The sequence below is a fragment of the Sorghum bicolor genome, chromosome 10 (assembly GCF_000003195.3).
Source record: "Sorghum bicolor cultivar BTx623 chromosome 10, Sorghum_bicolor_NCBIv3, whole genome shotgun sequence".
NCBI lineage: Eukaryota > Viridiplantae > Streptophyta > Magnoliopsida > Poales > Poaceae > Sorghum > Sorghum bicolor.
Window position 1 is genome coordinate 17,615,393 of NC_012879.2, and position 72,089 is coordinate 17,687,481.

The 72,089-nt window shown below is 46.6% G+C and overlaps 2 protein-coding genes across 2 annotated transcripts; one reads left to right on the top strand and one right to left on the bottom strand.

The window, feature by feature from the left end:
* LOC8078242 (anthranilate O-methyltransferase 3) lies at positions 11,054 to 12,849 on the bottom strand. The gene is made up of 4 exons (XM_021450449.1): positions 12,723 to 12,849; positions 11,919 to 12,314; positions 11,560 to 11,826; positions 11,054 to 11,418 (listed from the first exon to the last, which is right to left on the bottom strand). Exons 1-4 carry the CDS (start codon positions 12,795 to 12,797, stop codon positions 11,071 to 11,073), a joined length of 1,086 nt encoding a protein of 361 aa, XP_021306124.1. The 5' UTR covers positions 12,798 to 12,849; the 3' UTR covers positions 11,054 to 11,070.
* LOC110431109 lies at positions 45,736 to 49,320 on the top strand. The gene has a single exon (XM_021449813.1). The coding sequence runs from the start codon at positions 45,736 to 45,738 to the stop codon at positions 49,318 to 49,320; it is 3,585 nt and encodes a 1,194-aa protein (XP_021305488.1).

A 72,089-nucleotide genomic window follows, 5' to 3' on the forward strand; every position in this document is an offset into this window, starting at 1 on the left:
CACAGGGAATAACAGGGATAGGATAATGTTTTTGGCTATTCTCTCTTGGATAGGAGTAAAATAATTTTGGGTGAATCTGGAGATGGAAATGAGTGGATGTATGTGGATGCGTACTTCCGGAGTAGAAGCAGCATGCATGAGTGAACGTGCAAGTGAATCTTGATTTTAACCGCATGACAAGCTCCTAAGGGTCTACACAGCTTGACCACACTTAATGCTCATAGGCAGTAAAAAGTAAATGTATGGTTTTTAGTTTAATAAGCATGTATATATGACTGTGGTAGAAATTTAAACTCTCATCATACAGGAACTCATCATTCAATATTTTAAAGATTTTCAAAGATAAAATTCTTCAGAATTCTAGCATCTCTAGGAACAGATAAACAACAGCTCAACCTTCCCATATCATATCCGTTAATGACTTAGACTTTAGATCAAGTTCTCTTCCCACAAGTTCAGGTTTAGAGCAAGCTTTAAATTATAACAGTTATGTCTAAACTTGAGAGAGAGAGCTTCAAATTTGAAAATTAGGTAGAGCAACTATTCATCATATCTATGCTAGAGTTTATTATTAAGATTTAGTTTAGCATAACCACTTTATTTATTTATTTAGCAAACTATATATATATATATATATAAGCACAAAATCTTTATTTAGGTTTTTATGATTATGTATCTTTTTATTATTTTAACAAAGTATAAGTATAAACGTAGATAGAAACACTTAGCTGGATAAATAGGGGTGCTCTCCCCAAGCTGAATTTTGATGTAATTTCTTTTGATGCAACTAGCAGGTGGTAGAGGTGTATTTGAATGTCGGCAGCACCCTGACAGCGATTAGGATGTCCTCCGTCTGCTAGTTTTCTTGATCCTTGAATTCTATGGAGCTCAAATAGATAATAAAGCTTTGTGGAACTAGTTAAGTGTTAGCATAAATATCTAGCCTTTATCATGTTGAGCCTCCTCAATAAATGTTTCTCTCTTTGGTAGGATCATAATCTTATTTTTATATTTTCATTTTTATAGAGCAGGAAAAATATTTATTTTATTTTTATGCCACCACAGTGAATGTACTTATGAGTTTTATGCCACTCGTATACTCACATGGGGCTTACTGTTTTTTAACATTTTTATTTCCTTTTTAATATAGTATGAGCATGATTAACTAAACAAGCTATTTAAGGAAAAGTAAATAATTAAAGGGAAAAGGGATAACTACTAAGTTTATCTCTTGGCACGGTGTTCGGTGTTTTAAGTCCTCCGAACGGGACTCTTTGTGTTCTCAGTCGTCCTAGGATTCGCTCGATGGCGTAGACGGTGGTTCCGGCGGCGCCTCCTCTTCTATTACAACTCTCTTCTCTATCCACACCTGATTTGGTGCTACGGTCTCCTCAGGACAATCCTGTTCAAGATGTATATCTTCGGACCTTATTACCTCTCCTTCGTAGTCTGCCCATCCGTCCTTGATTTGCCTCCTGTAGTTTTGGTTGCATCGCCTTCTTCTCATCCTGGTCTGCTTTGAATCTTCAAATATATAATTAGAGTCATTAAAGTAGCGGCGTACCTTCTTAGAGAGGAAGTGCATGTGGACTTCTCTAGTTCCAATGTAGATGATAGCTTTGACAGTGCTAAGGAACAGTCTTCCAAAGATAATGGGTGGATCGTACTCGTCTTCTCCCATGGCAATGACCTAAAAATCTGTATGGACAAAATGGTCGTCTATTTTGATAGAGACATCAGTTACTATACCTTCGACCTTTCAGAATGTCTGGTGTGCTATTTAGAGCTGAATGTATATTGGTTGTAGGGGCATGGTTTCATAGAGGAGCTGATAAGTGACTATGGCCATTATGTTGACGCCAGATCCGGTGTCGCAGAGTGTCTTCTAAAAAGAGTATCCGTTAATTGTGCACTCGATGCTCAGAACACCAGGGTCGTCCTTCTTGATTAGGAAAGGCGACTTGAGTCGACGATCTTGACCTCTGTGAATTGCAGTGACCATCTTAGCTGATTCGGTACACACTTGCTTCTTGTTCTTGTTTCTCCTGTTGGTCCTCTTTCTTAGTTCATATTGGGGTTGCTCTGGGATTTGTGCAGTCTTATTCTTGAAGGAAAACATCTCCTTCCTCTCCTTGATGTTGAATTTGATCTTCGCAGCACTGGCGTCGATGACAGCTCCCGAGGTGTTCAAGAATGGCCTCCCTAGGATGATGGGTGACCTGTCATCAGCATCGGTCTCTATCACCACGAAGTCTGCTGGGACGTACGAAGTACCAACTCGGACACAGGTATTCTTTAGTATTCCCTTTGGGAAGCTTAGTGTCCGATCTGCAAGCTACAAACACATGGTTGTCTCTAATAAAGGATGTGTAAAGAATTTTTCGTAGAGTACCCTGGGCATAATGTTGACGCTGGAGCCAAAGTTGCAGAGTGCTTCTGGGAAGTCCACCGTGCTGATGAAGATCGGGATGACAGGGCGTCCTGGATCGCCTCTCTTGACTGGCAGAAGGTCATTATGTACTTCTCCAATGGGGTTACTCCAGTAGTTACCTGCATCAAACATGTCTACAAGATTTACAGATTCTAATCCTTCTAGTTGTGATGGTATACCGGGGTTAGTAGCAGGAACAACAACAGCTTTTTGATTTAACTGAGATTCAATCATTTTATTGTAGCTAATTTGATTCTTGATGGCAGTAGAAAATTTATCCATTCTATTATTTATATTTTCTAGCATTTTATCATTAGATGCCAATTTCTTAGACAAGTTATCCATTAGCTTTCCTTGGTTAGACACTAACTCTCTTAGGGGTAGAAAATTATTATTATTGTTGTAAGAATTGTTACCATGATAGTTACCTGAGTAGTTAGGCCTCTGTTAATTCCAACCTTGATTTTGTTGAGGACGGTTGTAGTAGTAGTAGTAGTTGTTGTTGTTGATGTAGTTCACGTCATCATGCACCTCACGGCAGTGATTGCCTGAGTGTCCAGTATCTCCACACTCCTCACAAGTCATGTGAGAGTCGTAGATGTGCATGACTTCTTTCTTGTCTCTAGCTTTATCATCAAGCTTCTTCATGAGCAGGTCCAGCTTTGCAGACAGCATGTCTACCTCCTTGAGCTGGTGCATACCTCTACTTTTCTTGCGTGTTTGGGTCCTCTCCTCGTTCCAACCTTGGTTGGACGCCATCTTCTCCACAAGGGCTGTGGCTTGTGGTATGGTGAGTGACAGGAATGCTCATCCAGCTATAGCATCCATGGTTTCACGGGTGCTATTGTCGAGCCCATGATAAAACGTCTACATCAGCTGCCAGCTCTCCATTTCATGATGGGGACATTCTAGGATGTAGTCTTGGAAGCGCTCTCATGCCTCTGGAACGGATTCATCATGTTGTTGCTGAAAACTTGTAATATTCCCATGGAGAGCATTGGTCTTGCCCATGGGAAAGAATTTGGCCAGAAAGTTCGTGGAGCAGAGTGCCCACGTAGTATTCTTCTCCTTTGTTGCGTAGAACTACTGCTTCGCTCTTCCCAACAGTGAGAATGGAAAGAGGCAAAGTAGTATGGCATCGCTGGGAACTTCTAAAATAGTAAATGTGCTGCAAATCTCCAGGAAGTGTTGGAGATGAGCACTAGCGTCTTCGTGTGCCTTACCACAGAACTCATTGGCTTGCACCATGTTGATGAGCCCAGGCTTGAGCTCAAAGGTCCGGTCGATCTCCATAGCAGGTCCAGTGTGGATGTTGTTCGTGGTGGGAGCTGAGAACTCGCAGATTGACTTGTTCGCCATGGCTTCGAACTCCGATGACAAGTTCCAAATGAAACTTCGGCGATCTTCTTGATTTGGTGAAGTTTTGCGCTGAAGTGTTGACGATGAGTTCTTCTTGAGCTTGGCTCTTGTTTTTCTGATTATTGCTTCAGGGTTGTCAACAAAATTTTTTGGAAGATGTCTTCTATTCATACATCACCCTGCATAAAATAATAAAAAATAGCAAAATACAGGGGTAAAGCTGTACGAGAGAATTGATGATCTCAATCATATTAGTGATGCGAATGATGAATCATTATTCCGTATTCACTCCTTATTAGTAAATCAATCTTCCCCGGCAACGGCGCCAAAAATGCTTGTTGGGCATTCTTAACGTCATTAAAAAAGTAGACTTAGTTTTCTATTTCTGACAACGGCGCCAAAAATGCCGAACATATCCCTCATGCCACTTAAGCCAGGTTGTCATCCCCAGCATGACATGAGAGACGCGATATTGAAATATGTAATTGCTCTTCTGAATAAATAATAAAAGGGATCTGCAAGCGCACAGATTAATACCGATGTAGCATTTTAACTGAGAAGTATTCTAAGTATCGTTATTTATATTTTTACCACAGGGAAGGGATTACTAACACCAATGTTGATTGTGGAATGAAATATGGAACTGAGTATTATTGCATGTGTAATAGAGAGCATTCATCTATCTGTTACATACAGGGATAAATGTCACATAAAATATAGATAAAGAATGAATGGTGACAAAGATAACTAATTTGATCAGCATAACTAGCCACATATGATAATGATAAGCACCTCAACAGATATTCTAGCAAGTCATTAGCATGGAATTAGGATGAACTACAAGAATATTTCCTAAGTTATTCTTAACTATAAAGTCTAGCATATCATAGTTAGTGCAATTATACTTGGCAATCATTGCGAGACAGGACTACGCCCATGCATAGTGATATTATCAAGGAAGATGAGAAACATAGCAATCACTCCCCTATAATAATGTTGCTCTGCCTGCCCTATACACGGGAGGGGGACTATATAAGAATCAACGGAGCTGTCACCATCGTGAACTACCCCGCGATCCGGCATATAGGGTACAATTGTAGATAAATATGGTATAGGCACCACACCTACACAATACTTATCATTTACCCATGGACCCGATGGTTAAACGCTATACGATCCTAAACATGTATATAATTCCAATCTAACTAAGCCAAGTATATAACCATGATAAACTAAGAACGATATAATTGCAAATATAAACAAGTAGAGCAAAGTCATAATCAATATATTGAAATAGAGCAAAGTCATATTCATAATATTGAAGAACAATGATGAACAAATGTAGAATAGTAGAGGAATTACCAAGACTCCTCTTGAAAGATTTAGAAACCAATCGAAGATTGACTCCTTCTAGTTCTAATCCTATGTTGCTATGCTAAACTAGAGATCTAGTTGATGTGGTGGCTCTAGGGCTTGATCAGAGATTCTCCTTCTTAGATGAATGAATGAATTAGGGTTTGAGAATGAGAATGCCTCCTCCAGGAGCCAGGGGGCCTGCTTATATAGCCCTTCCAAATGAACGTGGGCCGTCGGATCAAACCGACCTTAATCGCACAGTTTTCCTTAATCCTTTAGGTTGGTGGAGCATAATCCATGAGGCGAGGCCTGATTGGCCGAGACAACAGGGCGGGCGCCCTACCCCTAGGCCTGCTTGGCCTCCCATTTGTTCCCGTGGCTTCTGGAGTCTTCTAGATGATAGAAAATTGCCACACAGGTTAATATCTCTATGTAAACCCGACGTGTGGGCCTTTCCTCCATATTTCTTGATAACCCCCTACAGAAATAGACAAACACCAAAACTCATGGTATTCTGTCAGATAAAACCCTAAGTCTAGGTGTTGGTTGCATTTGGATCCTTTTCTTTATTTATTTGATGATTAAATTTGGTACTTAAGGACCGTCAACAGAGTGTAGGATCGTCACGACCATTGGACCAAGTGAAACGCTGTCCATGGAGGTTGATCTCCTATAGTTGTGTGTTGTCGATGGCATGGTGGAACTCATGCATGAGACTGCGGTGCAACCTTCCATTGCTCTTATCGGTGGCCTGGTAGATGAGATTAAAATCAGCACAAACAAGCTTGGGGCTGGGGCAAGTGGCCGCCACATGACGCAGTTCCTGTAGGAAGGCAAGCTTGTCCCCTCTGTTTGGTGGCCCATAGACGTTGGTTAGGAACCACGGTTCGCTAGGCGAGCATAGCGAGGACAGCTTAACCATGACAGAGAAACGTCAAACACAGGAAGAAGAGAGGCTCCACAAGTTGCGTCGCCATGAGGTGACCGTCCCCCCGGCTGCACCCAGAGTCGGGAGGAAAGCATAGTCGAAATCGTAGCTAGTTAAGTCAACGATCAAAGATACAAAAAATTCACAATCTTGGACTCTTGTAGGCACACGATAGAGGCTTGCTGCTGCTGCACAATGTTGCGAACTATGCTTCTACGCACACGACTGTTAAGCCCACGAGTGTTCCCGAATAGAATGTGATTATCACTCATTGAGAGAACGAGTGCACTTCTAGGGACGGCGTGCACAGACCCTAGTCCCGCCAGGACGCAGGCCTCTCCGAGCGACGAGCTAGCTGGGGGAAGAGCTCGTGCATGGCATCACATTTTGAAGAAGGGGCGTTGGGGCCAAACTCCTCATGAAACTAGACAGCAATGGTGTGATCCGGCGTCTCTGAGCTAGCATCGTCCGGCCGACCATTTCATTTGTTGAGCAAGACCCGCCTGGCTAGGCGCTCTGGGTTTGGGTCACGGTAGGCAGATTTCCCCGCAAGCTGGGTGCTCCTACACACCTGCCACTCACGGTCGTTGTCCGCCTGAATGCGCGAAGTCCTGAGTGGCGGCTCTGAGTCGAGGATGGGCTGGTCGATCGGCAGAATCAAGCTCCCAATGAAGTCTGCCACCGATCGAGCAGCCGATGGTCTTAGGATCGCCGCAACGTGGCCCTCCCCCGGAGCAGCCAGTGGTGAGGGAGGATGGCCGTAGTCTGGGGGCGCACCCTTGAAGACGACTTGGTTGGCTGCACGCATGGCCGAGGAGGCGCGCAAAGCTCTTCGTGAACTAGCTCTGACCACCAGTTGATGGATGTCACAGTGGCATCCCCCATCGGATCCTACGGCCCACCCAGCGGTGTCCTAGGCCGGACCTCGGCGTTTGCGAATGCAGCCCACCAGTCCTTGGGCGATGGTGGCAAAGGCGCAGAGCTGTAGCCCATCTGGAGTAGGTACGGAGCGACATTGATGAAGTCATAGACGAGCCCTCCCACCACCAATGAGGTGCGGATGATGGCCGACGATGGGGAGGTGAACCACGGCGTCGTGTGGAGTCCTCATGCGGGGGTGGTGGGCGAGGGGACAACTCCACTAGCTAGAATCAGGTGCTCGACCACGACAGAGCATGGGAGCGGGCATAAGACCGCCCCGATCCGAACAGAGCCTCCCCGTGTCACTGGGGTGGAAGGCCCATCACGCGAGTGCCCATGACCGCGCCCAGCAGGGCGTTCGTCCACTTCGCCATTGCCAGCGCCTACCGCACTCCCATCGGAGCTGTTGTCACTGTTGCCACGATCGTCATCACCACAGTCATCGTCGTAGCCGTCCCCTCTGCTAGGCGAGCCAGGCAGAGTCCCCTAGTCCTGGTATGCCACGAGACGAGTGCGGACGGGGTAGCACAGGCCCGGTAGGTGGGCGCCACTAGCCCAAAGCTTCGGCGGTAGCACGCCCAGAACATGAGGTTCGAGGATGAAGAGGCCACCTCTGCGGGGATGAAACTCGGGTGCCAACACCATGCCGACACAAAGAACTCACGATCATCAATGATGGGGTAGTCCCTGAAGTCGAAGACCGTAGGGTTCACACAGGCCGAGCCTAGAATATGCTACACCACATCGAGGTTCCTGGCATGCAGTGGGACACCTGAGAGTGCGATCACCACCTTGAAACGGAAGCGGGCGTGGTGGCCTTCGATGGTGCGACACCATGGATTCCTGACCAACGGAAGCCATACCTCGGAGCACCTAGATCCAAGAACGTGCTCACGGTCAACCCCGTGGCTGAAGCGCACGATGAAATCCTCCGGGTAGTGGTGCCTGACGTTGAATTCATCATCTAGCAGCCTGAAACGACGGCGTAGGTAGTCCTGGACCTCAGCGACCAACACCACCGGTCTGGTTCCATCGACCATCGCCGTGAGCGTGTGTTCCAGAGCGTCCTCGGCAGCCTGGATTGAGCTGGAGCGCAGCACCATGACAAAAGGGCAGTGCAGCCAGTGCTTTGTAGGGGTGCGCTTGACGGCCCACTCACGTTCGACGTCTCACCCTGGCTCTAGTGGGTCAAAGACGGAATCCTTGGCGGGCGGCGACGGCGAAGGCGGTGGAGGAGGCGGTGGTGGAGGGGGGGCGGCGACACGGAGGCAGAGTGTCCCGTGGAGGCCAATTTGGCGGACACCGTGTCTGTAGAAGCACAGCTGCGCCCTTCCCGCAGGAGCCAGTGCAGAACGCGGCGTTGGCTCATCAGCGAGGCCGAGCACCGTCACTTGTCGCCAAGGGCACCGACGTGCACGGAGCGCGGGTAGACTGCCGCTCTGTGCCCCTCCTCCCTGCAGGTATAGCAGCGCTTCGGGAAAGAACAGTTGGCCCTAGTGTGGTCTTCATGGAGGCAGCGGAAGCAGCGGCCCTCCAGCTCCGGGGGCACCTTATGGGGAGAGTGCGGTGGTGACCAAGATTGCCCAAAGTGACGGCTAAGGACACGGAAGAAGCCATCCTCATCAGGGGTGCCCTACTCCCTAGGAGGGTGGGCGGCTGGCGGAGGTAGTCGTTGAGGCGGGCTCACCTCGGGTTGACGCACCAACAGGGAGATGGCCAACTGCAGCCGCAGTCGGGAGGTGCCGGGCTGGCAAATGGGCTCCATAGTGCCCGTCTACCTACGGCCGTGGTGGTGGCGGTGGCGACAAGGCGGCCCTGCAATCTCCTTCCCCTTCACAGCTAGAGGCGGTGGTGAAGACCAGAGGATAGAGGTAGATGATGCCGGCGAAGGGGAAGGCTACGGGTCGGAGTATGCCTCTGAGTCACTGAAAGCCACGTGCTCTGCAGGACCACGGTCGAGGAATGCTCGCATGAGGCCTGGAGAACCGACGAAGAAGTCCCCTGGTGGCGGCAGGCAGTGCCCATCCAGATCGTCCTAGGTTTGGCGAGAGGGGAACGCCTCTGAGGCACCGCGTGGCTCAAAGGCCAGGGCCTCCAGGAGGTGTCCGGGGGAGCCTGCCTCCATGGCTTCTACAACCCCATCTGGCTAGGGGTAGGCCAAGGGGGAGTCAGCCATGGCAGGCACCGGATCTAGATCTGGGGCTGCCGGGGCTTGGGAAGATGGGAGCGGACGTAAAGGAGGGGAGGCAGAGGTGTAGGGGAGTTGCGGGGGCGGTCAGAAAGAGGGGGTGGCCGGTGGGGTAGCCGCCATCGCCGACGGCGGCGGCACAGGGGAGTCGCCCCTTATGCGATCGATTTTAGGTCATCAGTTGCACTCTTATTACTACTTCATTAGAACGCTTATTACTTAATGGGAGTCGTAGAATCAGCCTAGTGACTGGGATAATCTCATCTATTAAATTTAACAGACCACTAGGATTTAGCTAGACCAAAAACTTATGGGTATAAATATCCGGCTAAAACCCTAATGTCCATGGTTACTTAGTTCCTTTTGCTTTTTCATGTAGTAGCCACACAAGGGAACTCATAAAATTCAGTGAGCTAATTTATATCAACGTAAATTAAACTCATAAACAATGAAAATTAACGTTAACTGAGCCAAAACTTAATTAAAGTGCTCAAATAACGTGCTGAGAAATAATAAATCGATCTCAATTCTTAAAAAAAGAAATTCAATGTTTGGCCTTAATAGCGAATGGGCCTAGGCCCATTGCCACGTTTCAATGTGCATGGCCTGCCAAGCCCACTCGGCATCTCCCTTGAAGCGCACTAGTCACCCAACAGAAAGACCCTAATGGGCAATCAACATGAGCCATTGATCTAGATCCAACGGACGAGATTGATCAATGGCTCATATAAATTAGGGAGAAAATCTAACTCACTTAGAGCCTACTTGGTTGGCTACAAAAGTTGCCACGCCAAAGGTTTGGCAAGAAAAGTTACCAAAACTAGGGCAAAAAGTTTTGTCATAGATTTGGCATGCTAATCGTGGGAGGTTGATAAATTTTGGTAGAAAAGCAAATGGCTGCTGAAATTTTATCTTGCCTAAGTTTTAGTAATTAAAATTTGGCTATCAATCAATTACGCTCAGTCACTCACTCTCTCTTTCCTTTCCCCTTCTGCAGTCGTTTCTCTACACATAGCAAGGAGCGAGATAGGCACAGTCGGCTAGCACCGTCTAGCAGGCCCATCGAGTGCACTCAAGTTCACCGTGACGGCTAGGCTGCGGATGAGCGCCCCTAAGACCCACGCGGCGGCCCTCAGACGGTGGCAGCGGCCGTCTTAACCCACGCGCTAGGATGGCCTCATGCCGGCAGGTGGCGACCTAGCCAGGATACCGAATACAAGCCACTCTCTCACGCCTCTTGGCGCTGCACGGCAGCGGCGCTTACAACCGGGTACGAGCCACTCTAATCCCGGAGCATGCAGCGACCCAATGTGGAAACCGTGTATGAGCCACACAGGTATATCGCCGTCTCTACTTAATCTTAGGGTTAGGGTTCTTGATTTGAGGATTTTTGGGACTTTTCTCGAGTATTGAAACTGATCTTAGACTAACACGTGACCACAACATAGGCATAGAACTAAGTAGGTGCTAGACAGTAGTTGGGCGCAGCCATAGCCTCTGGTTAGCCTTTGGTGTTGATGCACTATTTGTAGGCGTAGTAGATGTGATGTGTTCATGACACTTGGATGCCCTCATCTACCGGTGAAGAACATGAGATGCCGGGTAGCAGTAGCCTTCTGGACGCCAGATAGACCTAGATTTGGAGATGGTTGTTTCTAAATCCTCCAGTGATTTTGTTTCACGTGGTCGGTGACCAGAAACTGAATAACTAATTAATCTCGGAAATTTCAGAGATCACATTCCAAAATTATTCCACTTGATCGAACGCTATAAATCGTTTGCGTTTGCATTAGTGTCGGTAGAACCAAACAGCTCGTGAAATGTTTTTTTTTTTGGTTGCAAATTGTCTGCTGACCCAAAGGCCAAAGCATAGATAGAAAGCACCCATTATACCTTCTTTTTGAGAGACACACATAGGATAAGAAAGCCCGGTGCAACAGCCTTCGGGCTGCCTGCACTCACGTGCAACTCGACGGTTCTCTCAAACTCTTCCAGCACTTGTCCTTGCGACCCGAAGTGCTGCGCGACTATTGGTCCGTACGCAGCTCTAGTTGCGAGAGCTACCGTCTTTGGGGTGATGGAGCTTTTTTTGTCCATGTCACTAACAACGTCATGGACCACTATCTTGTTGATCATGAAGGAGTTCTCATCTTGGATGATTTTTCTTAACTCCTTATCAGAAGGGCCATACATGGGTAAGTAGAACGAGTCTAGCTTTTCTCTGTCGATGATACCCTGCATCAATGAAAGTAAACATTAGCCGAAAGAAATTGAAAATAATGTCTCTTGAGATTAGTACAGCTGCAAAAAAAAAAAAAAAAAAAAATAAACGACAGCTGCAAGTTAATAAAGGCATGACCGAAAACTAACATATACCTTTGATGCCATGTCATCTAGCATAAAAGCTACACCATCGCATAGTAGATTTGACTGGCATGTACTGTCACTAGAACAGTGTCCTAGTAAGGAGATCACCATCTGGCCCCCAGGGACTAACTCTTGAGCCCTCAAGTTCAAGAACAGCGTGAAATCCTTCTTGAACTGCCGAGCATAAGCCTCGAGCACCAGCGGGCGCCTTGCTTGCCTGAGACCCTCATCGCAGTCGTACATAGGGATCCGGTTCTTTCTTAGATCTTCAGGTGCCTGTTAGAGTGTTAGTTACTGCAAATGTAAAACTACAGGAATAGGTGAAGCGAATGGACACAACGACAGGACAGGCCGACTAAAGTGGTTACCTCCGACAACCAATGCACACTGTACGATGCAAGAACTAGATGCAAAGAGCTACCGATAAAGAGCCTCTTGTAGAATGAACCAGGAACAATAGCAGTTAAAACAGGGCCGAAGCTTGGGGCATCCTCTTGGAATGCAACCAAGTGCTTTGCAACACTGCTGAAGTCATTGTCTGGAAGATCGTTCAGGAGTACGCATAGCTCCGGTGGCACCTGCTCGTCATGGCCACGGTGGCGAAAAATAGCATCCACAGCCATTGAGGCAAGGGCTATGGCGTTGGGGCCAGAGCCGCAGCCCAGGTCAGCTATCACCATGCTACCGCTGGCATTGCTGAATTTCTTCATCAAGTCAGTGACAGCCTCCTCTACAACAGGGTTCATCCACTTCTGCGCAGCACTCTACATTGTAAACAAGCCTTGTTCAGGTATTTGAAGAGGTCAAGTTACATATACATTCTGCTGCAGCACCACTTGTACCAATGAGAAAGGAGGAAAAGGGAGCGAACCAAATCATCTTGTGACACAGAGTCATTTGACTACTGTTTAGTTTCTCATTTCCCTTTGTCACTTCTAGTGCTAGTTTCGAAACTCAAATCCCCTTGGATCCCAGACTTTTCACAGGGTGATCAATCCATGGTGATATCATTTGAATAAGCCATTTAGTTCTCTATATGGGCGGATTTTCATCCCTAGGTTTGTCTCCGCCTTGCTTTCAAATTAGGCCTCACAGTATATTCCAAGGAAAGATGAACAGAAAGATGAAAGCAATGATGAGACGGAATAAGGAAGTATGATTTGAAAGCATACCTGAATACTAGAGTTCCGGGCATAGCTCTTTTCTCCTTCTCCCTGGTTCATGTGCGAAGACTGCTCACAGGCCATGGCTCTCTTGAAACGTTTGCTATTGTATTCTGAACTTCTGACTCAGACGAGCTACAGGCTAGTAGTATGTTATATCCTCATACAGACCTTGCTAAAAGTCAACACTTTGCCCTACGTCCTTGGTTTTGGTGATTGTTTTGGACTCAGAAAATATTCTAAGTAGTCGGGATCTGGCCTTTAGCTTTCAAATCATATCACACGGTTTGTTTAATATAGGAAAGTTTGGTAATAGCTGGCTAGATAATCAATCAAAGTCATATATGAGCTATTCATACGACTCACCTATTTTAATATCATATCAAGTAGCATTTTCAAAATTATCAACACTAATTCATGGAAGGCAACACACAAACACTCCCTCCACTCTCAAATAGAAGCTATTCTAGTCTAGAATTGTAATACACACTATCGCCGCTGCCTTCAAATATAGGCTTGTTTCGTTCCATGGACTACAGACTAGGGACTAAAATATGGACAAAAAGAGAGACTAAGAGCAACTCCAATTAAGAGTTTAGTTATTCTTATTGTGGAGGCTATTTTAGAATTTGCATAGAAAAAGTAGGCTTCAACAGATGTGCTATCTGGTTTTGTAAAATAGAAAATTGGTTATCTCTTGATTTTCGATGGCCATATATAGCCAACACTGACGACACTGGCTATCTGATTTTGTAAAATAGCAAGGCTATTGTGGACTTCTTTTTTTTAAGAAGTTTTCTATTTCACAAAATGACCAAACAATTGAATTTGACTACTAATTTTAGCCAAGTTCTTGGAGTTTCTCTCATAACATGTTTGGTTCTAAGAATTAAAAATACTCTTCATCTTCCTTTGGATAGAGGCCATGGAGACCGCACTGAACCGAGCTCGTCCTTCACGCCATGGCCACGAGTTTCCCCGCGCTCGCCCCACGCCACCGTGCTCCGACCATGCGGCCACCACTACCTACTGGCGACCACGCACGCCCTGCGCGCCTCTCCCTGGTCAGCTATTTGTCTGCGCCCCTCCCCTGTTGGCCCCGTGAGATCCGGCGAGTCCTCGGCTACACGTGCCATGTCTATGGTGAGCTCCGACGACCCCCTGCTGCGCGAGCCCTGCCGGCTCACGCTCCGACAAGCACCCGCCAGTGAGGGAGCAGCGGAGCGCAGCTCAGCTGGTAGGAGAGCACCGATGGGAGAGCGTGGCGCCATGGGTGGGGGAGGACAATGCCCTAGTGGGAGAGCGCTGGGAGAGGCTTATGAGGGAGGAGAGAGACGAAGATATAGCACCCTAAAATTTTGTTTTCTTAAAATAAGAATTAAAATGGATTTAAATTCAATATTTGTTTGTCATTTTACTGAATGAATAAATGGTTTATAAAAATATTAAAATGAAATATAAGTCAAAAACCATGTTTTGATGCATACATGCTGCTGCATATTTTCCTATTTGCTTGCCCTCTAGTGTGTTAAGTTTTTGTGTATAATTAATTTGCTTTAAACCCTAGGTCAAAAAGCTATTTAAATAAAAAGGAAAAAGAGATTTATTTTAGTTTTTGCTTGGCACCCTTGCTTTTGGCCTGCAGCAGCTAGCAGGCCCGCAGTGGCACCAGCAGCTCGTGGTGGCTGCGGCAGCCCCACTGCCTCCCCTTCCCACCCGCGCACCCGCCCCCACTTGGGCCAACCCAACAGGCCGCCTGCCGCAGCGTTGAAGCCGCTACAGCACCCACACTAGCACCCAGCCACCGACAGGTGGGGCCCACCCCTACGGGGCCCACATGTCGGGGGTCATCCCTGACCCTGAACCAGATGCCGCCTCTGCTCTGGTTTCCGCGCTCACGCATGCAAAACGAGGTTCACTGCTGCCCTCACCTAGTCACCTTAGGCCTTGTTTAGTTCCCAAAATATTTTGCAAATTTTTTCAGATTCTTCGTCACATCAAATCTTTAGACGTATGCATGGAATATTAAATATAGACGAAAATAAAAACTAATTACACAGTTTGGTCGAAATTGACAAGACGAATCTTTTGAGCCTAGTTAGTTCATAATTGGACAATATTTGTCAAATACAAACGAAAGAGGTACTATTCCTATTTTGTAAAAAAATTTGGAACTAAACAAGGCCTTATAAAAGGAATGCTAAGCCGACTTCGCTGCCTATTCGCAACTATTGGTATTTCTTAATGAATGCCGGAAGATTCCGCAAGCGTATGGAATTGCCCATTGTAGCTTTCACCTGAAAGTATTCAAGGTATCATATTTCCATATGTAACGGATGTACTTCTTCTAACTAGTTCGTTCAAGGACAACACAAGGGGTAGAGTGGAAAGGAATAGAGAGACTCCTATAGCTTCTAGGTCTTTAGAACAGCGAAACTCTACTTCTACTTGCTCACTTCAGACACCGGATCGCACCTGGTCTACCAGGTGATGCCGTCCTCTAGCTCTGTGCTGCATCTAGACTTGGGGGAGTGCTAGGGACGAAAGGCTATCCGCCTACCGCTCAACTGTGGGATCTGAGGCAAATGAAGGTAGCCTCTATCTTAGACACCACGTCTACACTATCGACTACTACTCTAGTAGTACCTAGGGCGACTTATCTTTTTGAGGAACCCCTCACTAGAGTATCTTCCATGGGGACGGACAATGGAGCCGCAAACAAGCTTAGGTAAAGTCATATTATCTGGTAAAATTATAAATTGAGAACCTAGCAATACTCTAGGTAAAATACTATAATGGTATAATTATCTATTCACTTGCATAATTATTTATTCATGCATAATTATATATATTTTATATATATATATATATATATATATATATATATATATATATATATATATATGCATATATATATATATATATAGAGAGAAATTACTTTATACACGTACGTGTAACTACTCCGCTAGTCACCGAGCGACGTTTAGGCTTATCGGATCACATCGTTACCCGTTAGGAGTACAAGCTATATTTAGTTAATTAATTAATCTATTTATTTTATATATCGTCATCCATCCACCGTACCCTGTCGTCGCTTAGCCATTCAGGAGATCCAAAATTAGCGGTCCCCGCTACCATAGCCTTGCCCAAAGCAACGCCGGCCCCTGGCCACGAGGCCTTCACCCACCCGACGCGCGGCCGCTCCACCCAGCAGGCGATGATGCCGGTCATGGCACGGAAGGCCCCCACCCCGGCGGCTGCGACTTTCCTCCCGGTGGATGCAGAGTCCGCGTTGGCAGCGGCCCACACCCTTTCCTCCTTGCATCCGGCCGCAGCAGCGAGGACCCCTGCATCTAGTTGCAGCGTCGGCCGTCGGCCCTTCTGCCATATAGAGGTGGCGGCAATGGCCCTTGCAAATCCGATGGCGGCGCGGCATAGGGTCGGCGTGACCGTCCCCTCCACAACCGCGCCTTGGCGGCAGATCTGACGCCCGGCTCCCCTCCACCTCGGCGGTCATCCTTCTGCAGCTCCCTTGTGGCATCTTCGTCCTCCCCTCCGGCGGCGGTGCGGCCAAACCCGCTAGCAGGGCGGCGCCCCGTGGTACTGCACTCTTACCAGTGGGCATGGCAGCCCCCAGGGGGTCGCTCAGCTACCTCGCCGCGTCGTCAACTCATCTGTAGTAGCATCTATCGTGAACTCATCCACACTTCCGCAGCAGCATCCAGTCGATGCGAAGGCCACGACGTCCACAACATACTCATCTTGCATACTCCTATGAAAACACATATGTAGTATGTCCGCATACTCCTCTTGCCTCCATGTATCAGTTGATTCTTCTTCACGTATTACAGTATCAGTTTATACTTTCTATAACTAATGTTTTTTCTAATATACTCTGCTTTAAGTATGTATTTATACTCTCTAAATCTTGGCGCATGTATGTATACTCTATTGCAAAAAGTATGTATAAATACTCTTTTCCAAAAACGTATGTATAAATATTGTATTCCAAAAATATGTATAAATACCCTATTCTAAAAAGTATGTATAAATACTATATTCCAAAAAGTATGTATAGATACACCATTTTAAAAGATACATATACTATACAATATTCTAAAGTATGTATATGTACTCCAATATGCTGTACCTTTTTTTTCGTTTTTGTGGTTGGCGGCATTCAAATGTGGCGTGCAATGCAACGCAACAGTCTTTCTATTGAATTTTTGACGCACCCGCTAAGACGATGGAGTAATTACTCGTGCGTGTAAGAAAAATGTGTCATATATATATATATATATGCCTAGTCATATAAAATGATAGATTAATACCCATATTACATATAGCTTAGTGGCTAGGGATGATAACCTAGTTTAATGCTAAGAGGTATCAGTTAATAAAAGATGACTACTGCATTAGTGACAAGTTAATAATTATCATAACATTTTTTGCCATGTTACTAATTTATTGATTTCATTAATTAATGTCAACTCATCGTAAGGAGAAGAATTATACAACATGATCCCCATATTAGTAGCAAAATCTCTGAACTCTTCTGAAGTAAATATTGTTCCTTGATCGATTGTGATGCTTTGAGGAATTCCAAATCTATAAACAATATGCTCCTTAACAAAATCGACCATGTTTTTTGATGTAACAGTTCTCAAAGGAATTGCCTCAACCCATGTAGTGAAATTATCTATTTCCACTAATATGAATTTCTGATCAATTCCTTATCGTCTAAATAGCCATGGCTTTATTATTTGTTTCATAGCGGTGATTTCTGAACATTATCGAACCATTGACAATCCTGGCACCCCTTATAATAACTAAAACAGTGTTCCGAAATAGTACGCCAAAAATACCCTGCTCAGCACACTCCTTCATGCACTTCTCCCATCAAAATATTGGCTTCCCCTTGACTTGTACACTTTAGCAATGTAAGGATCCTTGGTAAGCCTGGAGGGAGGGGGGGGTGAATAAACGTATCTAAGAGCAACTCCAATAGTTTGCTAAAATTCACTTGGCAAATCTATAGTTTTGCCAAGTCTCAAAACCAAATGCCAAGTGAAAAAAGATGCCTTCTCCAACAATTTGTTATTTGGGCTTGGCAAAAGAACTTGACATCCTAAGATTTTTGCCAAAATCACAAAATTGAGCCTCCAACAAGTTGGCAAAACTAGTTGGCAAATTGGGATACATATAATGCCAAGTGATGGAGGACTTGACATATTTGCCAAGTGAAGGGGAAATTTTGCCAAGCTCACAAAATTGCCAAGTAGTTTTGCCAACTTGTTGGAGGCTGTTTTTTGTGGTTTTGACAAAAATCTTAAGATGCCAAGTACTACTTGCAAACTGTTGGAGTTGCTCTAAAAACCTAAAAATCAAAAAACTCAAGTTGTGGAAGTTAAATGCCTATCGGTACCACTGACAGTTTGGGCCGGTACTATTTGTGTAAAGTTGCCAGTACTACCGACACAAACTGCTGGTACTACCGACGCCATAAGAGAGCTACAAAATTAGAGTATATTAAGTTTTGATTTCAGATTTGAGAGTCACCACACTCTTCTAGATGTAGTAGAGGATGATGTCGAAGTTCCCTTGGCTTGTCTCTTCTCCAAAAAGTAGATCGGCCCTTGTTCACCTATGAAAGGGGTAGAGCAGAAGAACATGAAGAACACAAGAACAAGGGTAGTCGATGCTACCTCCACAGCAAGACAAGATATTTTTCCTGAGGTTCGGCAATCCCCACGAAGGAGTTCCTACGTCCCCATTGTTGAGGTGACCAATAAGGTCCGACCACTTAGGTCTTCTTCCTCAAGTAACCACGAAGGTTAGCTAGAGATTTCCACTAAGAATCAGAGGATAATACAGACACTTTGGGGTGCCCTCACAAATGAATCAACACGGAAAACCATGAAGAATGCCTAGCTGGCTAGGGTTCCAAGAACCCAAGAGTAACAAATGCAAACCAACTGGCAAGACGAAGAAACCAAGTGCTCAAGTCGCTGATCAAACCTCCCAACTCTCAAATCTCACTTCTCTAGCTCGAATCTTCCAAGGATTGAAGCCTAGGAGCAAAGAGGGAGAGAGAGTGGGTGAGTCAAATCTTGGAGGTTGTTTTGTCAGATGTGGAGTCAAAAGAATAGGAGAGCTAACGGTTAGAAATGAGGGAAGAGCTATTTATACATCTATTCAGGACAACTACCGGTACTATTGGTGCCAAATGCTGGTACTACCGGCCATTAGATCTGACTGTTGGAAAGGCTCCTATACTCATCAAAGAAGTGCGCAAAATTGGCCTACCGGTACTACCAGGACTGAGTCGATACTACCGACCAACGTCAGTACTACCAACAAAAAGACCGGTACTACCGACAGGTCAATTCTGCACGCCTTAGAGCTTGTGCAAATTTGGTCTGCCAGTACTACCGATGTTTTGTCGGTACTACCGACGTAGGTCGGTACTACCTGCCTGAGCCCAGTACCACCGACAGCTCATTTTTTGACAACCTTCAGACGGTGACTAGGGCTGAGTTTTGATCTACCGGTACCATCGACTAAAAACACTGGTACTATTGGCACACCCTGGCAGAGAATAATATTTCTAAGAGCCTGTTAGTGCAAGCGTGTCTCTCAAGCGCATTATATATATAGACCTGAGCACCCTTATCCTCATCTTACCAACTTAATTTGCATCCCTCTTGATAGTGCGACGTTTCCTATAACTCTACAAAAGATAAATATTTTGTAGCCACTTGAGTCGAAACATCGTTCATCCATTGAAGATTTGGGGTTGCTATAATTCACAGAATGTTTTTGTTCCATTCCATCAATGGACTAATACATTTGGTAATTTGGGCTTTTTCATCTCACATCTCATGTGTTATCCTCATTCTTATTTTACTTGCTTGCCATCTTTAACAAATCTCATTAGTCCTCTAATTGTGTGGTCATTATCACCAAAACCCACAACTAGGGCTTGATTGCACTTACAATCTCCCCCTTTTTGGTGATTGATGACAACACGATTAGAGCCTACAAAAATATTTAAAGTATAACTAAGGTTTTGAAGTCATGGGTGTAGAGACTCTCCCTAAATATGTGAATGGAGAATTGAATTCTCAAATTGGCATAAGAGGCCAAAATTCACATATAGAGTTAAGTGATGGGGCTCCCCCTACATCCACGCTTCTGTGGGGTGCTGCACATAGTGTCACAAGAATATATATGATGCGTATGACAAGTATGCACACAATCATTCAAGGCAAGGAAAAAAATTATACCCCCCTCTCATTCTCACCCTTTGGCAACAAGGACTAAAAAGTGAGAAAAGAAGGAGAGATACAACACACTTAACATATTATGGCAACAAGTAAGGACCATAACATGCAAGTTCTCTTTTGATAGAGCATTTTGAAGCACAATATAAACCTTCTTTTATAAACCATTTGCCTAGATACTAGTTGATTAATCAAAGGTGTGCTAAATTTCAAACCATGTTATGAGAATCTAGTATATTTAGCTCAATACACAAAGCACAAAACCTTGTCTCATCAAGAGGCTTAGTGAAGATATCGGCTAGTTGCTTTTCGATGCTCACATGACAAATTTTGATATATCCTTTGGCTTCATGGTCTCTCAAGAAGTGATGTCGGACGTCTATATGCTTAGTTCTTGAATGGCTTACAGGATTGTTTGCAATCTTTATGGCACTTTCATTGTCACACAATAATGGGATTTTGGTAAAGCGACATCCAAAATCACGAAGGGCTTGCCTTATCCAAAGTAGTTGAACACAGCATGCACCGGCTGCAACAAACTTGGCCTCGATGGTGGAAAGGGCTACACAATTTTGCTTTTTAGAACTCCAAGACACTAGGGACCGTCCAAAGAATTGACATGTCCCCGAAGTGCCTTTTCAATCTACTTTGCAACCAACATAATTAGAATCTAAATACCCAAGTAGATCAAACTTAGAGCCCTTAGGATACCACAAGCCAAGGTTAGGAGTGTGTACTAAATATCTCAAGATTTGCTTAACAGCCACTAAGTGGCACTCTTTTTGGTTAGCTTGAAATCTAGCACACATGCACACACTAAGCATAATATCGGGCCTAGATGCGCACAAATAGAGTAGAGAGCCAATCATGGAGCGATATACCTTTTGGTTGATGGCTTTCCCTTCCTCATTGAGATAAAAATGTCCATTGCTTGGCATGGGAGTTTTGATGGGCTTTGCATTCGCCATGCCAAACTTCTTTAGCATATCACAGGTGTACTTAGTTTGGCTAATGAAAGTTCCATCCTTCAATTGCTTGATTTGAAAACCAAGAAAGAACTTTAATTCACCCATCATAGACATCTCAAATCTCTTGGTTATGATCCTACTAAATTCCTCACAAAACTCATGGTTAGTACTACCAAATATTATGTCATCGACATATATTTGGCACACAAATATATCTTTATTGACTTTGCGAGTGAAAAGAGTAGGATTGGCTTTGCCTATTTCAAAACCTTGTTTGATCAAGAATTCCTTAAGGCATTCATACCATGCTCTTGGTGCTTGCTTAAGCCCATGGAGCGCCTTTTGGAGTTTGTAGACGTGGTTGGGGAACTTGGGATCTTCAAAACCTGGTGGTTGCTCAACATAGACAAGCTCTTGGATAGGGCCATTGAGAAATGCACTTTTGACATCCATTTGATATAGCTTGAAGTCATGATGGGCAGCAAAGGCTAAAAGCATTTGAATTGCCTCAAGCCTTGCCACTGGTGCATATGTTTCTTCAAAGTCCAAGCCCTCTACTTGAGTCCAGCCCTGAGCAACCAATCTTGCATTGTTCCTTGTCACCACTCCATTTTCATCTTGTTTGTTGTAGAAGACCCACTTAGTGCCAATCATGTTTGCCTTGGGTCTTTCCACCAATGTCCAAACTTGATTTCTTTCGAAGTTGTTCAACTCTTCTTGCATGGCCATCACCCAGTCCTCATCTTCAAGAGCCTTTTCAACCTTGACTGGTTCCATTGGAGAAACAAAAGAGTAATATTGACAAAAATTTGCTAAATGGGAATGAGTTAATACCCCCTTTCGAAGACTCCCAAGGATGTTGTCGGCGAGATGATCTCGTTGAATGGTTTGCTTGAGTCTTGAATGCTCGATGGCCTCTTGGTCACTTTCTAGATCTTCAATTTCTTCTTCTTCAAATATGGGTTGTAGATTTTGTCCTTGAATTGAGTTGGACTTGCTGCTATTGTTGGAGCGGGTGTGGCATTACCACTCTTAGGTGTGGCACAACTGCTCTGCTGTGCTACAGCAGGGTTTTGCTCCCCTCAATATCAGGTACATCAGCAGAAACTTGTTCACTAGCAGCTTGGGAAACCACCACATCACTGACTTCATCTTCTTGTGGCCTAATATCACCAATAGCCAATTGTTTGATTGCATCACAAGGTGGATCCTCCTTTCCTACTACACTTGAATCAACTTGCTCTACTTGAGAGCCATTGGATTCATCAAATGTTACGTCTATCGCTATTTCAACTCTCCTAGAGGTTTTGTTGAAAACACGATAGGCATGCTCATTTGATCCATAACCAAGAAGAAAACCTTCATCAACTTTAGGTGGAAACTTAGATGTTTTGGGTTTCTTGTGAAGTATGAAACACTTACACCCAAACTCTCTAAAGTAAGACACCTTTGGTTTGTTACTAGTTAGAACATCATATGAAGTTTTCTTCATCTTCTTGTGTAGGTAGAGGCGATTAATGGCATGACAAGTGGTGTTGACGACATCACACCAAAACATATCTGAAGTCTTGTACTCATCTAGCATTCTCCTTGCCATATCATTGAGTGTCCTGTTCTTCCTCTATACTACACCATTTTGTTGAGGGGTGTATGGACTTGAGAACTCATGCTTGATGCCCTCTTCATCAAGGAACTCCTTAACTTGAGTGTTCTTGAATTTAGTCCCATTCACTACTACAGAAATATTTAACCGTGGCGGGCAAAATAGGTTAACCATGGCAGGCAAGGCAACCGCCACAGATCTAAGGCCACGGTTAATTGTTGCCTTAACCGTGGCGGTTGCCCAACCGCCACGGTTAATATGTTAACCGAGGTGGCCGCTGTTATGTAACCGCTTTGCTTAATAACATTAACGGAGACGACTGTTTTAAAGCAACCGCTTCCGTTAATATGTTAACCGAGACAGTTTTTAAACTGCCCGTCTTTGTTAATGTATTAACAGAGGCGGTTTTTGTAACTTGACCGCCTCCTTTAAGTGTATCCAGATTAAAAAAACCTCATTTCAGTTTATTTTCAAATTTGAATCCAAAATTTGTTAGGTTGAAACATATACAAAGAAAAATACATATGTATAAAGGATGACCACATTGAATCTGAAATTTGCTAGATTGAAACACATACAAAGCAAAAGACATAAGGATAAGCACATATTACATCCATATATGTCATCTTTATCATTCCACGGTCCATGCATGTCACAAACTATGTTCATATTACATCAACGTACATAATGTTCATAAAAAGCACATCTAAAATAATGTTCACTCAAAAATATCCGACAACCTATAGTCGTTCATATCTAAACCGCTGGTTCTCTAGTTGTGTAGCTTCTCGAACTTCTCTTCTCTCACTAGCTCGCTCCCGGTATAGAAGAACTGTCCGTCAACATGACAACATTGATCCGTGACAAACTTACAAATGTCAGCTACTGTTTGTGCGATGGTCCTTTGATCAATCGTTTCATTTTCCCACCAACCTTGGGATTTCTGCAGCTGCCGCCAGCTATTGTTGAATTTCCCGCAAACCCTGAGGTACTCACAAGGATAGTACCCACACAGAACTGAGCCTTTAGGTTGCTTAGCGCACTACACGCATGATGAAGGTAACACATGAGAATTATGACTGGTAGTAGTATCCCTACAATACAACCATCACTAGTAGTAGAACTAGAGGCAGGCAGAGTAAGTACCGGGAAGTCTCGCCTCACCACCAGTTTGTGGCCATACTTTTGCTTGTCTTTCTCAGACCTCCGATCATAGCAGCTAGGGTCTTCCACGTACTTTCGGTAAGCACTGTATGAAAACTACTAGTGTCAACAACATATTTCATACGTACTTTGAGTGCTTGAGGTGTGTTGTCACTTACTATCGCAGGATACTTTCGTAATGCTTGTATCCTTCTTTGTTCGAGTCTCGCAAGGAGTCAAATACGATAGCCTTTCCATCCTGAGGATAGATCATAAATACAATCCAGTGGCCCATGATGCCCAAGCTGTACCATTGAAATAATATTGATCTCAAATCTTCAAATATAAAAAGTGACAAACCTAGTAGCTATTGTAAGTATCATTTTGACTTACGCAAACTGGTGGGCGGCAAGAATGCACCCATTTCCCCTGATCTTCTTCATGGCTTGTAAGACGTATTGTCCCTTTCTAAATTTGATCTCTCCTTGCATCAAGTTCCAAGCTAGCACTCGCTCCATCCCCTTCAGCTTCACCAGCCTAGGATCCATGTCTGGTATATCAAAGCCAATGATGGCCCTTTGGGAAATATGCATAGGAGATAGGTAGATAATATCTTTATCTAGTTCCTTGCACACATATGATTGCATCCTGCAAACACAAGTTGCTGTATAGGCTTTTTAGCTTGATCGTAATGAATTTGCATACCTACAGCAATGTAGAGTTGTAATAACTTATAGGGCAAAAAGAGTGACTTGGGCGACATCGAGATCCTTGCATCGCAGTAGCTTACACATGTCATGAAAGACAACAGGGCAATAAGCATCCTCGTCCAAGGGGAAGTACTCCTTTGGGACCCTCACAATGAACTCCTTAATGCCTAATTTTGCCGCTTGCATATACCAGAGATGGAACCTCCGAACCGCCCATGGCTCCTCCTGAACGAGCTAGCCCAACGACAACATGAACTTGCCATTCTCAAAGTTATTCGGGCAATCTAGAGAAAGGGGCCAAATTGACGGCGGGGTTCACTCCCTATAATCGAGACAAGAAGTGCAAAAGTCTGTTAGCATCATTGAACGACACATAATCTATTAGCTAGATTTAGTTGCCATTAGTGCATATACCTTTCGAATGTTGTTGTGTACTGATAATCTTGTGCTATTTTGTACACTGCCCATTCCATCTCTGTTAGGTCGGCAGGTTTGTCCCCCTCTTCTTCTACAACCTTCTTTGGCACAGGTGGACATTGTCATTTGCCTTGGCTTGGAGGTGATGTGTCGTTACCCTGTGCACCCCCTGAACCACCTTGTGATGGGTTGCTAGGGATGGGACATGGGGTACGTCTAGGACTACTGTCTGGTCCACCAACATTGTTGTTACCCTCGCCACCATTGTCATCATCGTCATCATCACTTGGGCCACCTGGGGGAGACGATGATGGTCGCAAGGGTTGAGATGCTGGTGTCGGCATTTCTAACAAAATGTCTGCCTTGTTCCAAAGCACACGTGAGCCTATAGTTCCACCGATGAATCTAACTCCATCTTTAGTAGAAAAGTCAAGTTCATCCTCCTCATAGTCATTGTGTGTCCATGCCACATCCACCAAGGCATAGTCGGGCGGGATGGGCTTGCCATAGTACATGGCTTTAGGGTTATGCGGTTGTACCGTTCCCTGTGCCACATCCTTCTTCCTCCCCGACCTACCCCAGGGCACCTGTACGTACCAAGTGTTTGCACCACGATCTCATCAACCGGGTTCTTTTGGAGTAATGAGGTATGCATCACCATTTGTCCTTGTACGACGACTTCTCTCTGTTGTGGTAGCACACCTGCCTGTCAGAACATCTGCACCCTTAACTCTACCATCTTTGGGTCAGTGCTGGTGAAAGCATCTTGTATCGTCCCCATGACTATTTCCCTCATGGCCTCTTCTTTGCCTTTCTGGAATATCTCCTCCTTGTATCCCTACCTAGTGTGGTAAGAGGCAGCGCTGGACGGCCATGATTCTACATTCTTCCAGCTCTGCCTCGAGGATACTCCCCAAACGCGGCCACGTTGCTTGGGGTTTCGCTGCGCCTCGGTCAGCACGTTGTGATCCCTGTGAGGTTGTGTCGACGAAAGCTAGTCGGCAGTCTACCTTGGGGTATACCCACGGTAGTAGTTTATCGGTAGACGGTGCGCAAGCTACGAACTTGATGGTGACGCAAGACATAGACAAGGTTTTTATCCAGGTTCGGCCGCCGTGTGGGCGTAATACCTACGTCCTGCGTCTTATTATATTGGATTGTGTTAGAATAATCTGTCCTAGGGGGTCCCTTGCCTCTCCTTTTATAGTCCAGAGGGCAGGGTTACAGATCTGGAAACTAATCCTAGTCGGTTACAATTGCCATAGATAGTACGATATCAATTCCTATTCTAACCGACTAGAATTCTGCTTGATCTCCACATCTTGTTTCCTTGCGTGAAACTCCGAGCAGTTGGATCAAGCCTCAAACTGTCTCGTGATGGGCCAAGCCTCCTGGCCCATGTCTAGCCGTAAGGGTATAGGGGTTTATACCCCCACAGCTAGTCCCCGAGCACCATGTATTGTGATGTAACACGCCATCTTGAGCTTCTTCGATCAGTGAAACTTGACGTCTTCAATAAGCAGGAAAGTCGCCCAAGCAGTTGCAACGGTATTTCGACCAACTTGAAAACCAGTTGACCAACATCAACATCGAAGAAGCCAGTTCTTCGAAGAATGCATGGTGCTCTTGAGAAAAAAGATTTCTTTCCTGGTGAAGTGTGCCCACTTTACTTTTCTAAAAAATATAGACTTTCAAAAAGCAAGCATATTCACCGCAAGGTGAAGTGTGCCCACTTAGTCCCCGAGTCTGGTAGCAGGTGACGTAGGCACGTGGTGCCGGGGTCTAAGAAGCAAAACCATATTAAAATTTCTAGCACTTAACATGCGTCGCTAGATGCATCGTATCAATGTAGTCCCCGAGCTTGCTGGAAGGCAAAGTATGAGCCTTGTAGCAAGGTCTAAAAAATTAAAATTATCCCATCCAATCCCCAAGCTATGGTTGGAGAGTAATCGAAGCAAGACCCGAACACAGCACAGGGGGTGATTGATGAGTCTCCGAGCACGATTGGTAGTCAGCACAGTCCCCGGGCATGCCATAGAGCATGATTGACCAGTCCCCGAGCATGATTGGGAACCTAAAAGTGCTCGGTACAGTCCCCGAGCGTACCACACACAGTGGTCGGTACAATCAATCGAAATATCAAATTTAGCACACTAATCGATCAGTCCCCGAGCATGTCATGCTCGGTGATCGGTGTAGTCAATCGAATTGTCGAAAGAACAGACTGGTCGACCAATCCCCAAGCATGTCATGCTCGGTGGTCGGTACAGTCAACCGAATTGTCGAAAGAACAGACTGGTCGACCAGTCCCCGAGCATGTCATGCTCGGTGGTCGGTACAGTCAACCGAATTGTCGAAAGAACAGACTGGTCGACCAGTTCCCGAGTATGTCATGCTCGTTCCTCCAACAGACCCACTTGTTTTTGAAAAAAGCATATCACCGCATTAATGCGCGATGTGACAGAGCATCCCGGCACACTGTCAGGCTATTGCGTAAAAAGGTGCACCTGGTAACTGTGCAGCCACTCTTTGCGCGGTTCGAGAAAAGGAAACCACCAATTATGCAGAAAATCCACGATATTAACTAGCGGTAACTATTGAAAACCAAAACGCCACGGCCGCCGCAGGATCCGCCCACTTCCCCAGAATGCGGGAAGTGGTAGAGGCGAGGCTGTTGTTTATAAAAGCTCAAGGCCGTATCCTTGTTTTTTACGCGACAGTTGCATACTATTGCCAAGCCTCCATCTTTCTCAGCACCTTCAAACCTCAAAACCAAGCTCGAGACTTTTTGAGATTTGAAATGGCGAAGAGTGATGCCAAGAAGAGGGCCGAGATGATGGCCAAGGAATGGAAGAAGTCCCAGAGCAACACAAGGTCCCTCAACGACCTCGTCGAAAAGGGGCTCCTACACAATCAGGAACTCGGAGGATGGAGGGCACCAGAGGGGGAGAGCTACCCCGACCCCTGCACCAGTGAGATTGTAGTCTTCGAGGATTTCTTTAAAAGGGGTTTTGGGATTCCCGTTCATCCTTTTCTCCAAGGTCTTCTCCTCTACTATGAGATCGGGATTTATAATTTGCACCCGAACTCTATTCTTCTTATCTCCACATTCATCCATCTGTGCGAGGCCTATGTTGGAATAGGGCCACACTTTGATCTCTTCCGCTATCTTTTCTATCTGAGGAAGAAAGGAGCAGTTGGAGGCTCCAAGATTGCAGGTGGAGTATACCTCAATCTGCCCATGGAACACTTCCCTCACCGAATGGTACAAGAAGTGGTTCTACATCAGGGAAGAGCCGGGCAGCGCCACGTTCTGCGACGTGGGCTACATCCCCGAGAAGAGAGTCAGCTGGATAGACCGTCCGGAATTCACTGGGCAAGTGGCAGATCTGATGAGCCTGATCGACTGGTCCCGCTTAGACGGGCCAGGAGTGGTCGGGAACTTCCTTGTGCGTCGGGTGATGCCTTGCCAGAGGAGGATACACTCGGCGTACGAGTACGTGGGGAGCCAAGACCCGACTAGGATGTGCCCGGATGGTCTGGAGAAGGCAGAAGTCCAACAGCTGATGAATGAGTTATTCAACTTGTCGGATGATAACTTCGTTCGCAGTGACGATCGGATGCATGCCTTCAAGCTGGGACGACCAGCTCCTAAGGTAAACAAGTACCTTTTCGATTTGTATTGTTACGCGAACACTGTAGTCTCTTTATTGATGACTTGCCGTTTACTTTATTGTAGATAGGAGACGTGGACCGGTGCGTGGTGTATGTGTCACTAGCACCTGGGATGGAGAATCCCGTAGGGATAGACCCGCCGGAGGGGGATGCTGCTCGGTGTCCTCAATACACCAGCAGTGAGGAAGAACAAAATCGCCCTGTGCCGACCACTGAAGATAGGGTAGCGGGGAAGAGGCCGATGGCCGTGGAGCCGTCCGGAATGGAGGCATAGCCGACGGAGACTAGCCAGGCCCCAAAGCGTCGCCGGCTCGTGAGGATCGCCGACGACGAGGAAGAAGAGGACGAAGCTGCTCCGTCTCTAGTCTGAAGGCCACGCAGTCGGCCTGACGTCGCGCCGATCGATGCTGGTCGGGTGACCAGTGATCCTCCTGCCCCGCACACCGAGCCGACCTGACTTGGAGGGGTAGAGGCGGCAGCGGCGACTGGTAGGAGCAGGGGTAGGTTCTTCGCAGCGACGCATAGGAGCTCCGACCTGTGAGTTCCACAACTTGGCTTCTACACTTCCTTCCGTCTTGTTGTTTTTTTGTTTTGTTGCGAGTTTGTGACGTCAGCATGGTATGTTCTTTTGCTAGTGCAGCGTCAGATGTTGATCCGGGCAACGTCGCCGGATAGAGAACGGCCGAGCCGGCGGTTGTCGTTGAAAACGCCACCGAGCAGACCACCCAGGGGCCAACCGATGAGCAACCCACGGCTGTGACTGCGGCGGAGACTGCCGAGGAGGGCCCAACTCAGGCGAGGACTGGGGCGAGCACACCGACAAGGGGCGATGAGGCTGCAGGGATGCCTCCCCCGAGTAGTGTCGAAGAGGAGGGAGATAGAGCCCCGACTCCCCCGCCCGCTGAAGAAATTAGGGCCCCAACTTCACCTCGGGCGGAGACTTCTTTGCCAAAGGGCTCCCGTGGTCGGGGTAAGGGTCCTGTGATACCTGTTACCACGGCTGGGGGTAGCGCAGAGGGCGAGGAGGCCCAGGTGACCTCCGACGACGAGGTGGAGGAGATCCAGGGGCGCCCCCAGGATGGTCGCCAACACGTTTTCGTGTGGCGCCAACGCGGGGACCACTTCATCGGTCACGAAGAGCTCGCCGAGACCGAGGAGGTGGTCAGAGTAGAGCGCGCTGCCAAACGGCTCGTCGAAGAAGTCAAGGTAAGTATTCTTGTGTTTTGCCAAAATGTGTATGTATTGTTGTTTGTTTGCTTCACAATACGTGTAATTCCTGTAGGGCACAATGAAAACCGCGAAGTACCGAAAGAGGTGCTTCGACCAAATTGAAGGGATCGTGGCTGAGAATAAGGCCCTGACCGCGGAAGTAGACCGCCTTCGGTCGAAGGCCGAGGAGAAGGCGACCGAGAAGGCAGCTCAGGAAGAGCACCTGCTGGATCTTAATCGGCGATTAGCCGACAAGGATCGGGAGAAGAATGGTAAGTCATGCGTTCTGAGCAGCTGTAGTTTAACTGCGCAATTGGTTTTGTTGACCAACGACTATTTCTGCAGATCTAGATGAGGAGATTTTGCGCCTCTGAGAAGAAAGGGAGCGACTCGATTAGGAGCGTACCGGCGTACTGGAGGCCGGGCGCCAGGCTGGCGAGGAGCTGAAGAACAAGAGTCGAGAATTGGCTAGTAAGAGCCGTTTCGCCCATTGTTGACTACGTGATGTTCCTCTTGTTGTGTTTGTACTGACTTCTGGCTTGGTTCTCTTTGGAAATTTTATCATAGTGCTTAAAGTTAACACCAAGAAGCACCTCGACAAGCTGGTCAAGGACCGGGACTCCTGAAAGACCAATTGTATCAAGATCTAGAAAGGAGTAGCCCCGGTGCTCGACTTGATCAGCCCCGAGCTCCCCGAAGACCAGCCCCGCGCACTGAGGCTGACCCCGGTCGAGAAGGCGCAGCAAGCGTGGGGTTGGCTGCAGCAGTTCGTCAAGGACACCAGAGAGTTCGCCGGAGCGCACGTCCTCAGCATGGTACGTGCCCACTACCCTCTGGTTGACCTGTCCCGGCTAGAGAGGGGGTGTTGGTGCAAAAACTGATCTGCAAACACAAAGGGCTAATACCCGATTTAAACGTTAAGGCGTGCCAGCCGATTTGACCGTACTATCGGCAAAGGTGGTAACTCGAATACTTTGGTCCCGACAACAGCGATGCGCCCGGATGTCACGGCCAAGAGGTATTCATGCGGAACTTGAGAACACGCCGAGCTTAAGTCGACGAATTCCTAAGAACTCGTAGTGAAAAGGAAAAAGTATGACGAAGTCGTCGAAAAAGTAGATGCTTGGAATATGAGTAAAAACATGTGTTTGATTGATTGATAGATAGATTACAAGGCCCTAGGGTCTATATTTATACCCTGCTCAAAGAGCTACAACCAGACACGACTAGAATTCGAATTCCAAATTTAAATAGAATCCGTATACAAAACGATCTAAATAACTAAGGAAAACGTAAAACTATCCTCACGTAACAAACCAGAACATCCCCACTAGCCGATCGCCAACTTCCAAACTCCCCTTCCGTATCATCGGCAGATTCCCTCGTCGTAGCCATCTGCATAGAAACATCAACACCTATGGACTTAGTCACGTTTAGTAACTCCTTCATCGGCAACCATCCTCATCGGCAATTCTTCCTTATCGGCAACTCATTCTGTAGACAAAACATTGCCGTCTTATCTTGCCAACCTACACTTTACCAATCATGGACACGTGCCCAAAAACGGTGTCAACACATGCCCCCCAATTTCGGAGTATAAAATCTTTAATGCTCTAAAATTCTCTGCAGTAATGATGCCTTTCCGCAATTAATGCTCCCAATCTGGTAACCGATAGCCTTAATCTGAGCAATTCTAATTTGATTCTTCCGCAGATTCCTCAAAATCCTCAGCTTCCCAAACGGATATTTCCATTTTAGTCGTGTATCGGCAACACTATCGTTACACGGACTTGCCGATGGACTGACCAGGACGCCCATACCTTATCTTCCCAAACGGCTATCTCCACTTTATTTGCCCATCGGCAATATGACCATTACAAGGCACTGCCTATGGACCGACCAGGAGATCCCGCACAGTAAAATATCTCTGGATAACAACCGCTTCCTGTCCAATCACCTGCACAGTCCCTTAATTACCGTGTGAACAGTTACCAAATCTACCTGAGTACCCTCGGATTTCACGGATACGGCGAAGAGATAAGTCCATTTTACCCTTGCCCGCTTTGTCCTATAAATAGCTCCTTCTCGGGTACTCCTTCTCCATCACATCATTCCACAACCCCAATTTTACTTTCCAAGCGGCGGCGCTATTCAAGATCCCTGAGATCTTCGACGAAGTCCCTTCTTCACCAACTCCGAAGCCCTCGATCATCCTCCCCGTGGCAAGATGGCCGTCAACTTCATCATTCCTGAGGTCAGCCCTTCATTCTATCTCCTGTACCTTTTCTCACACCCCTGTTCATCCGCAATCCTTCTTACTGAATATGTTTCTTTTTCTTTGTTCCCCCCCTTTTTTTACCTTCAAAATCATTAGGATTTGGCCAACAAAATTGTCATTCCCACCGATCAACCTCATCTCCAATGCCTTGGCCCGTTAGGGGATACAGATCCAACCGATCTTATCAATGGAGAAACAAACAGGATTCCTTTTAGGGCCGAGAACTTTTCTTTGGATCTGTGGAAGGATAGTTTCCGTTCTTGGCCCAGCCCTACTGTAGGATGGACAGATTGGTTTTTGAGGGTCAGCAACTCAAATGAAGTCCAGTGGGGTGAGAGAAAGTTAGACCAATGCATTAGGTTGTCCATTGCCGACATGCATAGGAATGAGTCACTGCTGATAGCTACATCATATTTCTGGTCAGACACGCTCAATGCTTTTGTCTTCGGCCACGGCCCTGCTTCTCCTACACTTGCCGATGTGGCTATGCTTACAGGCCTAGATGTATCTTCTGCCGATAGCACCCATTTCTTCGATACCAAACCCATGTCCAAGGTAGAAACTCGTGCTATCGGCGGTTGGTCAGGGTACATCCAAAAATACAGCCGAACAAGCCCTGTCAACATAAAAGAGCAGACCTGTTTCTTGAACATGTGGTTAGATAAGTTCGTGTTTTGCGGCCGATCGGCAGGACCAACCTCCGTCTACTTAGCAGCAGCAGAAAATCTGGCTAATGGTGGCCGATTTCCTCTCGGCCGATACCTGCTCGGTGCAGCCTACCACCTCCTTCACCAAGTGACTAGGAAACTCTTACTCGGCCAGTCTATCGGCAACTTAGGAGGTCCCTGGTGGTTCATCAACATGTGGCTCAACCTCCATCTGCACAAGCGCCTTGAATTTGACCTTTTCTCACAGCGTTTTCCAAGGGACATAGCCGAGAACCATCAACTGGAAGAAGAAGAATCGGCTACACGCCCTCCCCTAAATTTTGGTGAAGCTGTCATAGTTCTCCCTGGTTCAGGGGGTAATGTAGACCAGGTTAGCCGATTTTTCCAGACCTTGTATGAAGGCTTAACCAGAGATGAGCGAGCATGGTTAGCTTATGACGATCCAGACAGTATGTTTCCTCTGGTCTTCAACCCGTTCAATGATGCCCTTGACACGGACCATGAAGTGAAGATGGCACTGATCACTCCCAGAGCCATACCAGTGAATTTCTTTGGTAGTGGGAAAAACACCATCCAGACCTACGAGTTTTACAACCCATCGGCATTAGCTCGTCAATTAGCCTTCGGCCAGCTGCCGATTGCACTCTGTTATGCCGATGTGATAAAACCCAGAGAAGCCATCACTAGTCTTCTTGAATGGATTCGAGTAGCCCAACTGCCATCAGGTGCCGACACAGACATAGACCTGTCAGAGTGGGTTCCAGCTGCTTTCATCACTCAGGCATACAAGCAATGGTGGGCAGAATGGAAGGAACACCTGTTTTGCAAATCGGCTCTCACATATCGCGGCATAATCGATCCCGAGTACGAAGTTCCCGATGGCACTGTAAGTATTTTTGAACTGATGTTTTAATTTCTTCATTTCTATTTCCATCGGTAACTTACTCTTTGTGTGACCTATAGGTTGACAACATCCCTCCATCGGTCAGTAGGAGTGGCAAGCCGATCGATCTGTTTGCATCAGGTCCAATTTTTTCAATCGGCCACAACGCCCCTACCCTGGCAGCCATCGTGCACCGAGGCATACGCCTCAAGAAAATCACCACCAGGAGAACTCAGACATCACCATCGGTAGCCGCTTCCACCCTAGCATAGGCTTTTAAGGTAACTGTTAAACCCCTTCATTTATACCAATCTTACTTTTACATCGGCCACATTGATGCTCACAAATTCTCCTTTCTGTAACAGCAAACCAGCGCATCGACAAGAACCAAAAGCACAAGTGCCGATGCCCCCCAGTCTAGCTAGCAGAAGAGAAAAAGTGCCAAGAGTACCAAGGCACACACAAAACGCCAGAAAGTGGCAACTCCACCTCCTCCTCCGGTATCTCCTATTCCGGTGGAATCTTCTCCTTCTCCCCCAGAAACAGAGACTCAGCAAGCACCATTTCCCCCTCAACCATAAGAAGCACCGCAAACGGAAGAACCTCAGTAGGAAGAACCTCAATTAGAAGCACCCTAGCCAGAAGACATATCAGCCGATGTAGGCGAGCAAACTACCGACCCGGCAGGTTCGATCATATCATCGGTAGTTTGTTCAATCCAGACAAGCATCGTCCCTCCTCAAGGTAACGCATTTTTATAACATTACTGCCAATGAACTTATTCCTTTTCGGTTTTATAATCCCTTCTGTTAATTTTCAGCTGACGTAGTTCCATCAGCAACTCTGGCCAATCAACCCACGGCTCCATCGGCATCTTCCAGTCAGAGGCGAGAGATAGCCTTGAAGCAAGTAAGCCATCCAATCTGCATCAATACTATTTGCCGATGCTCTGATCATAAAATAACTCACTTTGTTTTCCTTTTCAGGAGCAGGATTCTCCAGACAGTCTATTCTCCTTTGCCATTGATATCTCCGAAGACGAAGGTGAGGAAGCAAGCTCCTCCCGGGTAGTTGGGATTGTATCGGTAGAGATCAGGGCCAAGCTAGAAGAACTGTCGGCACTCCTCCATCAAGACACGGCTCAACTGGTCGATGACTCTGATCCGGTCAAGGTTCTGTTCAAGACCCTCAGAGGCCAGATTCCCGCCGATACTGAAGAAGTTCTCTTCCAGGCCGCACATCTGGAAAGTCGTCAGCTGTAGTACCAGAGGGCCGCCCGACGCCTTGCCGATAGAGCCGCTCAGACCCGGCTTTCTGAGGAGATGATGAAAGAGAAGCTTTTGGCCAATGAGAAACACAAGAACATCGGCATCTTGAAATCTTCAGGAGATGCACTGAAGCAGAGGATCTCTGACCTATCGGCAAAACGAGAAGCCCTACTGGCAGAACTCAAGCAAGTGGAGGATGCCCTATCCCAAGCCCAACATGAAGAAAGTCAACTGCCAGAGACCATCAAGCTCCTCGAGCAAGAGCGGAATGCCCATGGACGTAAGGCACTGCGGTTGAAAAAGAAGTTGAAGCCGACAGAAGGCTCTGCCGATGAAGACGTCCAAGAGATAGAAGCAGCCAATCAGATCCGCCTACACGCTATATCGGCTATCCAAGCGCTGCTAAGCATGTGAGCTCTTCATCGGCAACACACCTGCCTCTTCCTACTTTTCAGCTTTCTCGATGTTTAGTCTAGTCGATAGGACTGTTATTGACATCTTTTGAAACATTAAGTCCGGCCCCAAACACATTTCAATCCAGCCGATAGGAGTGTTGTCGGCATTTAAACTTTCATGCATCAACCCATATGCTGGGGTAGTACTTCTTTAAATATTTGCCATTCAATGCTCTAGGAAATTCAACTCCTTCGAGAGTTTCTAAAATGTAGGCATTGCCAGGAGCCGATCAACTTATCCGATAGGGACCCTCCCAATTGGGAGACCACTTTCCAAACTTTGAACTTTTAGTTCCGATTGGTAAAATTAATTTCCACACCAAGTCTCCATCGGCAAACTCTTTAGCCCTTACCTTCTTATCATACCATCTAGCAATTCTTTTCTTATTCTCTTCTATACTCATCAAAGCCCTTAACCGATGTCCTGCTAGATCATCCAACTCATCTGTCATCAAAGTAGCATAATCATCGGCAGTCAACTGATCTTGAAAAGATAATCGCCTAGACCCAGCCTTAATTTCCCAAGGCAATACTGCATCATGCCCATACACCAATTGATAGGGCGAAACCTTGGTCGATCCATGACAAGCCATTCGATAGGACCATAAGGCTTCATTTAACAATGTGTGCCACCGCTTAGGATTTTCTTCAATCTTTCGCTTGATAAGCTTGATAATTCCTTTGTTAGACGCCTCGGCCTGCCCATTAGCTTGAGCATAATAAGGAGAAGAGTTTAACACCTTAATTCCCATACCGATTGCGAATTCATCAAATTCCCCCGATGTGAACATAGTACCCTGATCGGTAGTAATTGTCTGAGGAATCCCAAATCGGTAAATAATGTGCTCCTTCACCAAATCAATCATATTGGCCGATGTGACTTTCTTCAAAGGGATAGCTTCAACCCATTTAGTGAAATAATTGGTGGCGACTAGAATAAACTTATGTCCCTTGCTAGATGGTGGATAAATTTGGCCGATCAAATCAATAGCCCATCCCCAGAACGGCCAAGGTTTGATAATAGGATTCATGGCCGATGCGGGTGCTCTTTGAATATTGCCAAAATTTTGACATCCTTGACATCCCTTGAAATATTTAAAACAATCCTCAAGTATGGTCGGCCAGTAATATCCATTCCTCCTAATCATCCACTTCATCTTGAAAGCCGACTGATGTGCTCCACATACCCCTTCATGGATTTCTCCCATCAAACTTCTAGCTTCATCATCACCCAAGCATCGGAGAAGAATCCCATCAATAGTTCGGTAGTACAATTCATCTTCGAGGAGCACATACTTGGTGGCTTGAAATCGAAATCGCCTTTCAACTCTCTTAGATGGATCTTTCAAATAATCAACGATCTCTTTTCTCCAATCATCGGCACCAATTGCCGATATTGCATCAATCATAGGCTGATATCCCGAGGCATGCTGAGCCAACCGATTGGTCTCTTCATTATGCAATCGAGGAACATACCCTAATCGGAAATCCTTGAATTCCTTCAACAATTGCATACTCCGCTCGTAATAAGTTATGAGAACTTCACTTCAGCATTCATAGCTTCCAGCCAATTGATTTATAACCAGCATAGAATCCCCGAAGACTTCGACAACATCAGCATGAACCTCCCTCAGCAATTCTAATCCTTTTATCAAAGCTTGATACTCAGCCTGATTATTTGTTGACGCGGCAACAATCGGCAAGGAAAACTCATACTTCCTTCCCCGAGGGGAAATTAATACTATACCGATTCCTGCCCCCCGGTCGCATGTAGATCCATCAAAGAACAGCGTCCAAGGTACAATTTCCAAGGCTTCCACTGTGCCGCTGTTTGATAATTATTTTCAGCAGTAAAATAAATACAAATAATATGTGTGAAGCAATATACAAAATGTATGTTTATAGGGTGGAACTTATGATACGTGGGCCATGCAACTTTAATTCATTAATGAAGTTCCATCACAAAGCGCATGGATATTTTTTTTTTAGCAAGTCCAGATCATGCACGTACGTGTACATGCATGTATGCTAATGTGCCTGGTCAAGATCAGCCGGGACTCTGGTTGGTTAGAGTTGGATCGTGTATGTATATATACGTATATATGTCAGCTGATCTTGCCCTGATTGAATACGATTTGCTAGACGTCCGTGACTCTTGGGCAGTTTGTTAGAGATAAATCTTTTTTTTTCTCTTACGATATCCATCCAATGAAGATAAACGTGTTTGCTTGGGCGTGGGGCAAACGTCAAGCTACCTGCCCCTATATAAGTCAGCTCACGCCAACAGATGAAAAAAAAAGAGGAGGCATCGAGAGGTATCGCTGTCAAAATATACGCTAATCTCCCGGCTGCTTGCGCTGCTGCACGCTAAGCCTAGATCGTCAACCCGTCGTCGCTGCTGCACCCTGCACGCACGCCTGCGCTAATCACAGCATCCGCAGCTTCATCATGTCGACCGTCGCGTTCCGTGGTGAGCATCTAATCTGATGCGTCAAGTTCACAAGAGCAATCGTCCATAAGATCCATCTACTCCGAGCTTTTTTTACTCTATTATTACCATGACGGCGGAGAGGTCGTTTTGGCCTACTCTATTATTTCTATGGCGGCAGAGAGGTCGCTTTGGCCTACTCTATTCTTCCCACGGCGACAACGAAGGGTGCACCATGAAAGTCGTTCTTTTGATATACTATCACGAGAAGGCCAGCAACTTGACGACGTCAGAACCCTCGCCGCGCGAGGTCGTCTGTCGAGTTGCTGATGGCAAAGCCAAGCTCTATATACAAAAACGGGTTCAAGACGCACGAGACGGCAACGTCCCGCTCGTTGCAGGGCGCGAGACGGAAATTTCTGCTCGTCGCGATGCTAAAAGAAAGGATGCACGAGATGGAAATTTCCGCTCGTTGCAGTGCTCGAGACAAGAACGTCCGCTCTTTGTGATGATAGAAGACAAGACGCGCGAGACGGAAAACCCGCTCGTCGCAACACGCAAGACGGGAAATTCCCGTTTGTCGCAATAATGAAAAGTCAAGATACGAGATAAGAATACCTCGTTTTGTTATGAAATATTGATGCCGGGAGGCTGTCGATTCGATTTCGTAATGAGAAAGCATCGTTCAAGCAATACTTTGCCGCTAATTGATTTTTTGGCGGATTTCTACTATTTGCGTCTAGTACCGACAAGGCTAGACGGAACTCTGGCCAAGTGCCGACGAGGCGAGGTCACTAGTCCATCTACACGTTCCAATTGACGGGATCGGACAAGATCGTTGCTGGGCACCGACGAGGCAAAGGCAACTTACACGTGTCTGTGTTAATGAAGGCCGACGTACATGACTAGGCACCGACGAGGCGAAAGTCAACCCCTTTATTAACATATTCCGTTTATTACTCCGACGTGGCGATGACGATGTCACGACCGAGTTTCGGCGACATAAAGCCACCCATAATTATTATGCCGTATATCACATATGGCTATGACGGCGACCAATATATTTAACGACCATAAAGCGCAGCTTAATCGGAGGTTTTCCGCAAGCTCGTCTTGCGGATGTAATTAACCGGACGCGCCCAACAGGCCCCGGGAATCGGCGAACTACGCAATTTTCTCTACAAGTCAGACCTCTCCTTAAGCATGACGCTGAAGACGGAAGAAGACAATTTTTTTCGTTGATCATGTATTTTGTATATTCAAGAAAGAATTAATGAAATATGTGGTTCTCGAATATGTGCGCATGTGTCTCCCTTGCATTACATTATTTTTCTATGTCTTCGCCCGGTTTTCGACCAAACAAAATGGCACGCCCGGTGGGACCCGATTCTCCTCCCATCTTTGCAGCGCTTCAATGGTCGTCAAAAAAAAAAGAGATTGCTCGTTCGTGGTCGCTGTATATGATTGAACGATGCTTACTCCAAAGACATGCCTCCCGGCTTATACACGAAGGAAGAACAACAATCTTGCCGCATCATTAAAAGAACGTCTTGCATGCTTATGCAGACTCATATATTTGTATACACGAAAGGGCATTCAGTGCCTAGTTTGTGTGCTTGGTTCACTCAATATGTCTGGTTTTTTTTTAAAAAAGGGAAGAAATTGAGCGTGGCTTGCTGGTCCAAACAGCCAAAGCCGTTTTAAGAAAAAAAAACTAGAGGAGAAGCACGCCGTGTTTATATATACATGTGAAGCATTAGAAAACATATATTCCTCCGTACAAGTTTTATTACACGGTGTACTAATTGAAGGATTCCGTCTCGCAGGTGAGTCCTTCCCTGCCATCACCATCGAAGAAGCGATGAAGTTCTCTCCTGCTCCGTGTCTGATTCATTTCGGCACTCACGCGCCCATGGCGGTCTTCACCCACGGAGAGAAGAAGTACTACCATCTCGCACAAGATTTTGCACCAGTTCAAGCTGGAGAATCGAAGAAAGCACGCGAGCATGCGGCTGCTAAAGCCAAGAAGGCAAGACAAACTGCCGTTGCCGACGCTCGTGAACTGCTAGGGAAGCCCGAAGCGCTCTCTAATGCACGGGGGCCGAGTTGTCCAATCTCAGAGGCCAAAGTCCTCGAGGCACTTAATGACGCCTCTTATTCCTTGTCCTGGTCAATGTGCAATGCGCGCTCTAGGAACAAGAAGAATACTCTCCGCAACTATCGAAGGAAGCGGAGCCACGTCAAGAAGCTTCATGCCGAATTAAGCGCACGCGTTGTAAGGAGCACAACGCCTAAGCAAGTGCAACAAGTCCCTGAGTTCCTCGACGTTGTGGGAGAGCCTTATGTGCTATCTGTAAAGGCCAATAGGCCAACTGAATTAAAGAAGCTTGTCAGGCAAGCTATTATGAATGAATTTTGGACACGTACATAAAAACGTGTAGCCAAATTTCCTGAGTGCGAAATTGCAGCTCGCACTAAAAATATTCTTCTACGCCCGCCTATGATGGTTGCATCATACCATACCACGGCTGATGCCAGCCCCGAAAAAAATAAATTTGCTGCACTATCAAATGAAGTACCGGCGCCTCATGCAAACGTACCACCAACCGATCAGCTCCAGCAGCAATTTCAGCAGCTGCAAGCTCAGATGAAGGAGTTGGAAAGGCAGCTCCAGGGTCGCCAGCCAACTGCATATGCAGGGGGTAATCGGAGGCCTATCTCTCCTGTTCGTAACTCTCAAGAATCGAGGCCATTCACGCGAACTGGTGGCAGGTCTAAGTACCAAGGCCCTGGTCGTTATGGTCACGCTCCGGAGTCTTCTCAACAAGCTGGTGGCAGGTACTATGTCGCTAGCCATCGCCCCCAAGATGAGCGGAAGACGCTAGCACCACGTAGGGATCTCCCTCCACGCCCGTTTCATCATTCAAGACAGGCTCCATTGCCTCCTCGCTGGAATTCGTGGGCACGCCAAGAATGGCAACCAAGAGATTTCAGAAGGGACCAATATCATGCGAAAGAGCAACAACATGAACATGTTGCGAGCGCACCACCCACACGACCAAGGCAAGTGCCGCAGGATGAGCCGCGCTTGAAGGTCGCACCTACTCAGGTGGCGTCTTCATCAGGCCCTCAAGTGAACTCGTCACTCTTGCCGACTCCGGCAATTCCACCTAAAGCTCCGCGGCCTCCTACCGCTAATCAACGCAAACGCGAAAACCGCAGGAGGAATCGACGTGCCATGTACCAAGAGCTACAAGATCTGGTACTTGGCAGCGTGCATGTTCGGGTCCGCCCCGAAGGGCAAGTTCACCCCTTCTACGACAAGATTACACTTCGCCTTTCGCCTACTCTACTCCAAAATGAGAGATACAAGTATCTCGTGGATAATCTCGTGCCGAGACCACGTCTAGTACAAGGGGATGAAAGGCCAAGTGTGGCCAAAGAAGAGAACCCTTCGCTCCAAACCTCCGCTAAAGGGTCTTTGGAGAAAACGCAAAATGATGTCACTATGGAAGACTCCCATAAAGATATTCAACAAGAAAATATGCACCCATCGTCTCTGATAAAGGAGATTGAGCAAGCGGTGTTGACTGCTCACCAATCAAGAGAGCAGTCTAAAAGAATGCAAGTTGAAGATAGGGAGCATGGTTCTACCTCTCCTATTCAGATGACCTTGTGTGGCACTACGTTCACACATGCTGAACATGAAGATGATTTGATATGGGTACCTCCACAAGTTACCCATGATTTCTCATATCCTTCGGATGAGGAGATCGTACCTAACCCCAAAGCAACCTTTTCTAATGGTTCGCTTTCGAAATTACGCCGCCGGTCCAAGGGACCTGGTAATCAAGAACAAGAGGGTGTGTCATCGGCTCCATGCTGCCCGATTACTTCTGGTGGCTCTAAGTCTGAGGGTGGGTTATCTCCACGTGCTTATAATGACCTACAATCACAACTCCCTCAAAATCCTGCCTCCTTAGAGCGGATAGCACGGCGCCCGGGTGCTTCAACCCGATTGAAAGGAATCGCTATGCAAGAAATTGAAGGCACTATGAGTCCAGTTGATGGAGCCTTCAAAGATGGAGAGTTGGATGATGATTCCAGCATTTCTCTAGAACAACACACTAACTCCCCTCGCTATTCTGAACTTGCTCATTCTGTAGTATCAGACGAGGAGAGTGAAAACGAAGGTCAAAACACTGTCCCGGTTCATATGGTCTCGGACGAAAATCAAAAGCAAGATGATCTAGTTGATCCCAATGGGAAGGACGATACAAGTCAGGCTAAACAGCCAAACCCCAAGAACAAAGAGAAAACCCTTCCTGAAAATCCACAATATGGAATGCCCCCGCACCTTTGGCCGGGAACAAGTGCACAAGGAGCTCATGACGGGTCGATTGACGAGAAGCTGCGTAACCAGCAACAACAAATAAATAATTTGTCCTTAAAACTCGATCAACTTGTTGAGATCCTAACAGGTTCTGGGCAAGGTGTACCTCGAACTCCACAGAAGGCCGCAGCTGACCCACAAATAGAAGAGCTGGAAGATGCGGGTCATGTGCCCAAGACTAATGAGGTACCCAAGCCTCCGCCGCAATTACAGTTCACCTCACTGGGTGCAACAGCTAATGCTGCGCCTCCCCCGAACACATTGAAGAATTTTCATACTATCATAGAGGACCTAATAAATAAAAAGATGAGACAAGTGAATGTTGATCAGTCACCGCAATCGTCCGATTATGAGCTTGATAAGCCTTACGAGGCTTGGCATGATTTGGTGCAATTCCCAGCTGGCTGGAATCCACCGAAGTTTCGACAATTTGACGGAACGGGAGACGCACGAGAACATTTGTCGTACTTTGAGGCAATGTGTGGCGATACTGCTCGTATCCCTTCTCTCTTGTTACGACAATTTTCTAGCTCATTAACGGGCGCAGCCTTTCATTGGTATAGTCGCTTGCCAGTTGGCACCATACCTGACTGGAAAACCATGAAAGAGCTATTCAAGGCACACTTTGTATCAATGAAGAAGGATTTTTCAATAATCGAGTTAGCACAAGTTCGCCAGAGGCGTGACGAAAAAATTGATGACTACATAGTCCGTTTTCGTAACAGCTATGTACGCCTCGCACGTGAGATGGATCCCGAGGATGCAATTGAAATGTGTGTCTATGGCATGCAACAACACTGGTCACTGGAAGTTTCACGGCGTGAGCCCAAAACATTCAGTGCTCTTAGCTCAGCAGTGGCTGCGACAAAATTGGAGTTCGAAAAGTCACCTCAGATTATGGAACTCTACAAGAATGCTAGCACTCCCGATAATGTCAGGAGGTTTAACTCGACCTTCAAGGGCAATAATAATAATAATAATGGCGGCAAACAGAAGGCTCCAGCCGAAGCTAACACCGCAAGGGTTGAAACCTCACAGCATCAAAGGAATGTGCCTATATTGGGCATGCGAAATAATACTGGCGCCAAGACACGACCATCTATTCAAGAGCTCCTTCGGAAGCAATATATATTTCGTCGAGAGGTGGTGAAGGTTTTCTTCCAACAAGTTATGGAGCACGAGTACCTCACCCTGCCTGATCCTAAGCGACCGGATCAAGTTAAGATGGTCGACAATCCTTTGTATTGCCCATACCATCGGTATGTCGGGCACGTTATTGAAGATTGTGTCGCCTTCAAAGAGTGGCTACAAAGAGCCATCGATGAAAAGAGGTTGGCAATCCCACCTGATGCCGTCAATCCGGACTTTCATGCAGTAAATATAATAACCACAAGGACGAACGCTGCTGAAGCAAATGATGATAGCTGGGTACCACTTGCTCAGGTTGAGCACCGATTAAAAAGTTTGGAGCTCTCTCAAGAAACAGCTGAGCAGAACCCCAATGCTTGGCAGACCGTTACTCATCACAAGTTGTCGCCAAGACGCATACATCAATGTGATTCAGGACGTAGAATTTTGCATTCTATGGATGTACCCTCATACAGGTGGCACGATCCAAGTCGTCGTCGTATGCCGCCTAGATTTGTACCTAAGGCGCAAGGAAATGAATCATTCCCCCGACGAAGCCGAATGTTGCCTACGCTTGGACATTTCATGCCTCATAATTGGGAGCAACAAGCTAAAGCTCCAAATGGTGAGCCACAAGGTAAAAAGGAGTATACTATATTACATCGTGGGCCTGATATGGCTACGTGTACTGTGGTCCTTAAATATAATGATACGACTAGTTCTGAAGCGGATGATGGGCTTACACCTCGTGAGCGCCAAATGCTTATGGATGAAGTATCACCAGAGTGTTCTGAAGTAGAAGTTAACATGAATTTGCGAAGCGGAAAGGCCTTGCCAGAGCTCCAAACGCCTCAGCCAAAAAAGGGTGCCAAGGAAGACGCTCCTCGTACAAAGGATGCAGCTGCTCAAGAAAACGCACAAGATATTCCACCCAATAGTGGGGGAGAGTCTCACAAAATTGATTACAATGTTGTCGCACACCTAAAGCGCATCCCAGCATTGTTGAGCGTCTATGACGCATTGCTACTAATTCCAGAGCTACGCCAGGCCCTCATCAAAGCGCTTGAAGCTCCAGAAGTTTACGAAGTTACTATGGCTAAACATCGACTTCTTTGCAATGCAAGTGAAGTCAACGAAATCACCTTTTCAGAGGAAGATAAGTTGGTGGAGGATGATAATCACAATCGTCCACTTTACATCGAAGGAAATATCGGCACTGCTCATTTGCGTCGTGTGCTCATTGATCCTGGTTCCGCGGTGAATATTTTGCCGATTCGAAGCCTCACCCGTGCTGGATTTACAATAGATGACCTTGAACCGACTGAGGTGGTGATCTGCGGGTTTAATAACCAGGGCACTTCAGCCCTAGGTTCCATCACTGTGAAGATTCAGATGTCCACTTTTAGCTTCAAAGTGCGGTTCTTTGTAATTGAAGCAAATACATCATACTCGGCGCTCTTGGGTAGACCGTGGATACACAAATACCAAGTAGTCCCCTCGACACTCCACCAATGCTTAAAATTCCTAGATAATAAAGGAATGCAGCATCGCATCGCTGCTAATGAGTCCCCATATACCGTTCATGAGTCGCATCATGCCGACGCGAAATATTATTTCTCAGGCGGAGAGCTGAGTAAGCATCAAGGACGTGTTGCACCAGCTGCTGACATAATTATTACACCTGGCTCGAATACATCTTCTGAAGTGGATGCCTTGAGCACCCCATATTCTGGAAGAAGAATTCAAAAGAAAGAACAAGTTAAAAGGCACGGAAAATCTCTCATGGTTACACCGTCCTTCAATATTAAAAATACTCCGTCGACACCAAGCTTAGGTGCGCCAGCTACGCCTATACTCTTAAGGTCTGTGCCTGGACCCCAATTGACTTTGGGGGCTGAAGCAAGAGACTCTTCAATGATAAAGTCATTAAAATCTTAGGCGCTCGAGGAGTTCCTAAGCTTCTCACGTCAAAAGGCAACATGCCACCTCCCCTGATGCTACGTACTGATATTACAAAGGCAGGAAACTACAGTTTCTCAAGAAGGGATGGTGCGTAAAAGGGTGGCAGAAATTGAGGATCAAAGGAAGACTGGGATGAAACAACCTCCTTCAATGTATACGTCTGTGACGACACCGTTAGATGTGTGGCTAGTTCCTAGACAAGCAGGCTGTAAATCTCTGATGCTCTTCTACAAAGCACCACAGGCGTTGCCTTGTGATTTTGTAATTAAATTTCCAAAAGTCTGTTTAGAGACAGGAGAGCCCACCACTACTACCAGAGCTGAACCAAGGATGGTTCGCTTACTCGAGAAGTCTGGGATTCATCTTCGGCAAAATTGTAGGTTACCACCACCACCCGCCATATGTGAAGAGTGGTGGGATGAAATAGAGAAGATTTCTAAGATGGCTGAAAAGAAGACGAACCAGACTCAACCAAAATATGGCTTGGGTTATGTTCATTCAGACTCATCTGAGAAAGCGAGGGTGAAAACAATAATGATCCATGGCGAGCGATGTGTCATATGACGTCCGTCGTTGCAAATACAAATGATAGGGAGGGTGCAGCTTCTGACAATGAGGATTGTAACCCGTGTCCTATACTTCACCAGTCACGATCCTTGCAAGCTGCTGCTAATGCTTATCAAGGGTTGAGAGACGAACAATACCTTCTAAATCGAATCCGTAAAAACATGAACGTGGAACAAGATGAAGTTCTTGATGCTGCTTCTGCTCCTCAACAACTCGAAGACGGTGTCCAATTGACTATTGATGAGCTAGTCGAGATCAACCTCGGAACTGAGGATGACCCACGTCCCACTTTTGTGAGCGTGACACTCACAATGGAGGAACGCGAAAGTTATCGAATTTTCTTAACAGAGTTCCGTGACTGTTTTGCATGGAGCTATAAGGAGATGCCTGGGCTTGACCCTCACGTCGCCACTCATAAGCTGGCCATCGATCCTCGGTTTCGGCCGGTCAAGCAGCAACCTCGTCGAGTTTGTCCTAAGCTACAAAATGACATAGTTGCTGAAGTTGATAAATTAATTGCTGCGGGCTTTATAAAGGAGGCGCAATATCCTCGTTGGTTATCAAGCATTGTTCCTGTTAAGAAAAAGGATGGTCAGCTTCGGATTTGCGTCGATTATCGCGATCTGAACCGTGCTTGTCCTAAGGATGATTTTCCAATTCCCATCACAGAGATGGTAGTACATGCTACCACCGGCTATGGCGCCTTGTCCTTCATGGATGGTTTTTCAGGTTATAACCAAATTAAGATGGACCCACAAGATGCATTCGATACAGCTTTTCGAACGCCCAAAGGGAATTTTTACTACACTGTCATGAAATTTGGCTTCAAAAATGCGGGCGCGACTTATCAACGTGCTATGACTGTGGTCCTTGATGGCCTCATCCATGAGACGGTTGAATGTTACATTGATGATCTGGTCGTGAAAACAAAGGATCGCCAAAAGCATCAGGATGATCTACGTATTGTCTTTAATAGGCTACGGAAGTATCAACTAAAGATGAACCCGCTTAAATGTGCCTTTGCGGTACAATCAGGTGTGTTCTTGGGCTTTATTGTTCGTCATCGAGGCATTGAAATTGAGCCAAAGAAAATTAAAGCTATTTTTGATTTGCCGCCTCCCCAAAATTTGAGTGACCTTAAATCTTTACAGGGTCACCTAGCATATATTCGACGCTTCATATCTAATCTCTCAGGACGCACTCAGCCGTTCTCGAGACTAATGAGAAAGGGTGTGCCATTCCATTGGGACGAGCAGTGCCAAAATGCGCTCGACAGCCTTAAAAGGTATTTCCTTAACCCTCCTGTCCTGGCGGCGCCTGTGAGAGGACGCCCACTAATTCTTTATATTGCTACGCAGCCCTCTTCGGTGGGCGCGCTGCTCGAACAGCATAATGATGAAGGAAAGGAGGTAGCATGTTACTATTTGAGCCGCACCATGGTAGGTGCCGAACATAACTACTCACCTATTGAGAAGTTGTGCTTGGCCCTCGTCTTCGCACTAAAGAAGTTGCGACACTACATGTTGGCGCACCAAATTCAGCTCATAGCAAGAGCAGACCCCATAAGGTACGTGCTAAGCCAACCGGCCCTGATGGGACGTCTTGGTAAATGGGCTGTATTTATGATGGAATTTGACATTACTTATGTCCCACAAAAAGCAGTTAAAGGGCAAGCTTTGGCTGATTTTCTTGCAACCCACCCTGTGCCGGACGATTCGCCACTAGTGATTGATTTACCTGATGAAGAGGTATTTTCCATCGGTATTGAATCACCGTGGGAATTATATATTGATGGTGCATCCCGTACCGAAACAAATCCTGACGGCACGCTTAGCAAAAGAGCCGGGGCCGGACTCGTATTCAAGACGCCGCAAGGCGAGACCATCTACCACTCATTCTCCCTCCTTAAGGAAGAGTGCTCAAATAATGAAGCTGAATATGAGGCCCTGATCTTCGGCCTTTTACTTGCACTTTCTATGGATATTCGGAATTTGCAAGCATACGGTGACTCTCAGCTCGTCGTTCGCCAAATCAATGATATTTATGAGGTACGCAAACCTGAGCTGGTGCCATACTATGTGGCGGCACGTAAGCTCATGGAGAAATTTCAGAATATTCAAGTTTCACATATTCCACGAGGCAAAAATGCCTCAGCTGACGCATTGGCTAAACTTGCAGCAGCGCTAGTGCTCCCAGGTGGCGAGCCCGCTGAAATAAAAATAGAAGAGAGATGGCTACTCCCCGCTGTCCTAGAACTTGTTCCTGAAGAATATGAAGTCAATCAAGTGACGACGATGATTGTTGAGCAAGATGATTGGCGTAAGCCATTCATTGATTATTTTAATCATGGCACGTGGCCAGATGATTCGGTGGAAAGGCGCCGCCTACAACAACGCCTACCATCATATATCTATAAGGCCGGGATCTTGTACCGACGATCATTCGGTCAAGAAATACTCCTGCGGTGTGTCTCAAGAAAAGAAGCTGATCAAATATTACAAGAGATGCATCATAGAGTATGCGGTGGCCATCAAGGGGGTGCCAAGATATATCATAGGATCAGGTTGGCTGGGTACTACTGGCCAAAAATCATGGCTGATTGCCTTAGAACTGCAAAGGCTTGTCATAACTGTCAAATTCATGGCGACTTCAAGCATCAACCACCGGTTCCGCTTCACCCTACCGTTCCCTCATGGCCATTCAACGCGTGGGGAATTGATGTTATTGGCTCCATTGAGCCTCCCTCATCCAAAGGGCATCACTACATTCTTGCTGCAACTGACTACTTTTCCAAGTGGGCTGAGGCCATACCTTTACGAGAAGTAAGGACGGACAACGTCATCAACTTCCTAGAACGACATATCATATATCGTTTTGGGGTTCCACGAAGTATTACATCCGACAATGCTAAGGCATTCACATCCACTAAGATGCAAAGATTCATTGCGAAGTATAATATTACATGGAATTATTCCACGGGATATTATCCTCAAGCTAATGGGCTTGCTGAGGCGTTCAATAAGACCCTTGGGAAAATACTTAAAAAGACTGTGACGAAGTATAAAAGAGACTGGCATGATCGTCTCTTTGAAGCCTTATGGGCATACCGAGTTACTATTCGTACTCCAACACAAGCAACGCCGTACTCCCTCGTTTATGGAAGTGAGGCAGTCTTACCACTTGAAGTGCAGCTCCCATCATTACGGGTGGCTGTCCAAGATGAACTTACAAATGATGAGCAAATTCGGCTTCGCTATCAGGAGCTGGATGCTTTGGAGGAGGGTCGTCTCAACGCACTCCAAAATTTAGAGCTATATCGCCAGAACATGGTGAGGGCCTATGATAAATTGGTGAAGCAGCGAGTTTTCCGCAAAGGTGAACTTGTTCTTGTTCTTCGACGCCCTATTGTCGTTACACACAGGACGAAAGGGAAATTCGAGCCGAAGTGGGAAGGGCCATTTGTCATTGAGCAGGTTTATGATGGTGGTGCATATCAGCTGATAGATGACCAGGGACTCCGTCCTATGCCGCCTATCAATGGCAGATATTTAAAAAAATATTTCGCGTGACTAATTGTCGGGCGATCCTTCCTCTTTTTTTAAAAAATATATAAACATGTTTTCTCTCGTTATAGAAAATGTGTCTTAAAATGAATGGACATCATGTCCAACAACAAAAGGCTTTCTCCCATATATGTCGTCAAGCTCAGTCCTCTGGTGGCTGTCATTCAAGGCATGTCCCTGGGCAGGGAATGCCCCGATCAACTTAATTCGAGGTAAAGGGACCTCAACACAAGCACATGGTTGGCACCAATAGGGGATAAAAGTGGGCAGATGAATTTCGATCCGTGCTGACTCTGAGAGTCGTGGGTTCACCACACCCTTCACCTACGTCCAGTTAAAAGGGAGTACCAAGCCTCTAGGGAGACTATAGGGAAAAGAGCATGAAAGGGCTACCTGACTCGACAAAAGTCTGAATCAAGTGTGAAGCCACATGCCACCCTAAGAGGTGATAACAAGGGCCAAAAAAAATAAGCCTGCGAGGATTATTAGTTACATAAAGTTGAAGAGCTACCCTCTGAATTCATTGAAGACAAAATCCAAGAAGCAAAATAAAAGGAGAGAAAGAAAAAGGATACATAGTCAAGTGTCTCGAAGCTCTCAATAATAAAAAAAAATCAAGGTGTCAAGTGAACGAAGGAGGAGGGTAGCTATTCATCGTCCTCGGCAAAAGTAAAGGCAAAAAAAAGAAATACCATAACCAGTTTCCCCCCAAACCAATTCCAAAAATATAGCCGTATCCTATGTTCCCTACTGGACAATGGTAGAAGGTGTGAGGCACATGACTGAAGGGAGGCTCGGAGATAATTTCTCTGACCTAAAGAGGTCCTAATGAAGTGCTAATCTCTCAACACGTATATCACGAGGAAACTAAACCTCAAGTGAAAGTTGTGTCGTTGACCTTTTATATCAAAATACACCCTTGGATGACGTCGCCGGAAGGTGCTCCATAGCTTGGTGACTCATGGGAAAGCCGACATTTTTTTTAAAAAAAAAAATAATATATTGTTCTCATTCTTTGGAATACAAGAAGAACTCAAGGCATGTCTATATTGACGCCCATCATGGCTTATGTGCCAAGATGGCCCTTCACCCACAAATTGGCCTATACGTTATTTGGCTAAATTATATTTTGGTAGTATACCTACGGAGCTTCGGACGTATATGCTATTTATTTGGGAGCAGTGAAGCAAGTCAGTACGACGATCGTGGAACTGTGAAACCCTTCAGGAGGGATGGCTAGCACTGTTGTGGCTAAACGGTTGCATCCATCTTGATGAATTTTGTTAATGATTCGACATCCCATTGACTGCTACGAGTATCTTTGGTCACAATGGGACTAAAGTGTTTATTCAGGATATAGTATGATTTTCACTATATCATGCTCATTGATATTACCCAAATGTGGCATGGATTTTCGTCATAATTTCTAAATATCACCGTAGTTGAGGTCTCAAGGCCCTCTAAGCTCATGGGGCTTGAAGAAAGTAAAGCCAGGCTATGACCATGCGGCCAGGTTCATCGAAGTTTTTATTGCCCCGAGTCGAATCTCCGCTGCTCTGCGCATAGACTCGACTCGGCGGGTGGCATTTGTTTGATAATTATTTTCAGCAGTAAAATAAATAGAAATAATATGTGTGAAGCAATATACAAAATGTATGTTTATAGGGAGGAACTTATGATACGTGGGCCATGCAACTTTAATTCATTAATGAAGTTCCATCACAAAGCGCATGGATATTTTTTTTTTAGCAAGTCCAGATCATGCACGTACGTGTACATGCATGTATGCTAATGTGCCTGGTCAAGATCAGCCGGGACTCTGGTTGGTTAGAGTTGGATCGTGTATGTATATCTACGTATATATGTCAGCTGATCTTGCCCTGATTGAATACGATTTGCTAGACGTCCGTGACTCTTGGGCAGTTTGTTAGAGATAAATCTTTTTTTTTCTCTTACGATATCCATCCAATGAAGATAAACGTGTTTGCTTGGGCGTGGGGCAAACGTCAAGCTACCTGCCCCTATATAAGTCAGCTCACGCCAACAGATGAAAAAAAAAGAGGAGGCATCGAGAGGTATCGCTGTCAAAATATACGCTAATCTCCCGGCTGCTTGCGCTGCTGCACGCTAAGCCTCCAGATCGTCAACCCGTCGTCGCTGCTGCACCCTGCACGCACGCCTGCGCTAATCACAGCATCCGCAGCTTCATCATGTCGACCGTCGCGTTCCGTGGTGAGCATCTAATCTGATGCGTCAAGTTCACAAGAGCAATCGTCCATAAGATCCATCTACTCCGAGCTTTTTTTACTCTATTATTACCATGACGGCGGAGAGGTCGTTTTGGCCTACTCTATTATTTCTATGGCGGCGGAGAGGTCGCTTTGGCCTACTCTATTCTTCCCACGGCGACAACGAAGGGTGCACCATGAAAGTCGTTCTTTTGATATACTATCACGAGAAGGCCAGCAACTTGACGACGTCAGAACCCTCGCCGCGCGAGGTCGTCTGTCGAGTTGCTGATGGCAAAGCCAAGCTCTATATACAAAAACGGGTTCAAGACGCACGAGACGGCAACGTCCCGCTCGTTGCAGGGCGCGAGACGGAAATTTCTGCTCGTCGCGATGCTAAAAGAAAGGATGCGCGAGATGGAAATTTCCGCTCGTTGCAGTGCTCGAGACAAGAACGTCCGCTCTTTGTGATGATAGAAGACAAGACGCGCGAGACGGAAAACCCGCTCGTCGTAACACGCAAGACGGGAAATTCCCGCTTGTCACAATAATGAAAAGTCAAGATACGAGATAAGAATACCTCGTTTTGTTATGAAATATTGATGCCGGGAGGCTGTCGATTCGATTTCGTAATGAGAAAGCATCGTTCAAGCAATACTTTGCCGCTAATTGATTTTTTGGCGGATTTCTACTATTTGCGTCTAGTACCGACAAGGCTAGACGGAACTCTGGCCAAGTGCCGACGAGGCGAGGTCACTAGTCCATCTACACGTTCCAATTGACGGGATCGGACAAGATCGTTGCTGGGCACCGACGAGGCAAAGGCAACTTACACGCGTCCGTGTTAATGAAGGCCGACGTACATGACTAGGCACCGACGAGGCGAAAGTCAACCCCTTTATTAACATATTCCGTTTATTACACCGACGTAGCGATAGTGATGTCACGACCGAGTTTCGGCGACATAAAGCCACCCATAATTATTATGCCGTATATCACATATGGCTATGACGGCGACCAATATATTTAACGACCAAAAAGCGCAGCTTAATCGGAGGTTTTCCGCAAGCTCGTCTTGCGGATGTAATTAACCGGACGCGCCCAACAGGCCCCGGGAATCGGCGAACTACGCAATTTTCTCTACAAGTCAGACCTCTCCTTAAGCATGACGCTGAAGACGGAAGAAGACAATTTTTTTCGTTGATCATGTATTTTGTATATTCAAGAAAGAATTAATGAAATATGTGGTTCTCGAATATGTGCGCATGTGTCTCCCTTGCATTACATTATTTTTCTATGTCTTCGCCCGGTTTTTGACCAAACAGCCGCAATGTTGAGTTACCGAATCGGCCATAATCTGCCCCTTAATGGCTTTAGCCGATTCATAACGCAGATCGAACTCCGACAATGCTAGAATCCACTTACCGATCCTGCCACTCATAATTGGCATAGACAGCATGTACCGAACCACATCATCTTTGCAAATAACAGTGCGCTCGGCCGATAGCAAGTAGTGCCTTAACTTGATACAAGAGAAATATAAGCACAAGCACAGTTTCTCAATAGCCGAATACCTGGTCTCAGCATCAATCAACCTCCTGCTCAAATAATAAATTACACGCTCCTTCCCTTCAAATTCTTGAGTTAAAGCCGAACCGATGACCATCCCATCGGTAGATAAATACAATCTGAAGGGCTTCCCTTGCTGAGGTGGAATTAGGACCGGAGGATTCACTAAATAATTCTTGATTTCATCTAGAGCCAACTGTTGTTCCTCTCCCCAAACAAACTCTTGATCGGCCTTTAGCTTAAGAAGAGGACTGAAAGCACGAATTTTACCAGACAAATTAGATATAAACCTTCTGACAAAATTTACCTTGCCGATCAAAGACAGGAGCTCGGTCTTGTTGGTAGGGGCCACTATCTTATTGATGGCATCAATAGATCTCCGACTGATTTCAATCCCCCGTTGGTGTACCATAAAACCAAGAAACTGTCCTGCCGATACACCAAATGCACACTTATTGGGTTTCATTTTCAAACCATGCTTACTTGTGCATTCCAACACCTTTCGTAAATCAGCAAGATGCTTTGTGAAGTCTCCAAACTTAACCACCACATCATCAATATAAATCTCCACCAGCTTGCCGATGAACTCATGAAATATAAAATTCATGGCCCTTTGATAAGTAGCACCAGCATTCTTTAAGCCAAAGGTCATGACTATCCATTCAAACAATCCAACATGACCAGGGCATCTGAACGCGGTCTTCGGAATATCTTCTTCAGCCATGAATATTTGATTGTATCCTGCATTGTCATCCATAAAGCTAATAATCCGATGCCCAGCCGCAGCGTCGACTAGTAGATCGGCAACTGGCATTGGGTACCCGTCCATCGGTGTAGCTTTATTGAGATTCCTGAAATCGATGCAGACCCGAAGCTTCCCGTTCTTCTTATAGACCGGAACAACATTGGAAATCCACTCGGCATACCGACACTGCCGAATAAATTTGGCTTCAATAAGTTTGGTTATTTCGGCCTTGATATCGGGAAGAATATTAGGATTACATCGGCGAGCTGGCTGCTGATGTGGCCGAAATCCAGACTTGATAGGCAACCGATGTTCAACAATTGATCGGTCCAAACTAGGCATCTCGGTATAATCCCAAGCAAAGCAATCTTTATATTCTTTTAACAAATCGGTTAACTGTTGCTTACACTCAGAATCTAACTTAGCACTAATAAAAGTGGGTCTAGGCTTATCACCACTACCTATATCTACTTGTATTAGATCATCGGCCGATGTGAATCCCTGGCCTAACTTTCCATCATCGGCGAACCTATCCATTAAAAACCTTCGTCAGAACCGACTGCTTGGATCTATGGAATCTCGTAATCGGCAACCTTGAGAAAATCCTTTTCCCAAATTTCTCATGAAATACACCTAGTCCTTTCATAGGTGTCTGCCTCTGCCGATGCGATGACATAAGAAGAATCTCCTGGGACAATTTCAATCTTGTCACCTACCCACTGGACCAAGCATTGGTGCATTGTAGACGGGATGCAACAATTAGCATGAATCCAATCTCTTCCCAACAATAAGTTGTAAGCACCCTTTCCACTGATCACAAAGAAAGTCGTCGGCAAGGTTTTACTGCCGATGGTTAACTCTGCGCATATCGCCCCTTTGACCGGAGACACGTTCCCTTCGAAGTCTTTGAGCATCATATCGGTCTTGGTTAAATCCTGATCCCCTTTTCCAAGCTTCCGATACACTACATATGGCATGATATTAATAGCGGCTCCACCATCAACCAGAATCTTGGTCATTGGCTGACCATCCACTTTTCCTTTAACAAACAGGGCCTTGAGATGCTGCCTTTCGTCATCGGCGGGCTTCTCGAAGATAGTCGTCATCGGATCTAGAGCCAAATGAGCTATTTGGTCGGAAAACCCCATCTCATCATCACTGGATGGTGCAAGGAACTCCATCGGCAACATATACCATGTTGACATCTGCCGATGTACTTCTCCCCTTGGGATCTGATCGTTGCTGATCCCCAGACTGTCCAGAGCTCTCCCCCTTGCTCAACTCTTCACGCCTTTCGCGCTGCAGTCTTCTCTTCTGAGTCCTGGTCAATCCCTCCGGACACCAGGGAGGAAGTTGCTGCTGCCTTACCAACGGGCGATGATTTTCCCTTGACTCTACCCGATAAGTATTGGCATCCCTGCAAAATATGAACTCATCGGGAACCCGAGCATTAGCCATCTCTTCAAGTTCTTCCTGGTTCCTAGGAAAATATTGAACACGATCACCAAGCCTATCATGCACGCTGAGCCTGCCCCCCAGCCGATCGTGAATGGACGCTCTTCCTCTGATCGGCCCATTATGTCGCCGATCGTCGTCGTAATAGCGTCGATCGGATCTATCACGCCGATCATAGCCGTTGCACTCAGGACAATCGCTGACAGTGGGAAGCTTGATATTTTCCTCCCAACAATGAATGAAGAACGGGCAATTCCAGTGATCCCTATGCCGATTCCACTCCTGTCGGCGTCTTTCCTCTTCCCGACGATAATCTTCTTGCTGGCGCCGGTACCGATCTTCACGTTGTTGCCAAGTCTCCCGAGGTCTCCTGTGAGTTATCACAATACCAGATCGGGGAGGCCTTCCTGAGTTAGCTCCCTCCTGGATCAAGCCTTTTCCTTTGGCATCGGCAGTAGTGACCTGATGCTGAGGATCCACCGATGCACTTCTTTCAGCCGCTTCCGACGTCAAGACTTTGGCCTTTCCCTTAGCATCCAACATGTTCGTTGGGAAAGGATGTTGATCGATCTTCATCGGCTTCTGGGTCTTGGAACTGTCAAACTTGATTCTTCTAGACTCTATAGCCGATTGCAGCTGCTGTCTGAAGACCTTGCATTCATTAGTGTCGTGAGAAGTTGCATTGTGCCACTTGCAATATTTCATCCTTTTTAATTCCTCAGCCGATGGGATCACGTGATTAGGTGATAGCTTGATCTGACCTTCCTGGAGTAGAAAGTCAAATATCCTATCGGCCTTAGTGGTGTCGAACGCGAACTTTTCTGGTTCCTTGTGCCCAAAAGGGCAAGACATCGGCTTCTTATTTTTCACCCATTCTGCCAAGCCGATGACTGGTTCTTTATCAGAGTCTGAGCTTGCCACTTCATCCACAAATGATACTTTCTTATTCCGTGCTCTCTTGGGTTCGAACGGCTTGATGTCTTGATCAGAAATCCTCTGCACCAGGTGACTTAAGCTTTCAAACTCCTGAGATGCATATTTGTCCTTTATGTGCGGCAACAGACCCTGGAAAGCCAAATCGGCTAGCTGCCGATCATCCAGAACCAGACTATAGCATTTATTTTTGACCTCCCGTATCCTTTGCACAAAACTTTCAGCCGATTCATCATTGCGCTGTCTTAGCTTGACCAAATCGGTGATCTTCTTCTCATGGACCCGAGAAAAGAAGTACTTGTGGAATTGTTTCTCCAGATCAGCCCAGGTAACACTGAGTTGGGAGGTAATGATATAAACCAAGTGAAAGCCGATCCAGACAATGATGATGAGAATAAACGAACCCTTAACTCATCCCTGTTACCAGCTTCCCCGCATTGGATGATGAACCTGTTGACGTGCTCCATGGTTGACGTGTCATCCTGCCCAGAAAACTTAGTAAAATCCGGTACCTTGTACCAATGTGGAAGCGGGATCAAATCATATGCGGGAGGATACGACATCCGTTAAGAGTAAGTGTTGACTTTGTGTTTTATCCCGAATTGGTCTCTCATCACTTCAGCAATCTTATCGGCCCAGTAAGCATCGGCATCTTGCCGATGAGGTGGTTGCGGATCCGGCACTTGCTGGTAAGCTTCCACGTGTCTGTGCGGTGCACGATCTGCATGGAACATCGGCTTAACCATCTGGCCCCCAATCTGTGGACCGCCAAGCTGTTGCCCACCAATCTGCTGTCCGCCGACCTGCTGCCCCAGATTCATTGGCTGGTTAGGCATCCCCTGATTCTGAAACCCGGGATAGATCTGTCCTTGGTGGAACCCTGTATCCTGATGACTTGGTTGGGGCATTTGCGGAAAAACTTGCTGCCCAAGCCATCCACTATTAGCATTCATCGGCATAGGCCGTGCCGATGACTGATAATTGGGCATCATCATTGAATTGACATACCCTGGTTGAGTCATAGACCTCTGTTGCACCAACATTGAGTCTGCCAATGCGTTAGGCATCTGGAACGTTGGAGCTTGAGAATTCCCAGTGTAAGGTTTTGCAGTAGTGGTTGTAGTATACTGGGGACTCTGGTTCATCGGCATATTGGGAGGTGCCGATGCCATAGGAGTCTTGCCTCTCATGTCAGTTGTCTGCGACGTGCCCGGCGTCAACTCTAGAGGCATACCATAACCCCACCAGTTAGGAGGAGGAGTCAATCTTGACATTGCCGATGCCAACAGATCTGTAGCAAGTTTAATCTGCCCATCTGAAGTCTGTGGATTGGTTGTCATCGGCGTAGATTGTGCATTAGCGACTCCCAATGTACTTGGAGGAACGGTAGTCTGTATTCCCGCAGCGGCTGTAGCAGCTGCTGGAGCTGTAACCACCGGTGATCCTGGCTGATGATGAGAGGGGCCCACATAATCTGGTGGTATTTGTCCTTCCTTGAAAGTTCTTGCCATGGCATTGAAAACCGTATTAGACAGCACACCAGCTTGGTTGATCAAAGCACGGTTGATGGCGCTGTCAACCATCTCTTGAAGTTTGCCAGGATTGGCTTCAAAAGTAACCTGCCGAGGTGCCGGCAGTGCATCCTTCTGGATCACCTCGCCGCTCCTGTTCATGCTGAAAGACCTCAGGCATTGCTGCTTGTAATCCTCCATAGCTTTAGCAATAGCTTGCTTCTGCTCATCCTTGAGATTGGCTTCCGTCACGGGGATGACGTTCTCTTGATCAAACTCAGAAGTCGACATGTTGATCTCGATCTTGAATCTGTCCCACCGGGCGTGCCAAAAGATGTGTTGGTGCAAAAGCTGATCTGCAAACACAAAGGGCTAATACCCGATTTAAACGTTAAGGCGTGCCAGCCGATTTGACCTTACTATCGGCAAAGGTGGTAACTCAAATACTTTGGTCCCGACAACAGCGATGCACCCGGATGTCACGGCCAAAAGGTATTCATGCGGAACTTGAGAACACGCCGAGCTTAAGTCGACGAATTCCTAAGAACTCGTAGTGAAAAGGAAAAAGTATGACGAAGTCGTCGAAAAAGTAGATGCTTGGAATATGAGTAAAAATGTGTGTTTGATTGATAGATAGATAGATTACAAGGCCCTAGGGTCTATATTTATACCCTGCTCAAAGAGCTACAACCAGACACGACTAGAATTCAAATTCCAAATTTAAACAGAATCCGTATACAAAACGATCTAAATAACTAAGGAAAACGTAAAACTATCCTCACGTAACAAACCAAAACATCCCCACTAGCCGATCGGCAACTTCCAGACTCCCCTTCCGTATCATCGGCAGATTCCCTCGTCGTAGCCATCTGCACAGAAACATCAACACCTATGGACTTAGTCACGTTTAGTAACTCCTTCATCGGCAACCATCCTCATCGGCAATTCTTCCTTATCGGCAACTCATCCTGTAGACAAAACATTGCCGTCTTATCTTGCCAACCTACACTTTACCAATCATGGACACGTGCCCAAAAACGGTGTCAACAGGGGGTATCCCAAGGAGGTTGGTCCACAGGAGGTAGATGACCTTCGTGCCGCCCTGCTCGACCTGTCTTCGACAGTGATCGGCGACATAAACCTCTGTGGGACGTCAACTCCTCTCAACCAACCTGGACCAGACAGGTCAGCCAGGGAGTTGTCAGGGGCGTCCATTGCAGGAGATGGGCGGTCGACGCCTGCGGTCTCGACCAGCCAGACGCCGGTGGCCCCGACCCCTTTGACTGGACAGCAGAACCGTGCGGGTGATCAGCCCGAGCAGTAGGTGTGTAAAGTAGTCTGTAGGAGTAGACTAGAGACCCCCCAGAGGGGTGTTTATTGAAAACTTTGTGTATAAAGTTTGTAATAAAGCTTAATTTATCATAACCATGGTTTTGAGCGCTGTAAAATTGTTTGAGTGATGCATCACTGAGTCGAGTTGACGACCTTTGAGGACCTTTGTCCTTGATAGTAATTGTAGCACTTGTTGAATACTCTGCGTATGAAAAATGTACATAGCAAGAAAGACAAATTTTATTATTACTCATCATAAAAGATTTACAAATGAAGTGTACTGGAGCTTAGGGATAAAAACAGCGCATTTTGTCTATGTGCCAGGAGTTGGCCAAGCGTGTTCCGTCTGGGTACGCCAGTCTGTAAGATGTAGGGCGTGTAACTTCGGCGACCACGAAGGGTCCTTCCCAAGATGTAGATAACTTGTGCATTCCTTCCTGGTTTGTTTTCCATTTGAGTACCAGATCACCAACCATGAAGGAGCGATCTTTGACGTTCCTGTTGTGGTACCGCCTAATAGATTCGGGATACTTCGCTGTTCGAAGGCACGAGATTAGGCGCTTTTCTTCTATGCAGTTGATTTCGAGCTCTCTGGCGAGGTCGGCCGAAGGCTGGTCGAAATGTTCAACTCTTAGCGATCCAAAGACCACGTCCGAAGGGAGCACTGCTTCGGTGCCGTAAACCATGAAGGAGGGCGATACACCTGTATTTCGACTAGTCTGTGTTCGGAGACCCCAGACCACAGCCGGTAACTCTTTCATCCATCGTCCTGGTGCTCTGTCGTTTTTAGTATATAGCCTTTTCTTCAAAGCATCGATAATCATTCCGTTTGCTCGCTCCACTTGACCGTTGGCCCGTGGGTGGGCTACCAATATGTACTTTATGACTATGCCTCTGTCATCACAGAAGTCCCAGAATGTAGTGTCGGTGAACTGGGTGCCCAGGTCAGTGATTATGCTGTTAGGAACCCTGAATCTATGTATGATTTGATTGAGGAACTCCACAGGCTTCTCGGAAGCAGCTTTGACCAGTGGCATGTACTCGATCTATTTTGAGAATTTGTCGATTAGCACGAATACAAATTTGAAGTTGCCGGGGGCCAGCTTGAATGGCCCGATCATGTCAAGGCCCCAACAAGCGAACGACCAAGACGACGGAATCGTCTGGATCTCGTGAGCAGGTACGTGGGTCTGCTTGGCGAAGAACAGGCATCCTTCACAATGCCGAACTAGTTTCTCAGCGTCGGTAAATGCTGTTGGCCAGTAGAAACCTACTCGGAAAGCTTTCCCGACCAGTGTTCTGGAGGCGGCGTGGTTGCCACAGGACCCGACGTGTATGTCGTCCAGTAGCTTGATGCCATTGTCTTGGGATATGCACTTCAGCAATACTTCTAAGCTTACGTTCTTATGCATAAGTTTGCCATCGACCAATATGTAATTCTGAGACCGTCGGATAAGGCGCTCGTTCTCCATTTTATCTTGGAATCCCGAACCGTCCGATAGGTACTTGATGAAGGGAGTGCGCCAGTCGTGGCTGCTGGTTGTCGGAGTAGTATCGTCTATGAGCATCGCCTCATTGGGTGACTTGTCGAATAGGTCTGTACCGACGCTTGGGGTGTGAATATCTTGGACGAAAATACCTTGCGGTATCTGGGCCCGGGATGATCCTATCTTCGACAACGCATCTGCTGCCTGATTCCTGTCTCGTACCACGTGGATGTATTCGATGCCGTAAAAATTGGATTCCCATTTCCGGATTTCTTTGCAGTAGAGGTCCATCTTCTCATGAGTTGTGTCCCATTCCTTATTTAACTGGTTGATGACTAGGGTAGAGTCACCATGGACGTAAAGACGTTTGACTCCCAGTTCGATAGCCAGTCGGATGCCATGCAAGCATGCTTCGTATTTAGCGCCAGTCGGTAGCCAGTCGGATGCCATGCAAGCATGCTTCGTATTCGGATGCCATGCAAGCATGCTTTGTTAGATGCCGGGAAGAGAATCCGAAGGACGTAGCGGAGTTTGTCCTTGTTTGGTGATACAAAAAGTATCCCGGCGCCGGCGCCATTGATGTTTAGGGACCCGTTGAAGAACATTGACCAGTGGTCGGAGGTATCCGGAGGGGGGGCTCGTTGAGGTCCGTCCATTCTGCGATGAAGTCGACCAGGGCCTGGGACTTGACGGTAGTGCGACTCTAGAAATCCAGGGAGAATGGGCATAATTCCGTTGCCCATTTTACAATTCTGCCGTTGGCGTCCTTGTTGCGCAAAATGTCCCCTAGAGGAAAACTGGTAGTTACTAAGACCCGATGGCCGTCGAAGTAATGCTTTAGCTTCCTTGAGGTTTTCAGGATGGCGTAGATTAACTTTTGTATCTAAGGATACCTGGTCTTGGATTCGTTTAGGACTTCGCTTATGTAGTAAACAGGCCTCTGGTCTTTGTAGACGTGGCCTGGTTCGTCCCGCTCGACCACCATTGCCGTGGAGACAATCCGATCGGTTGCTGCTATGTAAAGGAGCAGGTCCTCGTTAGGTTGGGGTGCTGTGAGGATGGGTGGTGAGGTGAGGAAAGTTTTCAGCTGGGTGAACGCAGCGTTAGCTTCCTCTGTCCAGGAGAATTTTTCCGACGCCTTTAGAAGTTTGAAGAAGGATAGGCCTTTTTCTCCCAGCCTAGAGATAAACCGGCTGAGAGTGGCCATACATCCAGTGAGCTTTTGAATATCCTTAACATTCTTGGGTGGTCACATATCGAGCACCGTCTTAACCTTTGAAGGATTCAGCCATATGCCATCGCGGCTGACGACGTTGCCGAGTAGTAGACCAGAGGGAACCCCAAAGATACATTTTTTGGGGTTAAGCTTCCACTTGTATTTATTCAGTGCCTTAAAAGTTCGGTCTAGGTTGTCGATCAGAGTGCTCGCGTCCCTTGTTTTGACGACAACGTCATCAACGTAAGCCTCGACGAGGTCATCACGAATCTCGTCGTGGAGGCATTGCTGAATGGCTCGTTGATAAGTGGATCTAGCATTTTTAAGTCCAAAGGACATGGTGGTGTAGCAATATGCGCCGAAAGGAGTAATAAAGGATGTTTTGATCTGGTCGTCTTCCTTTAGTTAAATCTGGTGGTAACCAGAGTAGCAGTCTAGAAAAGAGAGGAGTTCGCATCCGGCCGTTGAGTCGACCACCTCGTCGATACGAGGGAGACCGAAAGGATCTTTAGGATAGTGTTTATTGAGATCAGTATAATCAACGCACATTCTCCATTCATTATTCTTTTTCCTTACAAGAACCGAATTGGCGAGCTAATCGGGATGATACACTTCTTTAATGAATCCGGCTGCTAGAAGCCGTGTTATTTCTGTCCTAATAGCCTCCTTTTTGTCACGAGCGAACCGTCGTAGTTTCTACTTGATAGGTCTTGCGGTCTTCGAGACGTTTAAGGAGTGCTTGATCAGGTTTCATGGGACGCCGGGCATGTCTGCGGGTTTCCATGCGAAAACGCTTACGTTGTCCCTTAGAAACCTGACGAGCGTGTCTTCCTATTTAGGGTCCAGGTTGGCCCCGATGAGAGCCGTCTTCTCGGGGCTGCTGTCGACCAGCTGTACCTCCTTGTGCACTTTGGACTTTGAGTTTTTCCTCAGAGTCTCCTGCTCGGGTAGTTGAAGCTGGTCGGGTGGAACTAGTGTGGCTTGGGCTACAGTTTCTGCCATGCAAATCGAGAGATCGATTGCCTCAGTGATCTTGAAGCTTTCCTCCTCGCAAGTGTATGCGGTGTAGATGTTGCCTCTAACGGTTGGGACACCCTTCTCTATTGGCATCTTGAGGACCAGGTATGAGTAGTGCGGAACTGCCATGAACTTGGTCAGCGATGGTCAGCCTAGGATTGCGTGATAGGTGCCGTCGAAGTTGGCGACCACAAAGTTGACGAATTCTGTGCGGAAGTGGTCCGGTGTTCCAAACTGGACGGGCAGCGTTATCTGCCCGAGGGGTACTGAACTTTGTCCTGGTAGGACGCCCCAAAACTGAGCATCATACGGCATTAGTTGCGCCGGGGTTAGCCTGAGGGCAGGCAAGTTGTTGCGGAAAAGGATGTCAATGGAGCTGCCCCTGTCAACGAGCACGCGCTCGAATCTGACGCTGTTGATGCAAGGGTCCAGGATCAGAGGAAAACGTCCTGGTTCTGGGATGGCGGCCCATTGGTCCTTCCTGTTGAAGGAGACCTCCCTGTGCGACCAAGGAGGAAATTTCGGGTCGGCGACCAGGCCGTCTGCGCTGTCCACATTGAGGCAGGCTCTCTTCAGGAGCTTTCTCTCTCATTTGGACTCGATGAAAACTTTGCCTCCGAAGATGGAGTGCACCACATCAGTCGGACTGACATACTGGTGTCGTGGGTCCCTATCCTGGTCGTCGTCTTCGTCTTCGTGACCATGTCTGTCCTGTTTCCCGTTTTTCTTGGCGGAATCCCCTTGAGCAGCCCGCTGTGTGTAGATGCTTTTGAGGACACAACATTCTTCCATCGTGTGATTGGACTTGGGGTGGAGTTGGCATGGTCCTTTTAGCGTCTTGTTGTAGTCTTCCTGGTAGTCTCGCCGCCCATTGGGGCGCTTGACTGTGTTCACCTCGTGATCGTGGTCACGAGGTCGCTTGCCCCTAAAATCGTCGCGATTGTCGCGTCGCCTGTCCCAAACTTCTCGGTGGTCGCGGTTGTCACCGCGGCAAGGGTTCTGGTTGTCGAAGCGTCCACGACTGTCGTCTCGTCGGGGAGGCTAGTCAGCGCCTCTCGCATCTTCTCGGATGAGTTTTTCTGCGTCGTCAGCATCGGCGTAGTTTTTTGCCATGGCAAGGAGCTCGGCAACCGTGGTCGGCCTTTTGCGCAGTAGCTTATTCCTTAGTGCTTCGTGGAAGCGTAGACCTTTGACGAAGGCTGATATGGCCTCGTCGTGAGAAATTTTTGGAATCTTAAGGCGCATATCCGAGAACCGTCGGATGTAATCACGCAAGGGCTCGTTCTTCCTGTCCCTTATTCTCTCGAGATCGTATTTGTTCCCAGGCTGTTCACAGGTAGCGATGAAATTGTCAATAAACGCCTGGCGCAGCTCTTCCTAGGAGTCAAAGGAGGTCTCAGGCAGGCCAAGGAGCCACTGATGGCCAGCCTGGTCAAGGACGACTGGGAAGTAATTTGCCATGACGTGCTCGTCTCCTGCTGCTGATCGGACTGCGATCTCGTAGAGAGTGATCCAGTTTTCAGGGTTTTCCTTGCCGTCATATTTTTTAAGCTTCTCGAGCTTAAAGTTGTGGGGCGATACGACTTGGCGAAGATGTGAAGAGAACTATCTTAGGCCGGGGGGCCATGTGCTGCATCGTACTCAATGCGTCGTAGGTTTCCGTGTATCGCTCTTTCCGTAGCACGCCTGTTGATGCGGTCACGGGCATCCTTGGGAGGGATGTTATAGCGCAGATCCTTGTCCTGGTTTACTTCCGGACCACGCCCGCGCCTCTGCTCGTGGTAACCACACGTGTCCTGACCACGGTTGTCGCGTCCAGCGACCTTTCTGCGACCGTTGGGGGAGCAACTATGATGGCGCCCGCTGGGTCATGGTGAAGTCCGGCTGCGATGAGTCTGGTCAAAAGAAACCTCTGTGTAGGAGATGGCTTGGACCCTTTTGACCAAGGTGGCTGTCTGTTCCATCGTGGCGATCAGATGTGCTCGTATACTGGACCGGACGCCCTGGCACTCTGGGGTATCAGGGAGTCGGTCCAGGTTTGCCATGGCAACAGCCACGCTAGCGCTTGGTGTCTTGTAGACTGGCTGATCTCCGACCATGTCAAAAGCATCACTGAGGTTGTGTGGCGCAAGTTGCCGTTCCGCATCCACACACCGCCGAGCACGATCGGCATTGCGCTGCTCGCGAAGTTGCTTCTGCTCGTCTGTTTCGCCGTCGACAACCGGTTCGTCATTGCTGACGTTAAAGATAAGATCGCCTCGCCGAGGTGGAAAGACTGGGAAACGAGAAAAACCTAGAGGATATGGTGGTAAATCCAGGTCGTAATCTTCGTCCTCGGAGTGTAAAACCTCGGTAGGGACAGACCCTGTGCTGGAGTTCGTACTGGTGGCCTTATTGTCCGGTAGGACTCGGATGGATACCATGTTGACGTAATGGCGAGCTGCTTGGCTGCTCTATCCCGGCGACAAGCCCGCCCTGCCGAAAAGAGATTGGGTGTGCCGCGAATAGTGGTTGGCCGAGTTGTTTAGACCATAAGGGCAATTCTGGTCTTGAGCTGTCTTGAGCTTGACGGATCGTCCCGTGGGGGTCGACGTTATTGTTAGGGACGTCTCCAGCTGATTGTGCGTGGCGACACGAGTTGGCCAGCAGGAGTCAAAAAAGTTTGTTGACGCCGCCTGATCAGGTTTGCGCGAGATCGAATCCACCAAGTTGGAGGCTTTGAGGAGCCTGAGGTCGGCGCGATCAAGGGCTTGGAGAAGATCCGAGTTGTCGACCCTCTTTGCCTTGTAACGAGGGAGTGGGGGTCGGGTGCTCAGAGTCGGCGTGATCGGAGTCGACGCCTCTACTGCCCCAGATTGAATCTGGGTTTCCTCCGAAGTCGTGGTCGTGAGGCCGCCGCCACGAGTCGTCCACGTGATCTGGCCGACGGTAAACGTGAGGCCATCAGCCACGCCGGCGACAGCTAGAATGATGACCATCTTGTTCATCGGGAGAGCTGTACGCACACCCCCTACCTGGCGCGCCACTGTCAACGAAAGCTAGTCGGCAGTCTACCTTGGGGTATACCCACGGTAGTAGTTTATCGGTAGACGGTGCGCAAGCTACGAACTTCATGGTGACGCAAGACACAGACAAGGTTTTATCCAGGTTCAGCCGCCGTGTGGGCGTAATACCTACGTCCCGCGTCTGATTGTATTGGATTGTGTTAGAATAATCTGTCCTAGGGGGGGTCTCTTGCCTCTCCTTTTATAGTCCAGAGGGCAGGGTTACAGATCTGGAAACTAATCCTAGTCGGTTACAATTGCCATAGATAGTACGATATCAATTCCTATTCTAACTGACTAGAATTTTGCTTGATCTCCACGTCTTGTTTCCTTGCGCGAAACTACGAGCAGTTGGATCAAGCCTCAAACTGTCTCATGATGGGCGAAGCCTCCTGGCCCAAGTCTAGCCGTAAGGGTATAGGGGTTTATACCCCCACAGGTTGGAACTCCCCTCGTTCCTTGGCCACCTTGATCGCGAGCAATACCTTCTTCGCCTCCTAGGTCTGCGGCTCATTGTACTTGTTCCTTCCTTCCTTTAGCTTCTTTGGCCGACGGGCATAGAAGAAGTCACGTGCTCGCTCGTCAACTCCTTCGAACGAATTCTCCAGCCTGGCCTCAGCTGCCTCCCTTTCCTCCTATCACCACTTAGGCCTCTTAGTGGCGTACCCTATCATGCCCACGTGGTGGTGGAGCGTATTCTACTTTGCAAGGTCAGTGAACTTCTCACTCTTGGCCTTTGCTTCTTCGGTACTCATTTTCTCGATGAACTCCTCCCAGACATGATGCTTGATGAAGTTGTTGTCCTCAAAAGGTGTCTTCCCTTTCTGCACATAGTTCTTATTGAGTTTTGACCTCAAGCTGCGAAGTGCTTTGCCTGCAATAACCATAGCATGTCCCTTGCAAAGATCTTCATTGAATTGGTCCCATGGATATTCGAACTGCTTCTTCACGTTGCTCCACACTTTATCCTTGAGGTCCTCCAGGACTTTCCCCCAATCCATACAAGTGATCGGCACATGCTCCCTGACTAGACAGGAGCATTGGTTGCTGAAGACGCCGATCACAGTTAGTGGCTCCAAGGGCTCTCCATGTGGCCCTATCTTAGTTATGACATGCACCTTCTTGCTCACCGTGTGCCTCCTGTGTTGGCCCCTTTTTGGGCCAGACATCTTGTCATTGGTGGTGTTGGTTGAAGTGCTCAGGGTGGGAATGGAGGCATGCCCCTCCTCTGCTGCCTTTTCTTCCCCAGGGAACTCCAAAGCCATAGGAACCACTGGTAGCTGGATAGGACAAGAACGCACATTAGTTTTCTTCTTTAAATGAGATCCGCTGACATTGTATTACTTGTTTACTTACGCGGCCCTCTTCACTCTGTGTTGTGGTGCACGAATTCCGTGATGAAGGCCCCATCTTTTCTGGCGTATAGGTCGGCTCCTGTTCTTCCTCCGTTCTATCTTTCTTCTCTGGCCTTGGTGTTAGCACCTCCTCCTCGTACGATGACGACGAGCCTTCCTTATAACTCGTTGCTGGGCTTGGCTCGCGCCATTCTCCAGCACGCTCGGCCGACATTGGAAGCTATGATGAAGATATAGTTATACGGACATTTTGCAATTATGTGAAGACAATATTATGTACATTCATCTAAAAACATATATAAAGGAATCATGACTTATATATATTCATGTGAAAACAAGATTACATCATTCTTCATGCTAGTATGGTACACATTAAGAAAATTACAAAAGTGTTTAAGAAAATTACAAAAGAGTATAAGAAAAATACAGAAATGTAGAATGGAAAAAAATCTTTTACATATTTGGCTCAGATTTGCCCCTTGTAATCACATCGCTTCTAAACTGGTTGCTTGTATTTGGTATACAAGCCATCCTAGTTTAGCGGCTCACAAGTAGGGGGGCAATTTCATCATCATAGCTGCTGCCTTAGCATAAAAAGTATCACATCATTGCATATGCCACCACCTTAGCACATTTTTAAATTTTTGAATAGTTCATCATTGCACATGCCACAAAATAAGCTCAACATTGATGCAAGTATAGTACATATGACTAAACCGAGGCGACCTGTTCCATTAGTAGTAGTAGTAGTAGTAGAGCAGTAAAGTAGTAGCAGAGTAAATCCAGTGTGATAATGGTATGGCTAGGAAACAAATCTTCCTAATTTGGAAATGAGTTCATTTCTTAGCACGTACCGTTATCACACCAGATCCACATCATGCGGCCAGAAAGTAGTAGTATGAGTAGTAGTAGTTCTGAGGGAGTAGTAGTAGAGTAGTAGGAACCAGTAATCAGGCATCAAAATAGCCCTCAGATTGGCATCATCATCGGGCTACAACTACAGTCAGTAGTAGGAGGGAGTAGTAAGAGGAGGGAGTAGTAGAGCAGTGGTAAGAGGAGAGTGTAGGAGCAGTAGTAAGAGGATGGGGGTAGTGGATCCCAGGTGGTAGTCGGAGCCCACATGTCAGTGCCAGGTGGCTGTTGTATTCATCAAAGTGTGCTGGGCGCTGCTGCGTGGTCAGTTGGAGAGAGTAGAGAGTAGTAGGAGTAGAGGAGCACCAATAGCAGCAGTAGTAGTAGTAAGTAGAGAGTACTAGTAGTACAAAGTTAAGTAGAGAGTACTAGTAGAGCAGTAGTAAGAGGAGTTGTAGAGTAGTAGTAGGAGGAAGTAGTAAGAGGAGGGAGTAGTAGAGCAGTAGTAAGAGGAGGAGGGAGTAGGAGCAGTAGTAAGAGTAGGGAGTAGTAGTAAGAGGAGGGAGAAGTAGAGCAGTAGTAAGAGGAGGAGGGAGTAGGAGCAGTAGTAAGAGGGAGTAGTAGAGTAGTAGTAAGAGGAGAAGGGAGTAGGAGCAGTAGTAAGAGGGAGTAGACAGTAAAGTAGTAGTGCTAAGTCCTTCAATGTAACAATAGATAAGTAGTAGACAGTATAGTAGATGAGTGAAAAAAATACTCAGTTAACCAGTCAATGGCATATGCTCAGTATAAATTATCAAATTGACAGTTGCATATGTATAGGACTGCAATGTACTCCCAATTAATCTAAAATTCATCTTAATTTGCCTAATTCATCTCAAATGGTGAGTAGTAGGAGAACAAAGTAGTAGAAGTAGTAGAGTAGTAGTAGTAGTAGCTAGCAGTAGGAGTAGTTTAGTAGTATTAGCTAGTAGCCAACACACCATCAGTAGGAGTAGCAGTAGGTGAATATGGTACATAGCTAATTTGCATGTTTGTTCTGATAAGATGGTTTCAAAGTGACTTAATGTCTTGGCTTTATAGTATCTAAGTAGTAGAGTAGTAGTAGTTTATAGGCAACAAAATCTGATTTCAAAATACTAGTCCAAAATTGTAAACAATAGAGTAGTACTGCTAATTCCTTCGGTGTAAGAATACATAAGTAGTAGACAATAGAGGAGATGAGTGGCAAAATACTCAGTTTACCAATTACATGAGTGGCAAAACATAGTGGCATATGCTCAGTTAACAAATCAATGGTATATACTTAGTTAACCAATCAATGGCAATGCATCATAGGCAACTAATTATGAAAATCATTGGCATGTGGCATATGCTCAGTGCAAATTATCAAAACAATTGCATCACAGGCAGCGTAAATTAACAAATTAATGGCATCATTGGCAGTGGCATCTGCTCAGTTAACAATTATGAAATCTTGAATTGCATCACAGGCAGCATACAGTCAAATTCAACCAAAACATACATCACAGGCAACATAGGCGAGGAACAGGGCAGCAGCTAGGGTTCACCGGAGTTGGAGCGAGAGATGAAGATGCAGGGTCACCGGTCGAAGATGGTGGATCTCCTCTGTGCTTGAGATAGGCTGGCCGACCATGAACATGGAGAGACTGTGCTGGCACTGGATCTCCTCAGCACTCGAGACAGAGAGGCAGAGATGAAGACAGAGATGGAGCCGGTGACGGAGACTGAGCCGGTGAAGGAGGAGATGGAGACAGCGCCGGTGACGGAGACAGAGCAGGAAATGGTGGCAGCGCTATGGTTAGGGTGGAGCGGGAAATTTTGGCAGCCCTTCGGGAGCACGAAAGCACGCAGCCGAGATGGGGAAGAAGAGCAGGCTGACCGCATCCTTATATAGGCAAACATTAACCGAGGCGGGCAAGTTAGGCCACCTGCCGCGGTTAATATTAACTGTAGCGGGCGGGTAAGGGTGCCCGCCATGATTAATTGATTAATTGTGGCTGGCAATATAGAGCGCCCGCCACGGTGAACATTTTCCCTTTTTTTGATGACACTATCAATTATTCTGGTTTTACAATGTAGTGGTAGTAGTAGTAGTAGTAGGATTTGTTGACGGTCCTTAAGTATCAAATTTAACTATCAAATAAACAAAGAAAAGGATCCAAATGAAATCAACATCAAGACTTAGGGTTTTATCTGACAGAATTCCACGAGTTTTGGTGTTTGTCTATTTCTGCAGGGGGTTATCAGGAAATATGGAAGAAGGGCCCACATGTCGGGATTACGTAAAGATATTAACGTGCTGCGCAATTATCTTACATCTAGAAGACTCCAGAAGCCACGAGACCGAAGCGGAGGCGAAACGGGGCCAGAGACAGGGCGCCCGCCCTGTCCTACTGGGCGCCCGCCCACCTCCTGTGGCCAATCACGCTCAATCTCGCGGATTATGCTCCACCGACCTAAAGGATCAAGAATAACCGCTCAATCAATGTCGGTTTGATCCGACGGCCCAGGTTCACTTGAGGGGACTATAAAACCAGACCCCCTGGCCCCTGGAGGAGACACCCCCTGATCATTATTCATTATTCATAGACAGAGCAAAAGCTAGGGTTTAGAGATGAGAGCTCTCCTCTCTTCTCTAAACTAGAGTAGATCTAGATAGTAGCGGGATGGAGAGCGAAGGAGGTTTAGAGGAGAGGCCGGCCTGTCGGTTCTTCCTCCGGTTGTACTTCGCCATGATCAAGCTCTAATCAAGCTTGCTCATGGGATGACTCTGGTAATCTACTTCTAATTCATTATGCAACTACTAATCATGTATGTTCTGGTTCACAACTCTTTTGAGTACTTCTAATCTATAGGACCCTATAGGTTAGTGTTGTAGTATAGGTGTAAGCGTGGTGCTTAGACCTAGATTACTTGTGGATATCCCCTGACTAGCTGGATCGTGTGGTAGGCCGCGTAGGTGACAGTTACGTTGGTCCCCTGTAGTCCACCTCTCGTTAGTAGGACGGGTAGGGTTTATCGGCCTATGGATAAGCATCCTTTGTGGTGTACTCTTAACACGTGGTTCATCCCAGACATAGACATACCCCTTTGAAGTAGAGAAACCATAGTTATCCTCTCTATTCTGCTACCATCGCCCATATACTAGAATTGCTCTACTCTCTATTCCCATATTATCACTCACTGTTATCTTACCTTTAATATTGTTCTTATTCGATTCTACCATCTTTCCTATTCACACCTATTTACTTATCTTGGTTAAGTTAGAGCGTAGATCAGTTCTCCCGTTTCCCTGTGGATACGATAAAACCTTTAACCGGGTAAAAGCTTCAACGGTATCCGTGCGCTTGCGGATTATCTGTGTGCGTATAAATACCATAGTACACTCTAGTGCCACGCTGGGGATGACAACCTAGTATTCAAGTGGTGTTAGCAAGTGTCAACAAGCATTTTTGGCGCCGTTGCCGGGGAACGGTAGCTGTGCTAGTTTCGAACCAAGTCGTCCGTGTATCCTTTTTCTTTTCCTTTTTTACCACACTCACCTTATCACTTTCACCATACCACATGGATTTCACTCTAAGCATTAATGAGCATGGAATTTATTTCATAGCCACTTCATTTACTCCATGCTCATATGCAACATCTTCACAATCCATTGGTCTCTCCAACATCACCACATTCGAGATCTCCAACCCCCACTTCCTTTCTATTTATAAAAACATTAAAAGGGCGGTTGTCGATGCATATGTCTATAATAAATTTTGCAGATCTCCTTGAGTTGATCTTGATATAGGTCAGCGTTGGAGGGGAAACCACTTCGCCGACATAAATTGAGGGTTTCCCAAGGACAAGCTTAGTGTCCTAAAACAAGCACTGATCAGATCGTAACATGAGCTTTTAATTATTTGCAACATTACCTTGTGTATTAAGCATATAAGGATAATTGTAAAAAAATTCCTTCGGGTATTCTTGTCACTAACCTTTCTAGGATTGGAGCAAGAAGATCGGAT

Coding starts and splice junctions, on each gene's coding strand:
- LOC110431109 (XM_021449813.1), top strand. CDS start 45,736: ATGTGTCATATGACGTCCGTCGTTGCAAATACAAATGATAGGGAGGGT.
- LOC8078242 (XM_021450449.1), bottom strand. CDS start 12,797: ATGGCCTGTGAGCAGTCTTCGCACATGAACCAGGGAGAAGGAGAAAAG. Junction 11,827..11,918: donor GTGTGCATTGGTTGTCGGAG/GTAACCACTTTA, acceptor ACACTCTAACAG/GCACCTGAAGATCTAAGAAA. Junction 11,419..11,559: donor TAGATGACATGGCATCAAAG/GTATATGTTAGT, acceptor TCATTGATGCAG/GGTATCATCGACAGAGAAAA.